At 36.6% G+C, this 72089-nt stretch overlaps 4 protein-coding genes across 5 annotated transcripts in view; 2 read left to right on the top strand and 2 right to left on the bottom strand.

Annotated features, from left to right (window-relative positions):
* LOC117989727 (uncharacterized) overlaps positions 1-10171 on the top strand; it is a 13194-nt gene extending 3023 nt beyond the window's left edge. The window contains exons 5-15 of the mRNA XM_069503851.1: positions 138-265; positions 1792-2082; positions 2393-2554; positions 3026-3154; positions 3727-4211; positions 4536-4719; positions 4949-5144; positions 5282-6048; positions 7053-7242; positions 9043-9156; positions 9880-10171. Of these exons, the coding sequence (XP_069359952.1) occupies positions 138-265; positions 1792-2082; positions 2393-2554; positions 3026-3154; positions 3727-4211; positions 4536-4719; positions 4949-5144; positions 5282-6048; positions 7053-7242; positions 9043-9156; positions 9880-9950 (2717 nt within the window). The 3' untranslated portion in view covers positions 9951-10171. The remainder of the gene's footprint in view (positions 1-137; positions 266-1791; positions 2083-2392; positions 2555-3025; positions 3155-3726; positions 4212-4535; positions 4720-4948; positions 5145-5281; positions 6049-7052; positions 7243-9042; positions 9157-9879) is intronic.
* Positions 10172-25004: 14833 nt separating this feature from the next.
* LOC117989726 (uncharacterized) lies at positions 25005-37003 on the top strand. The gene is made up of 15 exons (XM_069503852.1): positions 25005-25528; positions 26401-26774; positions 27036-27256; positions 27867-27969; positions 28425-28552; positions 29651-29941; positions 30392-30553; positions 31124-31252; positions 31726-32210; positions 32540-32723; positions 33422-33617; positions 34597-35363; positions 35910-36099; positions 36430-36543; positions 36726-37003. Exons 1-15 carry the CDS (start codon positions 25515-25517, stop codon positions 36794-36796), a joined length of 3429 nt encoding a protein of 1142 aa, XP_069359953.1. The 5' UTR covers positions 25005-25514; the 3' UTR covers positions 36797-37003.
* A 722-nt stretch (positions 37004-37725) lies between these two features.
* Positions 37726-50400, bottom strand: LOC117989725 (xanthine dehydrogenase/oxidase-like). Its single transcript, XM_069503982.1, has 17 exons — positions 50341-50400; positions 49279-49436; positions 48327-48487; positions 47161-47534; positions 46431-46651; positions 45457-45559; positions 44893-45020; positions 44179-44466; positions 43322-43483; positions 42652-42780; positions 42027-42511; positions 41198-41381; positions 40442-40637; positions 39588-40354; positions 39319-39511; positions 38726-38839; positions 37726-38271 (listed from the first exon to the last, which is right to left on the bottom strand). The coding sequence occupies exons 1-17, from the start codon at positions 50381-50383 to the stop codon at positions 38201-38203; spliced, it is 3777 nt and encodes a 1258-aa protein (XP_069360083.1). The 5' UTR covers positions 50384-50400; the 3' UTR covers positions 37726-38200.
* Positions 50401-54553: 4153 nt separating this feature from the next.
* Positions 54554-69563, bottom strand: LOC117989677 (xanthine dehydrogenase/oxidase-like). 2 transcript variants are annotated; one of them, XM_069503980.1, is made up of 17 exons: positions 69434-69563; positions 68094-68251; positions 66676-66836; positions 64937-65310; positions 64262-64482; positions 63703-63805; positions 63284-63411; positions 62086-62373; positions 60921-61082; positions 60330-60458; positions 59723-60207; positions 59041-59224; positions 58008-58203; positions 56702-57468; positions 56250-56442; positions 55475-55588; positions 54554-54882 (listed from the first exon to the last, which is right to left on the bottom strand). In XM_069503980.1, the coding sequence occupies exons 1-17, from the start codon at positions 69474-69476 to the stop codon at positions 54812-54814; spliced, it is 3777 nt and encodes a 1258-aa protein (XP_069360081.1). In that variant the 5' UTR covers positions 69477-69563; the 3' UTR covers positions 54554-54811. The 2 variants fall into 2 exon arrangements, with proteins under 2 accessions (XP_069360081.1, XP_069360082.1); XM_069503981.1 differs by lacking the exons at positions 54554-54882; positions 55475-55588; positions 56250-56442 and having other exon boundaries at positions 57326-57468; positions 58120-58203.
* Between the last annotated feature and the right edge of the window lie 2526 nt (positions 69564-72089).

Here is a 72089-nt window from a genome sequence, read left to right as displayed (position 1 = left end):
TCATTAAAATCGGTTGAACTGTTGGGCCGTGAAAACCTAGCAGACAGATAGACACACTTTCACATTTATAATTTGGTTCAATCATTAGTATGGATTAAAAAGAAATTTGTTAATTTCATATTTTTTAATTTTTGCAGTCCTTGCACCTGGTGTAACGAAAGTTGTTGGTCTGGAGAATTTTCTCGCTGAAAGTATGATAGGAAAATTAATATTAAACATCTTAATCCCTCCGCTCACCAGAGAAAATAGATTAGTGACGTACAAGGTTTGTTGTTTTTCGGTTTTCTTCAAAATCCTATAAGTATTTAGAAAATATATGAAAAGTTTTGCTTGTACCCGCGACTTCGTCCGCGTAGACTACTCAAATTTTAAACCCCTATTTCACCCCCTTAGGAGTTGAATTTTCAAAAATCCTTTTCTTAGCGGATGCCTACGATCCCGATCAGCCCGATCCGTCCAGTAGTTTGAGCTGTGCGTTAGGTAATAGATCAGTCATTCAGTCAGTCAGTCACCTTTTCCTTGTATATACTTAGATTTAGAAATTTTAATTTTTAAATTTTTAGTAGATATTTGCTTGTATTGTGGCAATAAAAATACACATTCTGTGAAAATTTCAGGTATCTACCTATTATGGTTCACGAGATACAATCCGCTGACAGACACACGGACGGATGGACAGCAGAGTCTCAGTAATAAAGTCCCCCTACCACCCTTCAGCTACGGAACCATAAAAGCCATTTAAATTACCAACGTATAAGTCCCGCAAATTGCTGTTGCGCTGATACCATTACCATATTAACCATATTATTATTAATAGACTAAGCCGCTTTCGCTGATGCGTCTATATCAGAAGTGTTTCGAGTTTTCCAAATGTTTGTCTAATCTATTCTTGAACTGGTTAACAGAACTTGACATAACCACATCCTTAGGCAATTTATTCAATTTGAGAACAACTCTCCATGTCATGTCTCATTATCATTGAAATGACGTCATTTCGACGTCATTTGACGTATATTTAAGTAATAAAATTTTTTTACAAAAAAAATAAAAACCGACTTCGATACACAAACACTAAAAATTGAAAAATAATTTAATTTATTACCGAATATATTATGTATACAAGAGTTAATATTATAGTTCCATAATAATATTTTTAGTGCCGGTGCCAATTAGCTTTAGCTGCGCGAATCGTCTAGACTTCATATTTTTATGAGACTCCACAATGGCACCTCATTGGCACCGACCCCAAAAATATTATTATGGAACTATATTAACTCTTGTATACATAATATATTCGGTAATAAATTAAATTATTTTTCAATTTTTAGTGTTTGTGTATCGAAGTCGGTTTTTATTTTTTTTGTAAAAATTTTTATTTCACAATTTTTAGTGGCCCCATGGAATTATGCTATGACTGGTTCAAAATCTACTGTTTACTAAGCTATTACACTGATCGCGACCAATTTACTCTTATCCGTTGAGGAGTTCCAGTATCTATCTTCGAAGATGTTCATCAGATCTTCACCAAATTTAAATGGGACCAACTTTGAACTATACCCTTTCAAACAAAAAAAGAATTTTCAAAATCGGTCCAGGCGTCTTCGAGTAATCGGGGAACATACATAAAAAAAAAAAAAAAAAAAAAAGATTCCGACGAATTGAGAACCTCCTCCTTTTTTTGAAGTCGGTTAAAAATATACCATCACGAAACGACAGTCTAGTGCTGACGTCACTAAAATGGCGACCACACGCATAAGCAATTTACGGGACTTATACCATCTAATTTTTCAGGTAGCAGCGCGATCTCGAAACGCCCATGCAATAGTCAATGCTGCTTTTCTGTTCAAACTAAACCAAACAGATAACATAGTGCAAAACTGTAGAATCGTGTATGGGGGTTTATCACCTGACTTCAATCGAGCTCGAAATACTGAAAACAATCTCACAGGAAGGAATCTCTTTAATAATGGTACACTGCAAATGGCGTTACAAATGCTGACAAATGAACTTGTTGTGGTGGACAATCCTCCAGAACCTTCAGCTGAATATAGAAAACAAGTGGCCCTTGGACTTTTTTACAAGGTAAACAAAATCTAATTATTTACCAAAAGTTTGAGGCCATAGTACATAATAATGATTATTATCTAGCAAAATTAAAACCTGTTCTGTTTTTGCTATTAAAAGTCTCAAAACAGAATCATAATCCCCTTACAAATTCTGAATCTCTCAAAGGATTTCAAGATAGCATTCATCACCCGCATGCAGAACGTTATTTTCATGAGAATAGTTTGTATTGTGTATAACACATTCTATGGGAATTATTAGCTATAAATTTTACTGTCATATTTTCAATCCAATAAAAATGTAACTATATGCAGTTTTTATATTTCAGGCCCTGATATTATTATGTCCAGAAAACATCATGCTTTCACGCTACAGGTCTGGTGGTGGGAATATACACGAACCTAGATCGGTATCGAAAGGTACTCAAGTGTTTCAGACGAATCCAAATATATGGCCACTAAATCAACCAATCCCAAAATTAGATGCGTTGGTGAGTGTAAAAGTATTCAAAATAACTGAATTAAAATAGCCGATTGGTGTCTCAATATATTATAAAATACGGAAGGCATTTAATGATCAAAATTGGCAGATTTGTTGATTTAAGATTTGTTAAAAAATAAGGTGACGAGGGTGACGGCTACTAAGGCGGAAAGGACCAAATATGAAAACAGAAAATAATTTTATAATGACATCTTTTGGTGTAAAAACCTAGGTCACAAATCTAGGTCTTTTTTAAGGATCTATTACCTTGTTTCATGGAGTTTACAGGCAACTGGAGGGCAGACAATTACATCAGCTACCATATTAGTCTGGAATTAGTTTATTTTAAAAGTGAGGTATAATTTCAGTTGTTTTTGTCTACCTTAAAACAAAAAGCATGCCCAAAAGTTTAGTAGGAGTAGAATAATCAAGTAAATCTATTATTCATAGTAAAATAAAATAAACTTCTCTTATAATATAGATCCAGTGTGCGGGAGAATCTAAGTACGCGGAAGATTCACATTCATTGCCACGAGAGGTGTTTGCTGCATTTGTGCTAAGTACTGTGGCATTGGGAACCATAGACAACATGGATGCTAGTGAAGCCTTAGTAAGTAATAAACATCCGTAAAAACATTGCCTGGTCATTCGGCTTATTAATATGATAGACATGAAAATACTTTACTAGCTTATACTCACGACTTCATCTGGGTGGAATACACAAATTTCATATTCCTATTTTACCCCTTAAGGGTTGAATTTTCGAAATCCTTTCTTAGCGGATGTCTACATCATAATAGCTCTCGGCATGCCGAATTTCAGCCCAATCCGTCTTGTGGTTTGAGCTGTGCGTTGATAGATCAGTCAGACAGTCAGGCACCTTTTCCTTATATATTTTTAAGAAGATTGTATAACAAATAACAATAAACTACAATAAACAAACGTAATGACATACCATCCTTGGCCTTATTGCAGTTACGAAGTAACTTTTTCAGCCCACGTTTTCAAGCAACCATCTAGTGTTAGACATACAAATAAAAATATCGTATTAAGAGTATACAGGAAAGAAATTTTTGTAATATTAAAAATATAAAACACATATAACCACTAAATACAAATGTTACAAGTACTCTTAATATGAAAAATAATATTATATGTACTAATAAAGTATGTCCTTTTTAGAAACATCCCGGAGTTATTGCATTTTACACTGCCAAAGACATCCCTGGTGTCAACGCATTCACAACACCTATTTTGCCATTCAATGTGGGTAGTGAAGAAATACTTTGTAGCGGTAATGTTTTGTATTACAATCAACCGATAGGAATAATTGTAGCAGAAACCAACTACATAGCCAATAGAGCAGCACTCATGGTCAAAGTTGTTTACTCTAAGGTGAGGAAACCAGAAACAGATGTAAGAACAAACAAAAATAATCCAAATAAAGCTAAGTTGTATCGAGCAATTGACGCCACTCATATTGGCAATGATGTAATAAAAGTTATAAAAGGTGATCACGCAACATTTGGACAAAATAATTTCTGTATGGAAAACTTGAACTGTATATCAATCCCTACAGAGGATGGGTTGAAATTACGACCTTCTTCACATTATATAAGTAGTGAACAGTACTTAACAGCGCAGTGTCTCAATATTGAGCACAGCAGGTACGTTGTTTGTAATTTAAAAAATTATAATAAGCACCAAGCTAACTGAAACTAGCTAACAATTTAAATCATAAAATTTTAAGAAGCCAAAAGATAAATAAATGTCCGAACTAAAACAGTAGAACTTACGTGGATAGCGTGATATTCGGTATTTCGATTAGAATATCAAAAAGTCTGTAATCAGATAATTCCAGACTTCCAACAATAGATTCCCAAGTTTTCAAATTACGTAGTAGTTTTGTATCAATTTTATAGCGATACAAAAAGAAGAAATTTCAACAGTTCAGTCAGTCATTCATTACAGTCAGTCATTACATATTTCAGGGTCGATGTAAAAGCACGCAGAGTCGGAGGAAGTTTTGGAATAAAACTAAGTAGACAAACCCAGATAACTACAGCTTGTAGTCTTGTCGCTTTTAAATTAAACAGACCATGTAGATTTATTTTGCCACTCAGAACGCAAACACGTGCTGTAGGAAAGCGAATGCCATCTTCTACGAATTTTGAAGTTAGTAATAATTAATTATTACTATTTATTATATTCTAATTAATTATTACTTTACACATTTTTCATTTTTTACCTAAATTACTTTTTGTTTGTACAATAGTGTGTATAATATAGAAAACAAATAAACGTTAATAATGTTTAATTCATTTTACCTACAATTTTTACTTAATAATATTATTAAAATATTGTAATCTCGGTAAAAATCCAAGAATTTTTTTTTTTCGTTTAGCTTGGTGTTAATGCAGATGGTGTGATTCAGTATATCAATTATGATATTTATAATGATAATGGATGTGATTTTTCCGAACTTATTATAGAAGTAATTATACAAAATTATAACAATTGCTACAATAAAGAAAAATGGAACTTCAAATGCTATACGGTACTCACGGATACCCCGTCAAATACATGGTTTCGTTCCCCTGGTAAGTGTCAAAACACGATCTATACTTACATGTATTTGGACTGCAAGTCAAAATAAATTGTCGATGCAAAAATGTTATAAATAATATCTAGAGATTAATATAAACCAGAAATCTTTATAAAAGTAATAATTTTACAGGAAGTGTAGAAGCCGTTGGAACTACAGAAATTATTTTAGAAAGAATAGCATATGAACTAGGTCTTGATCCTTTAACTGTACGGTTAAACAATCTAGACGCAAAACATTACGATGACATAACAGAAATGCTTGACACTCTTAAGAAAAAATCTGATTACATACAGAGAAGATGTGCCGTGGATAAGTTTAATGTTGAAAACAGATGGAGAAAACGAGGATTAAGATTTACTTTTATGAAATGGTTTAGTGCTATACCTCTTATAATGAATGTGATAATATCAGTTTATCACGGAGATGGCTCTGTTGCTATAACTCATGGTGGAGTCGACTTAGGCCAAGGCATTCATACAAAAGTGACCCAAGTGTGTGCGTATTTCCTAAAGATACCAATAGAAAAAATTCAAATAAAAGCAAGTAACACAATGACAAATCCAAATAACTACTACACTGCTGCTAGCATAACTTCTCAAAATATTGCTTTGGGAGTGCAAAGATGTTGTGAAGAGCTTTTAAAGAGATTAGAGCCCGTTAAAGCACAAATGAACAATCCTACATGGAAGGAACTTATAGCTGAAGCTTACAGATTAGGTGTCAATCTGCAAACCAATTCATATGTAGGGTTTGACGATTTAATAAAATATAACGTGTATGGCGTGGCCTTAGCTGAGGTTGAAATTGATATTTTAACCGGGCAGTGGGAAATACTGCGAACTGATTTATTAGAGGATGCAGGACGCATTGTTAGTCCATTTATTGATGTGGGACAAGTAAGTGAGACCTCTAGATTCTATTTCTAAACGGACGCACTATCTCACTGACAACCTGCATTTACATATTTCATGTTCATGATCATGTTTTAGTTTTAAGTTTGCGTAACAATTATCACCACTATATCTAACAAATCCAACAACTGACAATCGAAAAGAGTAATTTATTACCTATTTTGAATAAATCGTTTGACTTTGACTTTGAAATGAGGTCTCGGGGTCAAGTCAAGTCCCGGATCAGGACGATATTTCTGTGAAGTAAACTCCTGTAGCAACCTGGAGTTGGCAAGTTGGTAGTGTTACAAGAAAACTCCCGTATCTTAAACAAAAAGATAAAGGTCCTGCAGCTGATCTCTCTCCAGTCATGTCAGATTGCTGACCCATAGGATAATGTGAGTGAGTCAGTAGAGAGTATACCTGTGTTTGCGCTTACTCTAACACACACTGCTAGAATATGAAATACTCTTCCAGCTTATTCTCCTTTCCAACTCCAATTATTGGGTATTTGACTATATCAAAAATAAATTATTTCTCAATGATTATTAGAATATATAGAGGGTCTTCCAAAATAAGTATAATCGTCGTCCTTTATTAGTTTTAAGTGTAATAACTATTTTAAATTTTCAATGAAACTAAAAAAGTTCGTCTATGAAATATTGGAATGTGACGTCACATTCCAGTATTTCATAGAATCTCACATACTAAGCGTGCGTTTTGACGTTTGATTAAAAGTCACTGATTTGACTGATTGTTAAATACCGTATTAAAATATTGGGTCTTTCAAAAAAGGAGTGAATAGGCGCCTTCTAGGCAAATGCGCTCCACTTTACGCTGCATCATCATCACCATCATTGGTGTGATAACAGTCAAGCGCATACCTATTAAGTTTAAAAAAAAACTAGTGCACTGTATTATTATTTTCTTCGTAGTTGGCTAGTCTTCCATTAGGTTGACGTTTGGTCGTCGAAATACGGTTAGGAGGAACAATAAAAATATTGTTTTAGGTGGAAGGCGCGTTTGTGATGGGGGTGGGATATTGGACGACTGAGGAGCTGGTTTACGACACAACTACTGGAGAACTCCTGACTGATAGAACTTGGAACTACTACGTACCACAAGGCACGGACATACCACAGGACATGCGGATATACTTTAGGGACAAGACGTATAGTGATATTGTATTAGGAGCAAAAGGTATATTTACTTAGAACTGATTTTTCGATCCATACTAATATTATAAATGCGAAAGTGTGTCTGTCTGTCTGTCTGTCTGCTAGCCTTTCACGGCCCATCCGTTCAACCGATTTTGACGAAATTTAATACAGAGATAGCTTGCATTCCGGGGTAGGACATAGGCTACTTTTAATCCCGGAAAATTTCACACGGGATCCTTAAAAACCTAAATCCACGCGTACGAAGTCGCGGGCATCAGCTAGTCATCAAATAACTTTTATCTGAGCGATTAATTTGAGGTGTAGACAGTTTTTGTATCATCATCATGATCAACCCATCGCCGGTTCACTACAGAACACGGGTCTCCTCTCAGAGTGAGAAGGGTTTTGGCCATAGTCTACCACACTGGCCATGTGCGGATTGGTAGACTTCACACACTTTTGAGAACATTATGGAGAACTCCAGGCATGCAGGTTTCCTCATGATGTTTTCCTTCACCGTTAAAGCAAGTGATATTTAATTACTTAAAACGCACATATGTAGCTCCGAAAAGTTAAAGGTGCGTGCCCGAGATCGAACCCCCGACCTCCGATTAGAAGGCGGACGTCCTAACCACTAGGCTATCACAGCTTCCAGCTTTTGTATAGGAAATCTATAAATATCTTTAACCTATTCGTCAGTTAAAGCTATCTGGCGCTTGAAAAATCAGTCCTTAATGTTTAAAAAATAAATTGAAAACTTCGGATAATATTTTGGGGATTTTTTTTTGTCGTTTTACTTAAAATTGCGTTCAGTACGCGGCCAAAAGTCCTAATGTATTGTACATCGGTCTTTAGAACGACATTTCGGTTTTGTAGAGCGTCGTCGCTGCCACTCAAACCTATTTTTTTTTTCCTACCATAAAGCACCATTATAAAATGGCAGCTTTATTACTACAACCATCTAGCCTATGGGCTAATAAGTAATATTATTCTAGCTTAAACTTCTACTAATGATTAATTTTTAAATCTAATTTACAGTCCAAGAACTGTTCTTAGTTTATTCTAACACGTACTTACAGTTCACTATGTTCTTGTGACCTAGAAAAATCAAACCTATATGACGTTGTATTGGTCTCGACGACCGAGACAGTGCTCTACAAATCTGCTATTTCCTTCTAAAGGTCGGTGTACATTACTTTCGGCTGCTTACTGTACATCTCGTGTCGTTATGTAGGCTGTGCCGATAATAATCAGTAGGTACTTGTACCATTAGAATAGAATAGAATAGAATGTTTTTTTATTCATGGAAACTTTTTAAAAGTGCTTATGAATAGTCAGGTAGTTTTAATTTACCACCAGGTAGTTTTAATTTACCACCAGGTAGTTTTAATTTACCACCAGGTAGTTTTAATTTACCACCAGGTAGTTTTAATTTACCACCAGGTAGTTTTAATTTACCACCAGGTAGTTTTAATTATGTATTCTGAGCCAATAGGCTCATGCTTTTTATACACATTACTTAATATAAGTCCCGCAAATTGCTATTGCGTTGGAACCATGTCTCAATAACATCGAAATGACGTCATTTTGACGTCAGCCGAAATAAAAATATACCATCAGCTCGAAACTTCAGTCTAGTGCTGACGTCACCATAATGGCGGCCACGCTCATTAGCAATTTGCGGGACTTATACCATTGATGTTGGAAGGCTATCCCACCACTGTTTGATATATTCTGTGCTTAATACGAATTTGTCTCCACTTTTCATAATACGGACGTGTATAAACTTTCTGTCTGGAGTTTTATATCTTTATTTTTCATATGAATGGTCTCATTTCAGCACTGAGTGAGCCCCCCACATGTATGGGAGTGGTGGTACCACTAGCAATGAGAGAAGCGATCGTTTCAGCCAGGCTAGATGGCGGGATACCTTCGACCAAGTGGTTTCCAATTGGTAATATACATTATACATATTACTACGTAAGATATTTCTTTATAGCAATACGACGACCGCCCTGGCGCAGTGGTCAGCGCTGTGGTCTTATTAGTGGGAGGTCCCGGGTTCGATTCCTGGCAGAGGTTTGGAATTTTATAATTTCTAAATCTCTGGTCTGGTCTGGTGGAAGGCTTCGGCCGTGGCTAGTTACCACCCTACCGGCAAAGCCGTGCCGCCAAGCGATTTAGCGTTCCGGATGCCGTGTAAAAACCAAAAGGGTATGTATGAGGTTAGTAAAAACTGCTATACTCCTTCCAGATTAGCCCGCTTCTATTTTAGACTGCATCATCACTTGCCACCAGGAGCTAACTTGTATATAAATAAAAAAAAATGCACCTTGACTACAATCTCACCTTGTGGTAAGTGATGATGCAGTCTAAGATGGTAGCGGACTGATTTGGAATGGTAGAGTAGTGGTAGTTTTATTAAATCCATAGATACTCCTTACCGATTTCTACATGGCATCGTACTGGAACGCTAAATCGCTTGGCTGCCTGGCTTTGCCGTTAGGGTTATGTTATAAAATTAATAACCATCCCGTTAGCACCCTTCGAGTACGGACTACTGAACCAAGGAACCCTTAAAAGTGTTATTTCTTGTACGATGGTACGGAACCATTTATGTGCGAGTCTAACTCGCACTTGACCGGTGTTTTAATAGTATCTTTATTATCTTTTTCAGATGGCCCGTACACTGTTGAAAAGATTTGCTTAGCGTGCGAGACTAAAATCGAAGATTTCAAGTTTTACTAGGTTCTGCTTCGTTGGGACAGAATTTTGATTTTTTTATTTCTCACAGCCGTACTCAGAGTCGCTAATCGTTACTTAAGATTGAGTTAAAACGAGACAGATTCATGTGAGAGATATAGCTCTGTCTCGTTTTAACTAAACTTAAGTAACGATTAAACGACTATGCTATTTGAGCCTATTGTGAGCTATTTTATACAGATAATAAATACGTTTTTAAAATAATACTTAGTAGTTTGTAAAACTAAAAACCATTTGCCTTATACTTGTAGTTTTAATGGTTTAGTATTTTTCAAACCGTCGTGGAAAAACATGGGGTCAATGCCCCGCCTACGATGCGACATTGACCTCGCGGCACATCTATCTACGCAACGTTCGTTGACCTCTAAGAGCTAGCGCGCACCACGATAAATTTCCATACGTTTTTTTCCGCAAAATCTTTGACCTATAGAACTACATAGAAGTGCGCGCACTGCGGAATTAATTCGCAACGGATTTTGATACTGTAACGCGGAAGTATTTCGACTCTCGAATTTGGTTTGGTTTGGTGAGACGTAAAATCTTGTACTACGGGTACTGATAACATAAGTAACTACCCATTGTTAATTGTAAGCAGTTTAATAACTTCGGTCAATTTACTTAATACCTGTCAAAATTATATTGTACGAATATTTCATGGACTAAGAGCCCGCGAGGGCCAGACCTTTGTTGTTTTATAAAAGCTGAAAGTTTATCTGCGTATTGTCCCCAACACTGGGAGGAACGATCAGCGACTATGAAGTATGGAGCTCGATGGCTTTGCCAGATAACAGGTAACAAAGGTATAAAAAATCTTACGTCAAATTATTAATGTGATTTCTTAATAAAATATTGTTCCGAAAAAATTTGACTTGAAATAAGTAATTTGACGTAAGATTTTAGAAATCTTTGTTACCTATCTGTTATCTGCATAAAAAAACATTTTATTGCAGGTCAGGGACCCAAAAGCCACCATGATCCAAACTTCATAGTCGCTAATCGTTCAGTGTGGTTGTGCAATGAGAAATTTGGAAATTATTACGCAAAATATTGTTTAATACACCTATTACTAGAAAGAATCATTGTACCGTTTTCTTTAGTTAATTCATTCATAGCTCCCTAGATGACGCTATATAGGTGTTGCATCGCGGCAAATCGCGCGCACACACGCTCCCGTCATAGGAGCACCTGTCAACGCCATATGTAAAAACGCAGTCTGAAAAACGACACGCTAACATCCGCTCGCGCGCAGGCCACCTATGGCCTTGCATTGGTACCAGCACGAAAATCTAGAAACGCTCTCACGCATCCCTAAGGCTGATTCAAGGAGTCCTGGAGAATTTCATAAGAACAGGTCAGTGATTTCTTCCTTGTATATATCTGTTTTAGGCATTATTTTGTTGTTTTTTCTAGGTTTTTTGTTGCCAATACCATCGCCGCTAATTCCATACTATTGCAGTATAATTATTATAATTAATTTCGCACACGCACCCAAGGATCAGTGACTATTTACACGTCGCCGATCCACAGTGTTGGGGACAATACGCAGAGAAACTTTCAGTTTTTATAAAATAACGAAGGTCTGGCCTTCATGGGCTCTCTCTCTGTCAGTTCACAACATGTAAAGAGAGAAGTCCTTAAATAGTAAGAATGATAAATATCACCTACTTACCTAATTAAAAATCAGTCAAGTGCGAGTTGGGCTCGCACTCGAGTTCCGTACCATCGCAGAAGAAATAATACTTTCAATTTTTTAAATTTTAATTTTGAAATTTTGTCAGGTATTTGTTGTTATAGCGTCAATAAAATTAAGTACATGTTCTGTGACAACTCTCTAGCTATTACAGTTCACAAGATATCTACATCCCGCTGACAGACAGACGGACGGACGGACGGACAGCGAAGGCTTACGGTGGTTACGCTCTCATCCTATCCGAGTCCGTGAAAATACGTTCCGTTGTCATAGAACTATTTGTATGGTAGCTTACACAGACCATCACCTATAGACGCCTAATAGCCTAACACATAAACTCGGCAAGCTTAGGCACTTGCTTAGCATATGTCGGCCCACGCCCGTTCGATATCCTCATTCCGCAGACTGTTTTGATTACCTAAGTGACTTTTAAGTTCACCAATCACAACAAGGCATTCTCCCCTGTCCCCCGCCAACATTTTACGATTTTGTTTTCATGAAAACTTTGTATATGCGTACTCTTGAGGATGAATTCTTTGTGGGTAGCTTATAACATTAATGACGTAGATATTTTTAATATCAGGAAAGTCCAAAAGTCATTTGTGGGTATGGGTATTACCTTTTATAATAAAATCCCGCAAACTATTTTGGACTTACCTTTGCACAAGTTTAAAAAATCTATTAAAAATATGCTCCTAAAAAAAGCATATTACACAATTGAAGATTATCTAAATGATAAAAGACCGTGGATTTGACCTGCAGCTCGTTCCAGCAACGCACAAGACTGCAAATACTATTTTATACATGGCATAATCTTGTACCTATATCAAATATTTAAAAAGAGCAACCGCCGAGTTTCTTGCTGGTTCTTCTCGGTAGGAAAGGCATTCCGAACCAGTGGTAGATGCATCCGACTATTCGAAAGTACTTGTAAAAGTTTATTCGAATAAAAAAGATTTTTATTTTATTTTTTATTTTATCCGTATTTTCACGGATTCGGATCGGATAAGTGGATGATTGCTCTTAGCAATAGGGTCCCGATGGCGCTGGCACTTTCTGATACGGTACCCTAAGAGACTTTACGCACGCTCGTCGTCGACTGAGTGGCCGGGCAACTATTGACATGGGTCATAAACGCCTATGATAATGTAACTAGGTAGCTACCTACTAGCTTAGGGCTGCCATACGTTGTGTCCCGGTGTCCCGGTTAATAAGTTAGTTGTCCCGGTTTGGCAGTTAATCATTATCATCATCATCAACCAATAGACGTCCACTGCTGGGCACAGGTCTCTTGTAGGGACTTCCACACGCCACGGTCTTGCGCCGCCTGAATCCAGCGGCTCCCTGCGACTCGTCTGATGTCGTCCGTCCACCTAGTGGGGGGTCTTCCAACGCTGCGTCTTCCGGTGCGAGGTCGCCATTCCAGCACCTTGGGACCCCAACGTCTATCGGTTGTACGAATTATGTGCCCTGCCCATTGCCACTTCAGCTTCGCAACCCGTTGAGCTATGTCGGTTACTCTAGTTCTCCTACGGATCTCCTCATTCCTGATTTGATCACGTAGAGAAACTCCGCACATAGCTCTCTCCATCGCCCGCTGAGTGACTCTGAGCTTCTTTAATGGCTGCCCGCAACTTTGTCCGCATAGATTTAGGTTTTCAAAAATCACTGTGTGAACTCTTTAATATTCCGGGATAAAAAGCAGTTTCCAAATGCAGACAGATAGACTGACACTTTCGAATTTACAGTATCAGTATGCATATGCATGGACGTCCCGGTCGTCCTTTCAGCAGTTTTGGCAGCCCTAGTCTAGCTACCTACTTTTTTAACACTTTACAATAGTTTGTCAGTTATTTTTAAGCGGTCATGGATTGTGTACAGTTTAAAGTTAATGGAGTGTGTTATTCAGGTAAGCTATTTGCTATTTGCTCTGTTCGATGTAAAGTGAAAAAAGCGGTGAAATCAAAGTCAAAGTCAAAGTCAAATGATTTATTCAAAATAGGTAATTAATAACGCTTTTTGATGGTCAGATGTTGGATTTCTAAGATATAGTGGTGATAATTACGCAAACTTAAAACTAAAGCTACGAGGGTTCCAAACGCACCCAGGTCTGAGAAGAGCCCACAACAAACTCAGCCGGGTATGTCATCTATATCCCTACCCCTATTATAAATGCGAAAGTGTTTGTTTGTTGGTTTATAGGTTGGCTTGTCCTCCAATCACGTTACAACGGAAAAACGGATCGATGTAATTTTGCATGGGTATACCTAGTTAAAGTCCAGGAGAGTAACATAGGCTACTTTTTATCCCGGAAAATTAAAAAAAATCCCACGGGATTTTCAAAAATCTAAATCCACGCGCATGAAGTCTCGGGCATCGGCTGGTAATATATAAAAGGAAAATCTGATTGACTGACTGACTGATTAATCTATTGCACAGCTCGAACTACTGGGCGGATCGGGCTGAAATTTAACACGCAGATAGCTATTATGACGCAGACATCCGCTAAGAAAGGATTTTCACAAATTCAATCCCTAAGGGGGTAAAATAGGGGATCGAAATTCTTGTGGCCCACGCGGACGAAGTGGCGAGTATAAGCAAGTTGAGTATAAGATAATACAGGCGCGGATCCAGTCCTCAAAAAAGGTTGTGGGCACAGCCACCCGAAAATCGGCCAAGTGTAAGTCAGAGTATAGTTATCTAGGTTCACATCTTTGTGTATATTTAGGAGAGCTAGCCTAAATAATCTTTTCTGTGCCACTGAGGCAAGCATCAAAGATTTTACTCTGCGAAGATCTCTACGCTGACCGGGAGAGTTGTGTTTTATTATAACCAATATCATCAGTCTATCGACCTGAATAGATCGTGAAAGTGTGACGTCACAAGTCTATTAGGGTTGTGGGCATGCCCATCGTGGCCACTATGCTGGACCCGCGCTTGAGAGCATACTTCTCGACTCTAGTATCATAAGGTCGGATGTGTACTTCCGACCAAACTCACTTTTTTACATGAAGGTAATGAGCATTTCGGGATCTTTTTGCCAAGCTGACACCAGTATTTCTATCTCTTTTCGTTGCAAAGATAAATACATGCATAATGTCGTATCTGAACACATTCTAAAAATTTGGAGAACCATAATTATATTTTTTGACATGCGTATGTATGCACCAAAGCAATGGAGAAAAATGATAGATGTATTTTGAGTTCGACCATTATGCTACGAAATTAGTTTATTTGTAATACTAGCTGGTACTGCAGTTACGCACTTCTGCTTCTAAAATATGTAATAATTTTGTTAGGTAAAATCACAACAGATGTTATGCTTCGAATTTTTTGTATTAATATTTGGACTGTGAATCATTTAAGACTTTTTGCCCTGTAATATAAATAATTTTGCAATAAAATTCATGGAAGTAAGTTGAAATAAAGCTTTTTGTTTATGACTACATTAAAGTTGATGTGATTAATAGGTAAGAGATCAATCCTATTTCACCAAAATTTTGGACTAAACTGCGGGAAAAAAGTAAAGAGCCAGAATAAAGCTGAAGACATTTTGAAAATGTAGACTAGAAAATCTTTTAGGACCACGAAAATCACACCATGGAAATCTAAACATATATTATAATAATACCCCACTAAGCAAAAAACCGTGCATTTATGATATGAATCATAGTTCAAATCATCAGTTCAAAAATTTATTGCCCTAGTTTTTAAGGTAGCCTTAAAAAATTAGAGTACCTAATCAATTTTTTTCTTCTTTACCCATCTTATAATCGACCGAATTTGATATTAATCGAGAGCAGAAATTATAAGGCACCTAAAATATGTGATGATAGTGATTCTAACGAAACATACCTAATTATAGGAAGCTTTAGATTATGTTAATTTAAATATAAATGTAGTATAAATTAATTTATTAATTAAACAACTAATAAAAGTGAAAGTAAAAAATAAAAATACTTAACTAAAACACGAAAGAAACAGTTTAAAATAGTATCTGTTAAAAAGAACAGTCGAAACAGAAGCAATGGAATTTTCAAGAAAGCAGAAAGTATTTTTTTTATTACAAAAGTGGCAATGCCGGATTTGACTAACAGTAAATCCTTATACCTGCGTAGTTTTTGCACCTTAAAAACGATTCATGATGCTACCAGCAGTGTTGCTACTTTAATGTGGTCTGAAAACATCAGCTGCAGCGGAAGGAATAAAACAGTATCTTGTCTTATTTCATTAATCTACTAGAGAAGAAACAAAGTATTCTCGAAATTGTTGAAGAATTGACTTTGTGGTCTGATAATTGTGTCGGTCATAATCGGAGCATGATAATCGTTATGGCTTACTTATGATTACTATAAGGATTACCACACTAAAAAGTGATAAATCACAAGCTTTATGCTAAAATGCAACATGTATCTACGTGGAGTAAGATGTAATCCATGCACAAATAGAAAAAAAGGGAACAGCTGAAAACAATGCAGATTACTAAACTAAGAGATTGGTCACAGTTTACAAGAACATGCGAAGGAAACAAAACTTTTTGATAAGTTTGATTTGGCACTACAACATATTTTTAAAGACCACATCCCTTTACAAAGGTGATATATCAGGACCGTTTGTTATATAAAAAAAAATAAGAACGGCGGGGATTTTCAGATTTTAATATATTACCTGGCTACAACTAACGCAATAATGCTGGGTGTTATTATTTTATAAAAACTACTTTAAAGAAGACTTTTTTGTATTTCATTAGTATGTTATAGGTACATATAAACTTAAAATTCTTCCCCGCTTTTGCCCAATATACGACATAATGAGAAACCATTATCCACTGTAAAATATAACCAACTTTTGCAGTAGGTACCTGCTGACCTCCATTCTTACTTTACGTACCTAATCATTATAAGGAAAATCAGGCTATGTTGGCATGTTTTAGATTTCTATATTGATGTAACCGTCATGTATGCAATTCCACAAAAAATGTTTGGCCCACTGTAGGTTTCTAATTACTTTGTAATTTTTTTTCCAATTTTTGGCCGTTGTTTTTAATTAATGGGCTTTATTTGTGAATTTGTAAATTTTATTTTCATTAATTCAGAAGTCACAAGGTTTACACGGATGCAATGGTCAGACTATCGGGCGAATGCAATTATTGTTTCAGATCTAACTAATCAGTTTCAGAAAAATCAGATAGGTACATTGTTGCTATCTCACAAAACTCCTAAATGATTTTTGTGAGATAACTACTGTGATCTTTTTTCCGAATATTACTTATGTATGATCAGTTAAGACGTATTATGAAATATTAAGTAATAGATCCGACTTTTATTTCAAATTTGTAATAGTAAAAATTGCAGCCATAAAGTCGGTTTACAACTTATGCACACAATTTTTTAGCACAGTTACGAATATTACCAGCATAAAGTCGCATATCGTCCATTTTGAAGAAATTGTGAGTTTATATTTTATTTATTAATGATAAAGTATTTCTAGTAATGGTTAATGATAGGTACAGTTAAGTGTTAAATATTACAAAAACAACTGAAATTGTATCTCTAGTAGTTTAGAAATTATGACCCGATTTCCTTAGCATTTTTGTTTTGGCTCTCCTGAAAAGTAGCAAAAATCCACATCCGACCTTATGATACTAGAGTCGAGACTTATTCTTTAAAATCATTTCGCATACTCGTTTCGTTGCAAGTGCATTGCGGATCTGCACAGTTGAGTGAAGTTGAGACGTAGCGTCTTTTTGAACAACAACTTGAACTAAGCTTTATTCATATTCATCATATTCATCATCGTCATCATCATCATCATCGTCATCGTCATCGTCATCGTCATCGTCATCGTCATCGTCATAATCATCGTCATCGCCACCGTCATCGTCATCGTCATCGTCATCGTCATCGTCATCGCCACCGTCATCATCATCGCCACCGTCATCGTCATCGTCATCGTCATCGTCATCGTCACCGCCACCGTCATCATCATCATCATCGTCATCGCCACTGTCATCGTCATCGTCATCGTCATCGTCATCGTCATCGTCATCGTCACCGTCATCATCATCATCATCGTCATCGCCACCGTCATCGTCATCGTCATCGTCATCGTCATCGCCATCATCATCATCATCGTCATCGCCACCGTCATCGTCATCGTCATCGTCATCGTCATCGTCATCGTCATCGTCATCGTCATCGTCATCATCATCATCATCATCATCATCAACAACCGGTAGACGTCCACTGCTGAACATAGGTTTCTAATGGGGACTTATTTTCCATACTCAGTGGGTGGTGAAGTAAGTTCCACCACCACACTGCTGGAGTTTCTCCGGACGAGGCTGGAACTGCGCGGAACTAAGTACATGTGTCTCGAGGGAGGCTGCGGCGTTTGTATGGTCAGCCTCATCAAGGCTCCTGGCGCACTACCTGAAGCTGTCAATTCTGTAAGTACATGTGTCTCGAGGGAGGCTGCGGCGTTTGTATGGTCAGCGTCATCAAGGCTCCTGGCGCACTACCTGAAGCTGTCAATTCTGTAAGTACATGTGTCTCGAGGGAGGCTGCGGCGTTTGTATGGTCAGCGTTATCAAGGCTCCTGGCGCACTACCTGAAGCTGTCAATTCTGTAAGTACATGTGTCTCGAGGGAGGCTGCGGCGTTTGTATGGTCAGCATCATCAAGGCTCCTGGCGCACTACCTGAAGCTGTCAATTCTGTAAGTACATGTGTCTCGAGGGAGGCTGCGGCGTTTGTATGGTCAGCATCATCAAGGCTCCTGGCGCACTACCTGAAGCTGTCAATTCTGTAAGTACATGTGTCTCGAGGGAGGCTGCGGCGTTTGTATGGTCAGCATCATCAAGGCTCCTGGCGCACTACCTGAAGCTGTCAATTTTGTAAGAACTGTTCAAAAAATAGTTTTATTCTTCGACGAATAACAGAGTAATTCAAAAACACTACTTGTTATACTAGTTGTACTACTACAACTATAAATTCAAAGCTATTCATCAAATTAACAAAGTCAAAGTCAAAGTCAAATGATTTATTCAAAATAGGTAATAAATTACTCTTATTGATTGTCTGGTATAGTGTTAGATTTGTAAGATAATATAGTGGTGATAATTATAACGCAAACTTAAGGTAGCTCAGTTCGGTGCTTTCTCCATACAAACGTAGGAGGGAAAATACAACAATATTCGATATTGTACGCACAAAACTAAGAATTATATCGATTTATCTCGTCATTATCTAGGTTTATTGATATATAAAATATTGAAAAAAATATTGATTTAAAAGTTACGAGGCTCAAAAGATTCCTATTTTAACACTAAATTAATGACAACTTTGGGCGTAAATAAATAAGATTAGGGATATGAAATTTCTAAAACAATTTATCATTAGACGTAGTTTATTTATTCATTAGTTGAAATAACTTTACTTTGCAAACATAAATTCAGCAGTTTTTTCTCAAAAATACTTTTCCTAAACCCTTTTCGCGCGCTTGATTTAAGTGAAAATCATCGTGCCTCTCAACTTTCTCATACAATGTCAAGTGAAAAGCAAACATGTTACCTACGTGCGCTGTCAATTTCGGTCCTGCGTCCTGCGTCACCTTAAAACTAAAGCTACGAGGGTTCCAAACGCGCCCAGGTCTGAGAAGAGCCCACAACAAACTCAGCCGGGTATTCTTTTTATTATCACCACTTTACAAATTTATTGAAACTTATTAGAACTATCACAAAGTCGTTAAGCAACTCATTCCCAAGCTTGCTTATCATTTAAATAATCCTTTACATTGTAATAGGATTTTTCAATTAGTTTACGTTTTATGAAAACTTTGAACTTGTTGAGAGACATCTCCAATATGTCTTCTGGAAGCTTATTATAGAAACGTATGGAATTACGAGCAAATGAATTGCTAACTTTACTGAGCCTAGAGGCGGGAATTACAAGTTTATTTTTATTTCTAGTATTTATATTATGACAGTCACTTTTTTTTTTAAATTTATTTATGTTTTTATGTACGTACAGTAAATTTTCAAAAATATATTGATTATGCACTGTCATAATTTTAACTTCCCTAAATTTAGTTCTCAGCGACTCTCGTGGCCCCATACTGTATATGGCTCGAACAGCCCTTTTCTGCAGCACAAAAATAGAATTAATATCAGCAGCATTACCCCATAATAATATACCATATGACATAATGCTGTGAAAGTAACTAAAATATACTAGTCTCGCAGTTTCTATGTCTGTCAACTGGCGAATCTTTTTTACCGCATATGCGGCAGAACTAAGTCTGTTCGATAAGTTATTTATATGAGAGCCCCATTGAAGTTTTGCATCTAACGTTATTCCAAGAAAAATAGCGGTATCCACTAAATCTAATTCCTCATTATTAAGTTGCACAGTGGTTTTCACCTGCTTAACATTTGGTAAAGTGAATTTAATACACTTTGTCTTTTTCCCGTTGAGAAGCAGGTTATTAGCTTCGAACCACTGTACTAACTTGGTGAGAGAATTGTTTACTTCATCAAAAGTTGTTAAGTATCGATTGATTTTAAATAAAAGTGATGTATCATCAGCAAACAAGACTATCCCGTAATTGTCCTTAGCGAGGTAAGGAAGGTCATTGATGTAAATAAGGAACAGAAAAGGTCCTAAGATGGAACCTTGTGGCACCCCCATTTTTACAACGGATCCGGGAGATCGCTTTCCATTCACGTCTACCCTTTGTATTCTATCATTTAGGTAAGAACTCATCAATTCCAATGCTGCACCCCTAATTCCATAATGGTGCAATTTCGCGACCAATGTTTCATGATCAACGCAGTCGAAAGCCTTGGATAAATCACATAAAACGCCAAGCGCATCACGTGATTCCTCCCAGGCTTCAAATATATTTAGTATTAACTCAACACCAGCATCGGTTGTTGAGCGACCCCGTGTAAAACCAAACTGTTTGGTGTGAAATAAATCATTAATGTTGAAAAAATTAAGCAGTTGAGTTAAAATTATTTTTCAAAGATTTTACTAAAAGTGGGTAGTACAGATATCGGTCTGAAGTTAGTGGGGTCACTAGTACTACCTGATTTAAATAATGGAATTATTTTACTATGTTTCATTAAGTCTGGAAACTCACCACAGTCAACACAATTATTGAATATTAATGCTAACTCGGGTGCAACAATATCAATTAATGATTTCACAACGTTAACGGAAATGCCCCACAGATCATTTGTTTTCTTATTATTAATTAATTTAAAAGCTTTGATAACGTCAGAGCAACTAACGTGACTGAATTCAAACATTTTATTACATTCAGGCACGTTATCCTCCAATAGTGAGAGAGCGGCGGCTGCTGAAGAGTTCAATGATTTTGTAGTAGAAACAGGAATATCTGTAAAGAAGGTCTCGAAAACGGTTGCAACCTCGGGGTCTGACGTAATCAACTTGTCATGATATTTTAGTTCAAAATTACAAGTTTTATGTGTCACTCTTCCTGTTTCTTCGTTAACTATTTTCCAGGTAGTTTTTACTACATTGGAGCTGTTTTTAATTTTTGCCTGGATATATTTTGACTTGGCTGCAATGCACTCTCTCTTAAACTTTTTGGAAAACAGTTGAACGTACTGCTTGAATTCGTCACCAGTATCATATTGTCGCTCCGCATACAATTCATATAGTTTTTGTCTACTTTTATGTAGTTCTACTGTTGCCCATTCACTAAAAACTTTTGCATCAGTAGTCAAGACCGATTTACTGGTGAATATTGAGTTAAATATAGTATTGAATATATTAAAAAATGTATTATACATTTCATCAGGACTAAACCCATTTGACAAAAATGGAAGGTGTTTTATAAGGCTTAGTCTCATATTCTCAATTCGGTCAGACGTTACTGGTACAAAGGTTATTCTACGTTTAGAATTTTTTTTCTTCAAATTTTCAAACTGGATCAACTGTCCACAATGATCCGAATCCAATTTGCTAATTATGGTTTTAGTAATTGGATTTATATTTGTAAAAATATTGTCTATACATGTGGCGCTAGTTACAGTTATTCTTGTAGGCTCCATAAACATGTTGGATAGGTTGTAGGATTTGAAAAGATTTAATAATTTGCCATTTAAAGGGCTACTTTCCAAAGTATTTACATTAAAGTCTCCGCACACAATCAGCTTTTTATTTGATTTTGAGATTTTGAATAAGACTTCATCCATTACCTTTTCAAAAAGATCAAAGTTAGACAAGGGTGGTCTATATACAGACACAACAATGAATTGCTCAAGTTCAACTGAGGATAGTTCTATTGTTCGCTCAACAGACAGGCTCTCTATGTCATTTCGATTCTTGAATTTTAATTGTTTGCTAAGCAAAATTAACGAGCCGCCATGAATCGCATTGGTTCTGGTGAACGAACTACCAACCTGGTGATTACCAAAATTGAATGTATACTCATGATTTTTTAACCAATGCTCAGTTATACATAAAATATCAATATTGAAATTATTCAAAAAAAGTTCTATTTCCAGATCTTTCCCTCTGATACATTGAATATTTTGGTGCACCAGATTGATAACATTAGATTTTTTGCAACAACTTGCAATTTCTAATTCTTTGCCGGTGAAGCTCTGTATACTTTGATGTACATTTTTCATGTGACAGGGCTCCTCCGTTGTCTTACTGTCTAGTTTAAACAAGCAATAGGGTTCCTAATAGTACTTACACTATTGCTCGAGTCAATAATAGAAAAATTAGTACTAGAAGTACTCGAGTCAATATTATAAATATTTGTACTAGAAGTACTTGAGTCAATATTATAAATATTTGTACTAGAAGTACAGTTTGTATAAGAGTCAAAAGAGTTTGTTACAACACTTGTAACTGAATCATTTAAATTATGTGCTAATAGTGAGGCAATATGCATCTTACATCTCTTCGGCAGATACATACTGTCTCCGGTCAATTTAAACTTATTAGTCAATTTAATACTATTAATGTCAAAATAAAAAATAGCTTCACTATAATGTTTAGTGAGATTATACATTTTCAAATTTAAAGTATGTATTTTATCATTTTGTTGTTTGTTTAATGTACCAGAATAAGGAAAAGCACACAAAACAAATTTACATTTTGTTTTCTCATGTAGGAGCAATAATTTTTGAATGCATTTTACAATCTGTTGTTTTTTGACTTGTAAACTGTCCCCAAACAATAATATAACATTTGTATTACTATCCAATGATTTTTCATTTAAGTTATTAATTAAATAGTTAAAACTAGCTCCAGGAGAACATCTATTAATCACTGAATGCTTTAAACAACAGCTCATTATGGAGCCCAGACCTCTACCTAAGCTGTCAGAAATAATTATAGTTTGTTTTATTGGCTTAGCTGAGGGATTAATATTGACAGATGAAGGAACCTCTGTAACATCAATACTACACGGAACCTCTGTAACATCAATACTACACGGAACCTCTGTAACATCAATACTACACGGAACCTCTGTAACATCAATACTACACTGCTCTGGACAAGTATCTGTTTTCACAGGGAGCGGTGCAGGACTATCTTGGTGAACAATAGGTACATTTGGAGAACATTCATGCTTATTGGTTAATGACTCAAATCGAGCCATGTTATAGTTACTTAATGCTAACAATTCATCTGCTGCCAGTATTTGCTCATCAATCTGTTTTTGTGACAGCTCGTATTGGTTTGTGACATTATGTAGCGAATAAGTCAATTTGGAAATTTCATCATTTAAGGTTTGAACATCCAAATCATACTTATCCCGGAGTTCTGTAATAGATAAGCAATAAGCATCGAGCTTATTTAATAATTGAGAACGTTCCTTTCGTAATGCAATATTTTTTGTATGAGTTTTTTGAGATTTTATCAAACTTTTGGTTTTTCTAATTACTTTACTAAGTTTTATATATTTTTTTATTTTGTTGTGGCTATTCAAATATACCAAGTTATGTTCCGGCAATGACTTGGTATTACTAGCACACGGACTGTCACAAGTCAGATCTATGATCACTCCTGGCGCGTCTGGGGATGAAGTGAGCAGCTCGTCGTACAAATTATTTATTGCCTTTGTTTCATGGCTTTGCAATTGAGACTGAAGGTCGTCAATTGTTTTCTGAGCTCTACTCAATTCATTCTCCAACATAGAAATCCTGCTAAGAGCCTCATCATATGTTTGGATGCACTGATTGAATGAGCCGACCGCCTCCTGAAGTTGGTCCCGTTCTTCCAGTACTATAGTATGAACATTGCTTAGGTCAGCCAGTTCAGCCTTCAATTGAGTGTTCTTTGTAATAATGGCTCTTAACTCAGCTTCACTGTCGTCTTGTTCCTTCAACAACTGCTCATTTAGCTGTTTCAGTGATTTTAGTTCCCGGAGGGCATTTTTTAGTTTCACTTGCTCCTCCATAGCTACTGCCCTCCTGGTTGTTGGTGCCATTGTGTATGTGTACTACTCTGAAACACACCAAATAATATATGTGGGTGAAGGAAAATAAAATTAAATAAAATAAAGTTTAAAGTAGGTATTACAGATATGAAGATGGAATGATCTTTGAAAACAGAAAAGAAAGAACAAAAGATTAAAGACTTAGTGAGATACTTATAGTTATTTGGTATATCTACACCTACACTAACTGGACCAAAATATTACAACACAATAATGTACTTAATTTGTAAAAAATTAGGTGTCAATATGAAATGCAAAGTTCATCACTTATTACTATTAAGTACTTATTAATTTATAAAGTTATTGTTTTGCATTAGACTTAGTATTTATTATGTATTGTGTAATGTTAGTATTGTCTGAGGCAATATTCGTTATTCTCCAACTATACTTCCACTATTTGTCAAGTAAGTGGAAAAAGGTTTTTGCCTAGTGTGAGGAGGGACGTGTCTCGATGTTCTCGAGAAAAGAAAGAGTAGTGAGTATAGTACCTAACCTAATTATGTAAAATAACATTGAAATACATAAAATATAAGAATAAGTTAGGTAATAGAAGCAATACTCCCCAAGTTTAAGCCGTTTATTTTCAAACACTCGGCAGCCACCCTCCGTTTAAATCCTTCTTCTGGTTATGTCGCTTATGTATAGTCGCATGTCACAGTTATTTACAGTATTTACAACCGCATAATAATAATTTCACACTGTTTTTTCACTTATTTCTAGTTAATTTTAATATATTTCAATTTAAATTTAAGGAACAGCTGATTTTTCTGCTGTTCTCTGAAGCTGTTGTTATGAATCTATGTTTCACCGTCTTTGAAACGTAGGTAGCCCTTGACTGCAATCTCACCTGGTGGTAAGTGATGATGCAGTCTAAGATGGAAGCGGGCTAACCTCCAGGTTCCTACCCCTTTTAAGGGGTATGGCAGTTTTTATTAAACCCATGTCCCTTTGGTTTCTACACGGCATTGTACCGGAACGCTAAATCGGTTAACGGCACGGCTTTGCCGGTAGGGTGGTAACTAGCCACGGCCAAAGCCTCCCACCAGACTAGACCAGAAATTCAGAAATTAGAAAATTCCAAACCCCTGCCAGGAATCGAACCCGGGACCTCCCACTAATAAGATCACAGTGCTTACCATTGCGACAGGGAGCTCGTCACAAAACTCCAAGCATATCTACTAGCTCTTTAGAGTCATAGTCAGCTAAAAAATTTTTTATATTTTTCAATCAGTGCTTGGTGTCAGTGACATCATGTCAGGGTTGGGAGATCACCACCATAGAGCATGTCGGAAGCCGACTGAAGGGATACCATCCCTTGCAGAGGACACTGGCGGAGAACAACGGCTCCCAGTGTGGATACTGTAGTCCAGGATGGATCATGTCCATGTATAGGTAAGTCCTATTGTCATTCGTAGGATATGTCACTAAACTATATTTTAAAATTTCTTTTTTGTTAACGTTGTTGTTTGTCAAAATTGGAATATACTTTTCGTCGCTAAAAATAAAGGGATATTAACTAAAAACGTAAATCACTGGAGACAAAATTACAAGCAAAAGTCAGTTGAAGTTTTAACACTATACCAGACAATCAATAAGAGTAATTTATTACCTATTTTGAATAAATCATTTGACTTTGAATCATTTGACTTTGAAATCATTTGACTTTGAAGATATTATTACTGTATTTAATGTTATCAAAGTCACAAGGCCAAGTAGAGGTCACACTACAGGTGACATTTTCTCGTTTTTAGGGTTCCGTACCTCAAAAGGAAAAACAGAACCCTTATAGGATCACTTTGTTGTCTGTCTGTCTGTCTGTTAAGAAACCCACAGGGTACTTCCCGTTGACCTAGAATCATGAAATTTGGTAGGTAGGTAGGTCTTATAGCTGACATTCGGGGAAAAAATCTGAAAACAAATTAAATTGTGGTCATGAACTAGTAATTAGTATTTTCAATTTTCGAAGTAAGATAACTATATCAAGTGGGGTATCATATTATAAAAGGTCTTCATCCGTGCATTCTAAAACAGTTTTTTTATGCACCATAGTTTTTGAATTATTGTGCAAAATGTCTAAAAAATACGACTGTAGTACGGAACTCTCGTTGCGCGTGCCTGACTCGCACTTGGCCGGTGTTTTATTAACAACGACCGCAACTTCGTCCGCGTATCAGAACTTGATTCTTTGAACATCCGAAATGTGTCTCAACACTGCTTTTGGGACGCCTAACGCCTTAAAAATATAATTTGTTTTGAATTTGCAGCCTCTTGAAGAGTAGTAGACCAACAATGCTAGAAATAGAGAGATCACTCTCCAGTAACATGTGCCGTTGTACAGGCTACAGGCCGATACTAGAAGCATTCAGAAAGTTTGCCTCCGACGCTCCAGATCAAATCAAGCTGTCAGACATCGAAGAGCTACATTTGTGTACAAAGACTAGCGACGTATGCTCAGAAACATGCAATGAGCGGGAATGGTGTTTGGTGACAAAGGATGCCTTAGAGGAAAGTATCATATGCATGAAGTTAAAAGATGGTAGAGAATGGTTTAGAGTATTGACAGTGGCGGATATCTTTAAAGTACTACGAGAAAAAGGCACCGATTCTTACATGTTGGTAGCTGGCAATACTGGAAAAGGTAGATGTATAGTTTGACACAATAGAAATAAAAATTAATCTTTAAATGAATTTATAGAAAGGTTTAGAATACATATCGAGAAGAACCAGCAAAAAACACGGTGGTTGCTCTTTTCAAAAACTATTTTTACAATGATATGTAATGTTCGCTAATAACTGTGCTAGTTAAAAACATTTTTTTTTTGTTTCTTGATGGAAATATTATTTGATTACTTATTCAAAGTTTTTTTTTGTAATGAAATTACTTACTTTTATTTTTCAGGAGTAATACCGAAAATTGAATATCCTCAAAACCTAATTGACATCAGCGGAGTATCTGAACTTAGAGGTCACTTGATCGATCAAAACTTAGTTATCCGAGCTGGGACAACTTTGACCAATTTTATAGAAATTTTAAAGGAAATTTCTGATACTGAGAATTTTGAATTCCTAAGCCAATTGATTGATCATCTTGGATGGGTGGCGCATCTTGCTGTTAGAAATGTTAGTCAAGTAGATCATCATATTTTTCCTCATATTTTGTTATATTACTGATGTAATTAAAATTACAAAAACCGGCCAAGTGCAAGTCAGACTCGCGCACCGAAGGTTCCATTCTACAGTCGTATTTTTTCGACATTTTGCACGATAAATCAAAAACTATTATTTTTATTCAAAGACATACCTACCTGCCAAATTTCATGATTCTAGGTCAACGGGAAAGCTATAGGTTTCTTGACAGACAGACAGACAGACAACAAAGTGATCCTACAAGGGTTCCGTTTTTCCTTTTGAGGTACGGACTACGGAACCCTAAAAACCGACCAAGTGCGAGTCAGACTCGCGCACCGAAGGTTCCATTCTACAGTCGTATTTTTTCGACATTTTGCACGATAAATCAAAAACTGTTATGCATAGGTAAAACCCTTTCATATGATACTTAATTGATTGACTTGATACCTTGATATAGTAATCTTACTTTCTGTACATTAATATACCTACATTTTTCAACAAAAAATTATCGTTTAGATAAAATCATTTAAAATGGTTAAGAAGAAAAAAAATATTTATTTCTCCTATTAATATGTTATAGTTTTTAATTTGTGTTTCTCAGTTAGGTACGATAGCAGGAAATCTGATGCTTAAACATCAGGACAACAAAATCTCTTCAGATATCTTTCTGCTTTTGCTAGCAGTTGGAGCACAATTGACACTGGGTAAGTTCTTCGTAGGCCACCTGTTACTGTGGTCTGGGGTTTGATCCCGGACAGGCACCTCTAACTTTTCGAAACCATGTGCGTTTACTTTCTTAAACGGCGAAGGAAATCATTGTGAGGAAACTTTTATGCCTGAGAGTTTTCTTTAATGAACCGGATTGGGTCAAAACTAATTAAACTGCTGCTCGATTCCGGTAGAATGACAGCTACAATATCACGATCACAATCACCTCTGATTGGTTGACGCTCGCTCACTATTGGCTACAATGCGTTGTTGTTACAAGAAATGCACAAATTCAGTCAATCACAATTGAGATTGTAATAATGATTGATGGAGGTTTTACGAAATCGAGCTACTGCTTCATATCTCTACTACATTTCAGTGGACAGGAACCTTAATGTTCTTATATTGGTTAGCAAAGAAATTGTTAATTTTATATTTTTAATTTTTGCAGTCCTTGCACCTGGTGTAACGAAAGTTGTTGGTCTGGAGAATTTTCTCGCTGAAAGTATGATAGGAAAATTAATATTAAACATCTTAATCCCTCCGCTCACCAGAGAAAATAGATTAGTGACGTATAAGGTGTGTTGTTCTTTGGTTTTCTTTATAATCTTAAAACTAATTTAATTTCTAAGATACTCGTGATACAATAAAGCTGTAGGTCCGTAGTATTAGATTTATCACTATTTCAAAACGCTTATGAAACTAACGAAAGACTAGTAAAATGGGTTAAATAAAGTTACTACTCAGGTAAAACGAATTAAATTATAATTTTTGCCAAATAATTTATTGAAAAAAATTTCAGTGGGATATGGGTCCCATAGATACCGCAGAATTCGAAAGATTCATCATTATATCTCGTGATATAAGTCTTTGGATGGCCATTGTTAAAGATAGGTCTTCCGTAAAGAGCTGTATCACACACCTGGTCCTGGTCTTCTTCATCTATCCGCTTCCAATCCTCCTCTTTATATCGCTAGTCCAAAGTTCTGAAGCGTGCATGTGTTCCCGACTCTAGAATATTCCAGCTCTAACAGCCATCCTCCTCCTCCTCCAAATTCCTCAGTGCTTGAAGACCAAAGTCTTCGAACAGTGCGTGTTGCCAGTGATGGCATATGGATCCGAGACATGGTCGCTAACTATGGGCCTCATAAGAAAGTTCAGAGTCACTCAGCGGGCGATGGAGAGAGCTATGCTTGGAGTTTCTCTACGTGATCAAATCAGAAATTAGGAGATCTGTAGGAGAGCTAGAGTAACCGACATAGCTCAAAGGGTTGCTAAGCTGAAGTGGCAATGGGCAGGGCACATAGTTCGTACAACTGATAGACGTTGGGGTCCCAAGGTGCTGGAATGGCAACCTCGCACCGGAAGACGCAGCGTTGGAAGACCCCCCACTAGGTGTCGGACGACATCAGACGAGTCGCAGCGAGCCGCTGGATCCAGGCGGCGCAACACCGTGGCGTGTGGAAGTCCCTACAAGAGACCTATGTCCAGCAGTGGACGTCTATTGGTTGATGATGATAATGATGATGAACAGCCATCACTTCTACTACAAAAATGACTTTTCCACTTCCACGTTAACTTTCTGATAGATTAGGCTTAGAAGATGAATAATAAGTAGATGACAAGCGGTTCCCCATAAAAATAACTTTGAAGAAAATAAACAATTTAAATTTTCAGGTAGCAGCGCGATCTAGAAACGCCCATGCGATGGTGAATGCTGCATTTTTGCTAAAATTTAACAAATCAGATAACATAGTGCAAAGCTGTAGGATCGTGTATGGTGGTTTATCTCCTAAGTTTAATCGAGCTAGAAAAACTGAAAAAAATCTCGTAGGAAAGAATCTTTTTAGTAATGATACACTGCAGATGGCTGTACGAATACTATCAAATGAACTTGTAGTTGTGGAGAACCCTCCAGAACCTTCAGCTGAATATAGAAAACAAGTAGCTCTAGGACTATTTTATAAGGTATGTACTATGTATGAAGGAATTATAACAATAACTGACCATTAATAATATGAAAATTATAATTACATAACTTACCTATCTGGTAGTATCAAAATAAATTTTCTTAATAGAAAAAAACAAAGACACAGTTCACTTTCTGAAAAGATTTCATTATTAAGATTTTAGAATATTTCATGAGGATGGTTTCTGAATAATAATAATTAGTCTTACATAGATTCTTAGTTCTAAGTGTTGTGACATTTTCAACAATAATGATTTATTAGCACCGCAGTCCCATCATGATCACGACCCGTGCAATTGGGTTGAAATACCGACAGATAAAAACATTCAATTAATCATGTTATGTACCCGTTATCTACATTAAATTATGTCGTTAAACCACGAAATAAAATTAGGATCATTAGTAAATAATGTAATTCTGAAGTACTTCATTAGATGTTTATATTTCAGGCCTTGTTATCATTATGCCCAGTTAACCTATTAGATTCACGCTTAAGGTCCGGTGGTGGAAATATTCATGAATCTAGACCGATATCGCAAGGTACTCAAGTATTTCAGACGAACCCAAGTTTATGGCCACTTAATCAACCAATTCCAAAATTAGATGCGTTAGTAAGTATGAATCATTAATATAATCGATTGGTGAAATCAAATGCTTGAATGAAAGATTGATACCACAAAAAATCCTATATTTTGTACAAGTTATTATTAATATTACAAAAACATCTGACTACGCTAGAGGTCAACGAACGTTGCGAGTAGGTCACTCGGAGTCAATGCCATGTCGTAGGTGGGGCATTGACTTCAGTTTTGCAAGCTATAAATTGCGGGTGTGAAAAATACCAAATCACTAAAACTAAAAAATGAGGCAAATGGTTATTGGCATTGTATTGTGTTTAGATAGTATAACAATAACGCTAAGTTTTTACTAGCGTTCTGGTGAATACAGGGTATATTATGAACGTGTTCTATGAAAACCTTTTAAAAATCTATGGATGTACCTAGTGAAAGTAACAAAGCGAACGTGACATAGTGCAATCAAAAAAAGCATTTTTTTGTTCAGTACTAGTAGATTCGATTATTGTGAAAATTGCAAATACCTATTGATTAATCATCCCTTTATAGTTGCAGAAGTAAGTTTATTATATTGTGCAAATTATAAAACAAAAATGTCTTATATAGGTCCAGTGTGCAGGAGAATCTAAGTATGCGGAAGATTTAAACTCATTGCCACGGGAGGTATTTGCTGCATTTGTCCTAAGTACTGTGGCATTGGGAACCATAGACAGCATAGATGCTAGTGAAGCCTTGGTAAGTGTAAAGTTTACGATCCATGAAAGCCTTGCTCCTGCCTTTGTTATTTTGCTTGTAAATATGAAAATATTATACTCAATAGAGATTGATTATGATTATAACCAAGTATTAGACATACAAACAGATATATTGGGTTAAGGTATTTTATTATGTATTCGCTAATTATAAATAAAACTAGCTTATGCTCGCGATTTCGTCCGTGTGGACTACATAAATTTAGAACCCCCATTTAATCCACTCTTTACAAAGAACATACCCTCCAAATTTCATGTCTCTAGGATCAGTGGTTTAGGTTGTGCGTTGATATATAAGACTTTTAATTTTATATATATAGATATAAAAGTGCGCGCACTACCGAATTAATTCCGCACCGGATTTTCATACATTTAAATTCAAATTACGGATTTTAAAACGCACCGCAACTCGCATCCAAAACTTTATTAAAATACGTGCTTATTTGTTATTTTTAGAAACAACCAGGAGTTGTAGCATTTTACACTGCCAAAGACATACCTGGTGTCAACTCATTCACAACAACAAGATTGCCATTCATTGCCGCCAATGAAGAGATACTATGTAGCGGTAATGTTTTGTACTATAATCAGCCTATAGGAATAGTTGTAGCAGAATCCAACTATATAGCTAATAGAGCAGCACTCATGGTCAAAGTTGAATATTCTAACGTGAGGAAACCAGAAACAGATGTAAGAACAAACAAAAATAATCCAGATAAAGCTAAGTTGTATAGATCAATTGACGCGACTGATAGAGGCAATAATGTAATAAAAGTTATAAAAGGTGATTACACAATGTATGGACAAAGTTATTTCTGCACAGAAAACTTGAACTGCACATCAAGGCCTACAGAGGAAGGATTAAAATTACGGCCTTCTTCACATTATTTAAATAGTGATCAGTTCTTAACAGCACAATGCCTGAATATTGAACACAGCAGGTATGTTGGTTATAATGTGGTTATAATATAAAAGTGTCAGTTTCCTGAAAGCAGGCAACAATTTAGATCAAAAAAATTTAGGAAGCTTAAAGGTAAACCAATATTAGAACTAAGTTTATGGATGCAATGAAATATTAGAACTAGAATCCTAACTATTCAAAATACCTGTAGATTTCCTACTTTTGAAACTATGTATAATAATGTTTACAGCAGAAAAAACCAAAGCTAGCTGCGATATAAAAAGAAGACGTTCATTCCTATGATATACGTTTATTATGTAACAAAGGAGGTATAATGCAGTTGGTTCAGTCAGTCATTGTATCTTTCAGGGTCGATGTGAAAGCACGCAGACTAGGAGGTAGTTTTGGAATAAAACAAACCAGGCAAACCCAGATAACTACAGCTTGTAGTATTGTCGCTTTTAAGTTAAACAGACCATGCAGACTAATTTTGCCACTCAGAACGCAAACACGTGCTCTGGGAAAGAGAATGCCAGCTTCTACAAATTTTGAAGTAAGTATTATTTTTACGACCTCCTTGGTGCAGTGGTGAGCGCTGTGGAAGGTCCCAGGTCCGATTCCCGGCAGAGACAATTTGATGGCTAGTTATCACCCTACTTGCAAAGCCGTGCTGGGTCTGAGGTCTGATCCCAGGCATGTGCCTCTAACTTTTTGGAGTTATGTGCATTTTGAGCAATTAAGTATGTCGTGCCTTAAAGTTGAAGGAAAACATTGTGAGAAAACCTACATGCCTGGGAGAGTTTAAAGTGTGTAAAGTCTGCCAATCCGCACTTGGCCAGCGTGATAGACAAAGGCCAAACCCTTATCATTCCTAAAGATGGGTCCATAATGATGATGATAGACATTTTGTAATACGAAAATGATAAAAAAACAAGTAAGTGAATAATAGATATCTAAAACAAAATAGCTCTCAATTTTTTCGCAATGTAACATGAGAATGTTGTATTGTGCTTAGTTAATGAAAGACTCGGCAAGCGCAGTGTGGGATGACCTCCAACCCGCTGGACTGACGACCTTAAGAAGGTAGCGGGAAGTGGATGGATGAGGAAGGCAGAGTGTAGTGTGTGGAGTGTGTGGTGGCGCGCTCTTGGGAACGCCTATGTCCAGCAGTGGACACAAACAGGCTGATTGATTGATTGAATGAAAGACTATAATTTCAGTGGAAATCAAAGAATTATTTTTGTCGTTTAGGTTGGCGTAAATGCAGATGGTGTAATTCAGTATATCAATTATGATATTTATAATGATAATGGATGTATTTTAAGCGAACTTATTATAGAAGTAATAATACTAAATTACAATAATTGCTACAATAAAGACAAGTGGAACTTCAAATGCTATACTGTGCTCACGGACACTCCGTCAAACACGTGGTTTCGTTCTCCTGGTAAGTGTCGAGTTGCCTGCAAAATTGCAATTGAGGCCTTTTTCTGATTAGTCGGAACAGTAGTGTGCCATCAACACCCTCGGATGTCTAAAACATACCACTCTGCCTCCACTATTGCACATGTCTGCAGAAAATTATGCCGAGCCAAGAGAATTTTAACTTCCAGTAGTAATGGCACAGAATACTACTAGTGCAATTGTACTAATGGAAAAGGCAAATAGAGTATGGTGAAAAAATCGTAAAGAGGCTTTTGGCCAGATATGGGACAGTAAAGGCTAATTCAGACTTGATTAGTACTAATACAACAATAAAGTCCGTAGTTTTGGTGCGAGCGGCTCTGTAATATGCCGGGCAGCTACTGGGCATGCATACAGACGCGGTTCACCAAATCTGCCGAGCTTACTGCACCAATCAGGAATCCTCCATAGAAATAAAAGCCGCTCATTAAGCTTTCGATACCACGTATACCGAGCGTACTCATGTCCCACCGCTGCTGGACCGACTAATCAAAAAAGGGCCTTAATATAATTACTGTGCAGTTGATAGAACTGCATCATAACTGACAGACTGCACATCTGCGTGCAGTCAGCATGCATTTCACAATGTGTGCACTTGCTAGAAATATTTGATTACTTGTAAAAAGTATGGCATTCAGTGGCGTGCAGCTCATAGAAGCATAAACGCACTGCTTACCCTTATTGTAACAAATCAATGCTTACTTTTTATTATAACCTGCCGTAAAATAAGTTCATACCTAAATGCATACCCTGGCTTGAACTCCTGTGCACGCCACTAATGGCATTGTGCGTTTTTGAAATTTGTTAAACTTTTATCTCAGCTAAAAAATATACTATTTTATTTATTTATTTAAGATTAATTCATTAGGTCCTAAATATCATTATATATTAAATTTAATAGGTACAAAGTTTAAAACAGAAATTTGTTTTTTTCTAATTGTTGTAATATTATTCTTTGACAGGAAATTTAGAAGCCATGGGAACTGCTGAAATGATATTGGAAAGAATAACATATGAACTAGGTCTCGATCCTCTAACTGTACGGTTGAACAACATAGACGCAGAATATTACGACGATCTAAAAGAAATGTTTGACACTCTTAAGAAAAAATCTGATTACATAGAGAGAAGAAGTGCCGTGGATAAATTTAATGATGAAAATAGGTGGAGAAAACGAGGATTAAGATTTACTTGTATGAAATGGTTTGGTTCTATACCATTTATAATGAATGTGATATTGTCAGTTTATCACGGAGATGGCTCTGTTGCTATAATTCATGGTGGAGTCGACTTAGGTCAAGGTATTCATACCAAAGCGACCCAAGTTTGCGCGTACTTCTTAAAAATACCAATAGACAAAATTCATGTAAAAGCAAGTAACACAAAGGCAAATCCAAATAATTACTTCACTTCTGCAAGTTTAACTTCTCAGAATACTGCTTTAGGAGTGAGAAAATGTTGTGAAGAGCTTTTAAAGAGATTAGAGCCCGTAAGAGCACAAATGAACAATCCAACATGGGAGGAACTTATAGCTGAAGCTTACAGATTAGGTGTAAATCTGCAAACTAATTCATATGTAGGGTTTGACGATTTAATAGAATATAACGTGTATGGTGTGGCCTTAGCTGAGGTTGAAATTGATATTTTAACGGGGCAGTGGGAAATACTGCGAACTGATTTATTAGAGGATGGAGGACGCATTGTTAGTCCATTTATCGATGTGGGACAAGTAAGTGAGAGCTCTAGACTCGTTTAACCTCTGACCAACTGCATTTTTTTATCATTTGTTTTGACTTCAATTCAGTTTTAGGTTTTAGGTTTAACCGGATTTTTTTGTAGTAGCCTAATAATTTCTTGAGAAGTTGTCGGAGTCTCAGCCCGTACCTTAACCACGTTAAGCCTAACGGCTTAACGGTCCTGCACCTGATTTCTTTCCGGACAGCCATTGGACTATGAGAGTGAAATGATAGAGAATGTAGCTGTATTTGCACCGACATTTTTTTTAAATAATAGCCATTTTAGCCATGTTAAATGACTAATATTCCCCTTTCCTCTGCAACTAAGCGTCAGGCTTATGCTAGGAGTAGGTACGACAATAGTGAAACGGGCGAGGTTTGAACCGTCGTCGACCTTTCGGTTTTCAGTCCACTCCTGTACCGGTTGAGCTATTGAGGCTATATTTGTGCATTACAATATCTCCTGCGGAGCTACCTAGTTTTTGTTTCATTTGGTCGTTGATATTCGGTCAGGAAGAACATTAATAATATGATTTTAGGTGGAGGGCGCGTTTGTGATGGGAATAGGATATTGGACGACTGAGGAGCTGGTTTACGACACAACTACAGGAGAACTCCTTACTGATAGAACTTGGAACTACTACGTACCACAAGGCACGGATATACCACAGGATTTACGGGTATATTTTAGGGACAAGCCAAACAGTGATATCATTTTAGGATCAAAAGGTATGAAAATAAAATCTAAATTTTTTTAATGTGTGTAATTTGTTAGAAACAAACAGCGAATTTGTGGAAAACAACTAGAGATGTTCTATTTCACGATAACCGCTTGGTTGTAGTAGTGAGTGTAACGATAAGCGTTAATGCGTTTGTGTGCGTAACGTAAACCGCGTCGCGGTTGAGACTGCTGGTTCTGCAATTTTTGATATGCACATATTTAAAATTATTTTATAATACGAGAACACTTGTTTCAAGAGCTTTCCCTATAATGAAGCGTTTTATAAAATTTCTGTAAAACAATAATGAGGTAGTTTCATATGAATGGTCTCATTTCAGCACTGAGTGAGCCCCCCACATGTATGGGAGTGGTGGTACCACTAGCAATGAGAGAAGCAATCGTTTCAGCCAGGCTAGAGGGTGGGATACCTTCGACTGAGTGGTTTCCAATTGGTAATGCACATTATTTTTTTGAACTTTTTTTTTAATTTATAGACTAGCGTTGTTTTCAAATTTATTCGCTTTAATAATGAATTCTAGCCGCATAAGCTACCGCTATACAAAACATCACATCATTTTATTACTACAGTCCAAGACCCTATTATAACTTGAATAGTGTCTATTTTCTGTTTCAGATGGACCATACACCGTTGAAAAAATTTGCTTAGCGTGCAAGACCAAAATTGAAGATTTCAAGTTTTATTAGGTAACTTAGTTGAACCGTTTCGCCTTCGCTGGGGAAAAAATGATCTGAAAAATCTTTTCTTCTAACTTTTTCAACATTCGATTGCATAACTTCACAAGCTTGATGTTGTTTTTTTATAATTACTTAAATAATGCAATTTCATAATTTCTAAGTAATTTTACAATAATAATAATTGTCTTGAACCTTCACTTATATTATTTATTAACTTTATTCATCATTCTTTTATCGTTTTTAATGGTCTAAACATAAATTTCTCTTTTAAAATAAATTTTTCGTTTGGGTATTAAGTACATAACTATTTGTCATTAAATATTATAAGCTTACACTTGGGTACCTACAATTTTTATTTTTCCTAAAATATTTCCCATACCTTTACAAACATTCATCATCATCATCATTGTCAACCAAAAGATATTCATGACTGCTGGAGTGCTGGACATAGGTCTCTTGATGGGACACGTGCCACGATCTTGCACCTGAACCGCCTGAATCCAGCGACTCCCTTCGACTCGCTTGATGTCCACCTAGTGGGGGTCAACGCTGCCAGAAGGTTTCTGCGATTGGTGTATCCTTTAAGTCAGGAATACTTAAACAAAAACGCGAGTTGAGCCGTTTTTTTTCTCAAAATTGGTTATTGTTATAGTCGCGACTAAGTGTGGTTAATTCTATTGTACACAATTTCTAAACTAAATTAAACTGATAGGTTTAAATCTAGTGTTATCATTTATCATACAGACTGCATAATCCTAAGATTGCAGTCAAGGGCTAACTTGTAATGGAATAAATAAATTGTCATGATTAACTAAGTTTGGTATTCTTGCTTCAACTACAGTCTAGCCAACCAGAGGTGATTGCGATCGTTACACTGTAGCAATGCTGTTAAATTGAAAAATTAATTATGGCAGTTTATCAGAAAGAAATTAAAGAAACAAGTTCAAAACTTTAATAAGATTATCATTGAAGAATAACAGAGGTTAATAAACACTAAAAAAGGTAAACAATTTTAATTGATTTCCTTGTAAAATTGAAAAAATGACAAAACTATGAGGGCTGGCGAACAAAACAGTATAATTACATTTCTGATCAAAATACTTTTATTCTTTAATCCGTTAAATACAGAGCTAAACTCATTTCCGATAAACACAGTCTAAAACTGCACCAAATTTGAATCTAAAGTTCAAAATTTTGATCAGTGAATACAAACTTGAACTCACATCCAAGTAAAATAGTCTAAAATGTGCTTAAATTGAGTCTTTTCGTGATTTCAAGCGGTACAATAATTACACTAAAGTTCTAATAGTCTTTAGTCAGTTTTTTGCTCCTCTGTGTATTGCATGGAATTAAAATATTTTCTTCGCCAGCTTCTTAATTATTAAACAAAAGGCTTCCTTAATTGAATTGTTCTTAATAGAATTTAAATTCCTCCAATTTAGTCTCACAAGCCAAACCGATCTTCTCAACAGTGTAAGGGCCATCTGAAATATAAATGGAAAAATTTGTTAGATTTTATCATTAAAACTAAGGAGAGATCATGATAAGTCCAAACCAATAAAATCATTTCGCAGTATATGAACTAGCGGCTCGATTACGAACCGTCTGCATCAATCATTTAATGACTGCATCAATGTCAAAATATGGTTTTTGCAGCTGCGCGATTGCGGGAGAATGACAGCTGCAATCTCACGATCGCAATCATCTCTGATTGGTTAACGCTCGCTCACTATTGGCTACAATGCATTCTTGCAACAAGAATCGCACAAATTCAGCCAATCAGAAGAATTGAGATTGTAATAATGATTGATGCAGGTTTTAGACAATCGCCCTACTGGGTTCATTGAGACAGACCATAAAGGATCGATGTGGACAAAAAATGTTTTGACAGTTCATTTACAAACAAAAAACAATAACATAATTACATAACAAAATTACCTATATTAAACCAATTTTTTGAAGGAAAACCAGATTCCAGCCTTGATGACGTAATAGCTTCTCGCAAAGCAAATGGTATAACCACTCCCATACATGTTGCTGGTTCAGATGTTACTGAAAAAATATGACGAATGAATAGAATGTTCTAAATTTCTACTAAGCCACAGTCCACTTGAATTTGATGTTTTGCCTCCATATAAAAATGTAAAAAAAAAAAATATTTGAAAACATTGTACATACGAACAAAATATCAAGCGATAGAGCTGGTGGATATATCAACATATAACCGATATAATATAATTGGTGAATATAATAATAAGGAAGGTATTAAACTTGATATAAATTTAATTTTGTAAATGTTTGTCTTACCCGTACATAATCAGCTAAGGATGCCATAAGTCTGTTCAAATCCAAAATGAATGAAGATTGTTATTCTTGTGGTACTTAATTATGATGGATTTATTTTTATTATTATTTCGTTTAATTTTTTTTTGATTTGCCATAGATTATTATGAGGTTGACATAATAATATTATTATTATAATAAGTAGTTACAAAAGGCATAGTTACAGAAAGAAAAAAAATGATAGTTACATTTTGATCCTAAGATTGCATCATTGGAGTATGATTTTTTCCTGAAATAAATTCTCAAGTCCTGTGGGATGTCTGTTCCTCCTGGCACAAAATAATTCCAAGTTCGATCTGTCAGCAATTCCCCAGTCTTACGATCAAATATAGTCTCTTCACTTGTGAAATATCCAACACCCATTATAAAAGCTCCTTCAACCTTTAAAGAAACAGAATATAAGGGGTTTCATAACATTTGTATATTATTTAGACTAATTAATTATTTTCATACTTACTTGTCCTATATCAATGTCTGGATTTACACTACGGCCTACGTCTTCCAATAAATCAACTCTTGTTATCTGAAATTGGCCTGTTAAAACATCAACTTCAACTTCGGCCAAAGTCACACCGTAAACATCGAAGTTATGTACGTCACTAGCATCTGTAAATGCATTAGCCTGTAAATTGACCCCTTGCTGAAACGCTTTCGCTATAAGTTCTTCCCATGTTGGATTGGTCATTGTTTTTTTTATCGGATTCAGTCTTGTTAACAATTGTTCGCAACATCTTTGAACGCCAATTTGAACATTCTGTGATGTCATACTTCCCGCTGCACGAGAGTTGTTTGGATTTAACATTGCAGTATTTGGTTTAATAAATATTTTATTTAGTGGTACCTTTAGAAAGAAAGCACATACTTGTATAGCTTTGGTATTTATTCCTTGACCCATTTCTGTGCCACCATGAACTATGGCGACAGAGCCATCGCCGTGGAAAACTGACATTGTAATATTAAGAAAAAATGGAGCTGTACTGGACCATTTCAAAAGAGTAAACCGCAAACCACGTTTCTTCCATCGATTTTCTACGTTAAATTGGTTTACAGAAATTCTTCTTTCTTTATAATTAGAATCTGCTATAAGAGTATTAACCATTTCTTCAAGATCACTATACTTTGTTCTGTCCAAGTTATTCAAACGTACTTGCAAGGGATCTATACCAAGCTCGTAGGATATTCTCTCCATCATTTCCTCTGAACTAGAAATAGCCTCCAATGTTCCTGAGTCATTTAATTAAAAAAAAAATGTTGTAAAAACACTACTAATTAAGTCGTATATTATATCGTCTTATAATTTTATAATATTACCTGGTGAACGAATCCAGGTGTTGGAGTGAGTATCAGTGATTACATTAAAACTCCTGTATGTCCATGCTTCTTGGTTATAGCAGTTAGAAAATACATCAAGTGTTAGTCCTATGAGTGGTTCGTTAACTATGAAACCGTTATCATCATATAAGTCAAAATTCAGGTACTGAATGACTCCGTTTTCGTTGACACCAATCTGGAAATCAAGTAAATAAAAATAATGTGAAAGTAGACAACTACAAAAAGGTGAAAGGTGGTTAAGTATGAATTACTTATAAAATATCATAAAAATAAGGAGAAAAAAGATATAAAACCGAAAGCCCCAAAATCCTAAAAACATTGAAGAGGGAATAATACAAGGAAAGTATTGAAGGGGATGATTAATTTTTTACTGTGGCGACAAAAAGTAGATAAAAGGAGCTCAATTATAGCGAGAGGTGAAGAAAAAGGTTACTGAAAGATCTGATTGGAGCCTTTTCAGTGGGTAACTTTCAGGCATGCAAATTTGCTCACCAAGTTTTCTTTTAAATCAAGTAATATATTTAATTTTAGTGCTAAAATCGTTCATATATCTGAAAGTTATTAGTCAGGAATCGGACTCCAGACCTCCCTGACCCCCTATGAGGTTTCTTGACAGACAGACAGACAAAGTGATCCTATAAGGGTTCCCTTTTTCCTTTTGAGGTACGGAACCCTAAAACAGCAATTATTATGAAATCAAACACAATCATATAAAATAAACACACTCAAACATACCTCATAATCTGTCGAAGATGGCATTCTCTTCCCTAATGTTCGTGTTTGAGTTCTTAGAGGTAAAATAAATCTGCAGGGTCGGTTCAATTTGTATGCAACTAAAGCACATGCAGTAGAGACCATGGTTTGTCTCGAAAGCTTCAGCCCAAAGCTACCACCAAGGCGACGTACCTCAACATCTACCCTAAAATCTTTACTAATAAATAAAATTGAAGTGTCTGTCTGTAATTTCGAAATTACTACCACAAATTAAGCTCATACGGTTATTTGAAATGTACTATTACTGAATCACATGTTTTTAAAATTCATGTTTGTCAGTCTGTGTGTCTGTTTGAACGGACTAATCTTCGGAACGGCTGAACCTATTTTGACGGGACTTCCACAAACAAGTAGAAAATTAACCAGGGAGTAACATAGGCTACTTTTTTAACCGACTTTCAAAAAGAAGAAGTTGTGTTTTGCTACCTATGTACACCGAAATCTCCAAGATTTCTGAATCGATTTGCGTAATTTTTTTGCGCGCGGATTGCATCGCAGATAGGTGTGTCAACCGCTTCTTTTATTTGGTCTGACCAACGTCTCGGGCTACGTACGCGGGGTCTCTTACCTTCGATCTTCCCAGTGACCATGGGTTTTCAATATTCCTGGCGTCCTTTCTTGTGATAAGACCAAAGTACTCGAGGGTCCTCCGCAGACAGATGTTAGATTGCCTCATTTTTATTTTTAGTTTGTTAAGTATTTCCTTCTGGCAATCCTTAAGGCAATCCTGCAGTAATATTATCGATTGTTCTCTGTACATAGTTCTAAACAAAATGAACACTAAGCTTACCTACTTTCTTCAATGTTTAAGCAACGAGCTGCGTGGAACTGACTTGCATCTATATATTGAGAGGTCGGATGAACTTTCAATTCCTCTTCAGTTGGGAAGGATACACACATGATCGTCTCAAAACAAAAATGGTATTGCCATAATGTTGTATGGCTACCTCTTATAGTTTTAGTAACTTCATTGCCTATTCTTGTTGCTGGTACAGATGAAAACAACGTAGTTTTTTGGGGATTTTTTTTATTTATCCTTATATCAACTTCTGGCTTCCTAACATTACTATAAGTAACTTTAACCATCAGTGTAGCTCTGTCTGCCAAGTGAAATGTATCGGCTACTATGATTCCTATTGGTTGATTATAATATTGTACTTCTTTACTGCAAAGTATTTCTTCGTTTACTGTAAATTCAGTTAAATCGGGTGACGTAAATGAATTCAGACCAGGGATATCCTTTGCGATATAAAATGCTATAACTCCCTCTTGTTGCTATAAAAATATTAAAATTATTTTTAGACTTTAATTGGTATAATAGTTATTTTCAAAATTAGAAAAGAATTTGTATCTGCTATTGAAGAAATAAAGAATGATCGTAAAGTATTACTATGAGCTTCTCAATGTTTACTTACTAATGCTTCTGTGGCATCTATACTCGTGATAGTTCCCAATGCTACGGTGCTGAGCACAAATGCAGCAAACACTTCGTTTGGTAATTTTGGAATATCTTCAGTATATTTCGCTTCTCCTGCGCATTGTAACTGATGAATAAAATTTCAGTTAGTAAGCAAAAATAAGGACGACCTCCAACCCGCTGGACTGACGACCTTAAGAAGATAGCGGGAAGTGGGTGGATGAGGAAGGTGGAGGATCGTGTGTGGTGGCGTGCTCTTGGGAAGGCCTATGTCCAGCAGTGGACGCAAATAGGCTGATTGATTGATTGATTGAAGTAAAAATAAAATCTACAAATCATTCAATTAAAAACACTTAATTACCTACTAGGAATTTTTGCTTTTTAAGGGGGTGTAGGTTCGTTTGAATATTGCAAGTAAAGATGATGTCTGGTGGGACATATCAGCCATGGCTAGTTACCACCCTACCGGCAAAGCAGTGCCGCCAAGCGATTTGGCGTTCCGGTACAATGCCGTTTAGAAACCGATCAGGGTTAGGGGCTTAACGAAATTGCCATACCCATTCCAAGTTAACCTGCTTCCATCACTTACCATCAGGTGAGCAGTCAAGGGCTATCTAGTATCAGAATATAAAAAATAGTTATCACATTGAAAGGATTAATAATCTTACCAGAGCTTCTGCTTTGGGTAGAGGCTGGTTGATTGGCCAAACAGTTGGATCAGTTGTAAAGGACTGAGAGGCTGTTGATACTGGACGAGTTTCAGGAAGCTTTATGGCACCAGATCTGTATCGTGGGTTCAGTATATTCTCAGGACATAATGATAGGAGACCCTTTAAAATAGAAATCACCGGTAAACCAAATATAAATAATACAAAAACATAACAATAATATCTACAGAACTTAATTTTTTAAATAATAAATGATTATTATTATTACACTAGCTGCCCCGGCGAACTTCGTACCGCCTAACAGTAGATTCTTTTGCAGGATTTTAAATTTTTCTCTCCGTAAAACCCATCCTCGTACTTCAAGGAATATTATGAAAAAAGAGTTAGCGAAATCGGTTCAGCTGCTCTCGATATTTGCGATCAGCAACACATTCAGTGATTCATTTTTATATATAGAGATTAAAATAACCAAGCAATATTTAATTTAAAAAAAAACAATGGTTGCTTAATAGTTGCCGTCTATTCGGGAGGTTAGGTACTCGATATCGGGCACGCAACTCTTACTTTTCAGAGTTATGTTTGTTTTAAGCAATTAATTAATACCACTTGTTTTAACGGTGAGGGAAAACATCGTCAGGAAACCTGCATGCCTGAGAGTTCTTCATGTTGTTCTCAAAGGTGTGTGAAGTCTGCTAATCCGCACTTGATCAGCTTGGAGGACTACGGCCAAACTCTTGTCATTCTTAGAGGAGACACGAGCTCAGTAGTGAGCCACCATCACTTGCCACCAGGTCTGATTGCAGCTAAGCGCTAGTCTATAAATTTAAAAATAAAAGTTTTCAATAAATTTCTCAAACCTTGTAAAATAATACAAGTGCTAGTTTTCTTCTATACTTCGCCGAGGGTTCAGGCGGCAGTTCTGTTACTATAAGTTCATCCGATAACATTTTCATAGCTTTTTGCAAAGTATCATTATTGAAAAGAATTTTCCCAACCAAAAATTTCTCAGTTTTGGAGGCTCTGTTGAAATTTGGTGACAAATCACCGTAAACAATTCTGCAGTCTGCTACTCGATTGTCAGGCTTGATCTTATAGAAAAAACCAGCATTAACTATCGCATGTGCATTTCTTGATCGTGCTGCTACCTTTAAATAGAAGACTGCTTTATTTTTGTTAGATCATGCTAAATAGTTATTTGTGTTATTTGTGTAGGTCAAACTGATATTTTTTCCCTCAAGAGCTGATATTTTGAATTCAGACCGAAGTGAAGGATTCTAAAGTAGAATCCTAAGTGTAGCGAGGAATTCAATATACGCCGCCTAAGAACAAAATATTTTGGCTCCGTGTGACACATTAATTTTTCCTCACTACCTATTTGAAAAACAATACACATACTAAATCACGAACGCAGACCAATCAGAAGGGGGAAAGTTTAAACTCCCACGGGAACAAAATATAATTTTGTTCCTGCTATACCAATGTTCGTTTTTCGATGACGATAAAAAAGTTATTTATGTATTTTTTCACAATAATTGATTGAAGAATTTACTTAATAGAACTATATATTTTACCTTGTATGTAACTACTTTGTTTTCTTTACTGAATGGTGGCATCAACACATTCAATATAACTTTCCCTTTCATATCTTCAGCAAGAAAATTGGCCATGGTAACAATCTTCTTAGTGCCATCTACAGAAACTGTAATAAAGTAGGTACTTAATTATGATACATTTCGATACTAATTTTAAGTTATATTTGAATTCAAAAACAAGTGATAGACATAAATAGTAATAGACAATAAAACAGAATATCTTTAACAATATAAGTCATTAATTAAAATAGGTAACTGGCCATTATTTCGCATCAGATCACATAAAGTTAAAAACTATAGACATGCTTATATTATTATAACTGGGATCTTTCTTTTCACGGTCTATCTGCTAAACCAATTTTGAGGAAATTTGGTATAGTGCTGTAATCCCGAAGATGAACATTAAGGTTACTTTTTGTCCTGGAAAATCCAAGAGTACCCGCGGGACTTTCAAAAACCTAACACCACACGTGCGAAATTGCAAGTAACATAATAATATAGCACTATAATATAGTAGACTATATTCTGGAAAGAAATATATACTTATAGTTAACCGCGCCCCTATAGTCTCGAGAAGGAGGAAGATGTCCGATGGAAACTCTCGATGAGCATGTTTTATCATCAGATTTCCCGCAATTGTTCCTATCTGAAACAATTTGCCATTTTCAATCGTCAAAGTACCAGCAACAGAATCAGAGGTGTTATTTTTTTAATTTATACTGATAAGAACACATAGTCAAATTATCGGATGAAAAGAATTAATGAAATAATTTAGGGATTTAATTAAAGTCCTTTACAAATAACTACTTATTTTTATCTTCTCTCGTGTATTAGACTCGTGTCGTGATAAAACAATAAGTAGGTATGTGAAATAATAAGTATGTTAAATAAATACAGCTAAGTGAATACAAATATCTGGTGATATTATTTTCACTTTACAAATCTGTCCCAAGTGATTGGAATAACTCTTCAATTTCTAGAACTTATGTGAATTAAAAATTATACGATCACTGCAATATTTTGTAATCCATGAAACTGCATACAATGCAAGTTGCAACATACATTTTGTGAAATTGCCACAGCAAACAATGTGCAGCGATATTGCGGTGGCTGTGTAATTTAGTGAAATTTATTTATTAGTAGAATACAAGTCTATAACAATTAAATATTAAAATTGCAAATCAAAAATATCATCTAAACCACCGTAACGAGGTAGGCTGCCCAGAACGCTGGCTGCGTTACCTCGTTAAATGGCCAGACTAATATGCTGACTGGGGTAACTGCCAGCCCTCCGATCCCCCGTGGATTCCACGAAACGAGATGGTACGTCCTCAAAAAAGGATCTAGCACCCTCGCTCCACGAGCCCATGGTCTCCACCCCAAAAGTCAAAAATAAACTATTTTCTACATTCTCATATTTGCACCTGTGTAATTTTATATTACCTATATCGTTCACTAAGTTTACTAATATATTGTCATTATCACATACTTAGCTATTTTTCAAGACCTATACTCACATTTCTAACGGCTACATGTGCAACAAACTGAATATGCTCGTTTATAATCTTAAGATACTCAAAATTTTCTGTATCAGACGCTTCTTGTAATATTTGAATAAACTCCGACAGAGTGGAACCAGCTCCAACAACTAAATTCTGATCGAAATTGAAGCCCCTAATTTCCGATACTCCACTGATGTCGATAAGTATACGTGGGTTTTCAATAATTGGGTATGCCCCTGAAAAGAAATGTGTAGTTATCACAGATATGTCCAGATATGCAACTAGCGTGGCTCCCTCAGTCCCTCTCGCTCAAGCAGAGTTACTTACTTGTGAAATGTTATTCCGTCTATTTTACGTTCGCTTCAGCTATTGTAGTCTAGTATACCCAACCCACCATTGAGCAATAACTTCAAAAACAACAAAACAACAAAACGAATCAATTATTTATTTACAATACTTGAGTCAACAAAGTATAGCGCTGACTCGTTTTAACAGTGTCTTAAGTCTGAGCAAAGTCAAAGTGCGCTCTATAGATCTCAGCCTAAGCTTGGGATCTATAGATCAAAACTTTGCTCAGACTTGAGTTTTAGTTGAAACGAGACAAATTTATGCGAGCGTATATAAATACGCTGTTGATAATGATGATGATGATGATGAATTCTGAGGAATCTTGAAATTATATTATATTATAATATAAGTTTATGACGGTTGTTGAGAATAAACAAGATTTGTTTAAATAATTTACCTTTTCCAGTATTTCCTGCAACGAGCATATAGGAGTCCACTCCCTTAGTACGCAAAACTTGTAATATATCAGCCACTGTTTGTACTCTAAACCATTGTCTACCATCTTTTAGTTCAATATACAAAATACTATCTTCCAAATCATTGTTAGACACAAAACACCAGTCGTAATCCTTGCAGTCTCTTCCCAAGCATGTATCTTTAGTATTTTTACACAGTTCTTCGATATCAGGCAATTCTATTCGCCCAGCAGCATCAGAAGCGAACTTTTTAAATGCATCGAAAATCGGTCTGTATCCAGTACAACGGCATAGGTTGCTCGATAGAGACCTCTCTACATCTAGCATCGTCAGGTTGGGTTCACTTTTTAACAGCCTGAAAATAATTTACTAACTATACAGAATGTTACCAGAACGATGGCGAAAACGAATACAGGTGATAGTACTGATGTGATACCACAATAAAATGCGAAAAAAATATATTTAAAAAATCCTGTAATTTTGTAAAAGTTAAGGATATTATATTGCAAATAAAACATCTGACTGACGCCAGAGGTCAACGAATGTTACGTAAGTAACATTTGTTACTCGGAGTCAATGCTGCGTCGTAGGCGGGGCATTGACTCGAGAGTTGCATGCTATACATTGCGGTTTTGAAAAATACTAAATCACTAAAACTATAAAATGAGGCAAATAAATATTGGTATTGGATTGTGTTTAGCTAGCATTCTGGTTACACCCTGTATGAAATATGTGAAACGGGTAAATTATATTTTGTAATAATTTTCGAAATCCTTTCAATTAACTTCATATCACTTAAGACATAATTAAATAAAACTTAAGTTCACAGTGACACTAAATAAATAATAATAAACTAGGGAAATTATGTGAATGGCTCACATTTAATCGAAATAGGAGTAAAAGGAAGATCTGATTTGATCTATCAATGCACAGCTCAAACTAGTTAATGCACAGCTCAAACTACTGTTGACTAGACGGAACGGGCTGTTTGGCATGCAGACTGTTAATATGACGTTGCCATCCGCTGAGAAATGATTTTTGCAAATTCGGGTTTGAAATTTGTGTAGTCCACGCGGATGAAGTCGCGGGAATAAGCTAGCATTAAGCAAGCATTATAAAGAGGAATGCCAAATTACCAAATACTCACGAGTACATAGACATCACCCATCCCGGTGTACAGAACCCACACTGAGTCCCGTTGTACTCTGCGAGAGTCGTTTGTAGAGGATGATACCCTTTCAGTCGGTTCCCAACTTGCTCGATGGTTGTGATGTCCCAACCCTGACATGAGGTTACTGATACCAAGCACTGAAAGCAGATTTAGAATGAGGGAATGGAAAGGAATGGGTAGATAAATATAATTAGAATACTCTTTGCTTATTCCTCTCTCTCTCTCCCTCTTTCTCTCTTTCTCTCTCTCCCTCTTTCTCTCTTTCTCTCTCTCCCTCTCTCTCAATCTCTAGTCTAGTTTACTATGAACACTTCCTGAATCTTGATAACTTAGGTGGGCAGTAACACTGCAGGATCAGGATTGAGGAGTTGGATCCAGAAATTTTTATGGGACCACCACGGCAACATCCTCTGTTGATTACAAAAATTTTGCCAATTGGTCCAGAAACTTCGAAAAAATCTGTGTATATAAGTACATTAAAAAAAATCCGGCCGAATTGAGAACCACCTCTTTTTGGAAGTCGGTTAGAAAGAAAGAAAGTTTTCTCTCCCTCCAAAATTTTAAAATACAAAATAGGCTCTGCCCCCTAATTGTGTAAGAATAACCATTTCATGGCTATCGCAATCGGCAAGAATTCTGCCCTTTGATTGGCTGTGAAAAAATGTAAACAGCGAATCAACCAATCAAAGGGCAGAATTTCTTGACGATTGCGATAGCCATGAAATGGTTATTCTTACACAATTGTGGGGCTGATGATATAAAGTATAGTACGCGACAGGTCAAGATCGGGGCGGAGGGACGCACCGCACACCCGCACGTCACTCGTGCTATCCCGCACCCGGCACCAGGCGTACCATCTCGACCGGTCGCGTACTATTTATGTATGTATTTCAATTTCAATAATTATGCGATCTTTACTAAAACTTACAGCATTGACGGACTGTGGGGCTTGACCCGGGCACTTGACAGCACTGACGATGCAGGCTCCGCAGCCCCCTTCCAGGCACATGTACTTGGTGCCTCGCAGCTCCAGGTGCCTGCGGAGGTACTCCAGCAGAGACGTGGTGGACGATACATCATTACCAACTGTTTGAATAAAAGTATATTATAACCATTCAATAATTTCTGTTAGTGGTTCGCCCCGACCTAGGATCTTGCGGTACCTATCCCATAATTCCCATAAGGCGTTTGCCTGTTAAAATGCTGAGAGCAATACGCAAGCAGTTCACTTCATTCTTATTTATTGTGCTAACTGCACAATAAATAAGAGTGAAGTGAACTGCTAATAGAAATACTTATACCCATTAAAATCAAATAATTTCGTTTCTTTATAATATTTATCTAATTTTAGTATTTGTTGTAATTGAAATTATACACAAGTTTCAGTTTAGGTTTTTAAGGATCCGTACCTAAAAAGGAAAAACGGAACCCTTATAGGATCACTTTGTTGTCTGTCTGTCTGTCCGTCTGTCTGTCAAGAAACCTACAGGGTACTTCCCGTTGACCTAGAATCATGAAATTTGGCAGGTAGGTAGATCTTATAGCTGACATTTGGGGAAAAATCTGAAAACCGTGAATTTAGGGTTAGATCACACAAAAAAAAAATTGTGGTCATGAACTAATAATTAGTATTTTCTACTTTCGAAGTGAGATAACTATATCAAGTGGGGTATCATATGAAAGGTCTTCACATGTACAGTCTAAAACAGATTTTATTTATTTTTATGCATCATAGTTTTTGAATTATCGTGCAAAATGTCGAAAAATACGACTGTAGTACGGAACCCTCATTGCGCGAGCCGACTCGCACTTAGCCGGTTTTTTTCTTCATTAATAACAGGTTCGATTTCTGTAAGGAAAACATCGTGAGGAAAATCTGCGTGCCTGAGATTTCTCCGTAGTGTTCTCGGCGGTATGTGAAGTCTGCCAATGTCATGCCTGTGCTCAGTAGTGGGCCGGCGATGGGTTGATCATGATGCTGATGAGTTACCTGAGCACTCGACTCCGTTCACTTTAAATTTAACACAGTCCATATTCGCTTACACGCAAGACGTATGGCGAATAGAATAAATGTTTTTATCATCGTGTTTATATAACACAATTTATTGTCCTGCGTTATCATGCGTCATGGTTTGGCGTCCTATGATGAATAGACGTAGCAATGTGCGTCTGTACGTATACCTTTTCATCAATCGATCAATTAGTCAGCCTGTTTGCGTCCACTGCTGGACATAGGCCTTCCCAAGAGCGTGCCACCACACACGATCCTCTGCCTTCCTCATCCACCCCCTTCCCGCTACCTTCTTGGTCGTGAGTCCAGCAAGTTGGAGGTTATCCCACACTGCGCTTGCCGATACAAAGTCTCCACTCCAGAACACGTCTGCCCCAGCGACCATATATTCTGCGGCAGACGTGGCCTGCTCACTGCCACTTCAGCTGGCTAATTCGTTGAGCTATATCATTCACTTTGGTTCTCCGACGTGGACCTAATCATAATAATTATAATTTACTAGCTTATGCCGGCGACTTCGTCCCCGTTTACTACACAAATTTCAAACCCCTATTTTACCCTCTTAGGGTTGAATTTTCAAAAATCAATTCTTAGCGGATGTGTACGTCATAATAGCCATCTGCATACCAAGCCCGATCTGTCCAGTAGACTTTTGTTTGAGCTGTGAGTTGATAGATCAGTCAGTCACCTTTTACTTTTATACAGGGTGTAAACTAGTACGCTAGTAAAAACTTAGCGTTATTGTTATACCTACTACCTCTCTCTCTCTCTCTCCGGCCGTTCCTTCATTACTGAATATCGTGGTCCTGGCAAACTTCCCTCGAATGGATTATCTGTTTCCACCGGCTTCTGTCGGTGGCCATTTTCACTATGTGATAAAATCCACACCTGCTGGATCCCCTTAACTGGTCTGACCACCTAGTTGGTGAGCGGCCTCTCGCTCTTTTGCCCTCCGTGTTGCCCGTCACTATTAGCTTTCCTAAGCTGTCGTCCCCCCGCCGTATGATGTGGCCGATATATGAGAGCAGTCGTTGGTAACATATGGAGGAGAGTCGAGCAGTGATTCCGAGTTGCGAAAGGATAGACACGTTTGTGCGTTTGGCAGTCCACGGAGTCCGTAGCATCCGCCTCCAGCACCACATTTCGAACGCATCTATTCTTTGCCTTTCTCTTGCTTTGGTAGTCCATGTCTCTACGCCATACATAAAAATTAGGAAGATTAAGGCACGAACGAGACGAGTCTTGGTTTGCCTGTGGCAGTGATATGCCTCTGTATACTACCTAATAATATGTTATACTACCTAAACACAATCCAATACCAATAAGCATTTGCCTCATTTGGTAGTTTTAGTGATTTAGAATTTTTCAAACCCGCAATGTATAGCGTGCAAAACTCGGGTCAGTGCCTCACCTACGACGTGGCAATGACTCCGAATGGCCTACTTACGCAACGTTCGTTGACCTCTTGCGTCAGTCAGATGTTTTATTTGCAATATAATATGGTGAACTTTAACAAACTATACGATTTTTTGTGTTTTTTCGCGTTTTTTTGGTGTTACCATAATAAGTAATCATCTTCATATTCGCATCCTCTTCTTACTAATCTAAAATGAAAAGGACAGACATAAAAATAAAATTCGTGCTGTCAAATCTCGTGAGTACCTACTCGTGACTTTAGCTGCGAGTCGCGGGCCCTTTGTTTAAATTTATAGAGTGTACTAAAATTCAGAGTCTTTATATGTAAAATTTATGTTCTGTCCTTTTTTAGCAATATTAAAAAGAAAAAGATGCAGATACTCTAAATTTAGTTTAGAGAAAGACAACAGAATTGGAACCGTCTAACTAATCAGACCAAAGAATTTGCAAGTACTACTACGGTCTTATAGCTCAATTCTCAATTTGATCCTGAATCGATTATGTCAAATATTAGGGTCTAGAAATGCATGCTGGTTCTCTCTATAACTTGAACCCTCAATAAGAATGATTTCCAGAAATTCCACACGAACGAAGCCAGGACGGGTCAACTAGTTAAGAGTATAGCAACAAGCCAACAAGCACTAACAAAAAAAAAATTTAACTTAGCATTATTTGTCAAACAGCGCAAATTTTTTATTTGCGTAATGATTATGAGGTATTTAAAAATCCCCTTTCATAATATTATTAGGTGCGTAAAATAAGAAAGTTAAATACAATTATGCCTAGATTAGATAAGGGACATAATAGAGGAGCTGACGAACAAAACGGTGTAATTGCACGAAATTTTACAGAAGGAGCAAAAACTGAATAAGAGATTTTGTTTACTGTTATGCCGTTTGATCGAAATCACGAAGTTTGACTTAACTTTAATACAGTTTTAGGCTGTTTTGCAGACAGACAGACAGACAGACAACAAAGTGATCCTATAAGGATTCCGTTTTTCCTTTTGAGGTACGGAACCCTAAAAAGTTATAAGCATTTAAATATTTCTGATTAGACAGAGATAGCAATATAGAATTATGACGTCATTTTAACAAATGCCATAGTAGCTTCGTGCGGGTTCATACAAATTTTCGTTTTGCGAGAAAGGGATAGAAGACCCTCCCGCTCCAAAATTAAAATGCCTGTAACTTTGTAAATCTTTGTTGGATTTTAATATTTTTTTCAGCGTGCATCATTATTTTTATCCTAGTTTATAGTAAAGTAATAATATTTATCAAATTCAAAAGTAGTAAAATACCCAATTAGGATTAGATCCAACAAGCCAGGCCACAGAGCTAGTGGTCTAGCTTACAGCGATAGCGATTTCCCAAGAGACTCCATTCAGCGCTTCCAATGCACTGAAATTAAAACCTGTCTATTTTCTAAATTGGCTTTTTAAGACATCATCTCCGGTCACATTCCACTGAACGGATTTGCATACCTTATTGCAAAATCAAACTCGCCAAAATGCACAGAATGCGATATAATCGAGGATGTGTATCACGTCTTAGTGGAGTGTGTACGGAACGAAATAGAAAGGCATAATTTTATAAATAGGTTTAATATTGATTTGAGAGATGTGGGTACTTGTAACAGTGTTTTGGCCCTCCCTTTGTCTAAGGAGGCCAGAGCACTGTGCAAGCTGTATAAAACGTACTCAAATCTTAGAAGTTAGAACATAATGAAATGTTTGCTCCTATGAGGGTGACATGTTTAGGTTGTAAACAAACCCTCTACAAAAATCTAGAAAAAAAAAAAAAAAAGACATATCATCATGATCAACCCATCACCGGCTCACTACAGAGCACGGGTTTCCTCTCAGACTGAGAAGGGTTTTTGGCCATAGTCTACCACGCTGGCCATGTGCGGATTGGTAGACTTCACACACCTTTGAGAACATTATGGAGAACTCTCAGGCATGCAGGAATCCTCGCGATGTTTTTCTTCACCGTTAAAGCGAATGATATTTAATTAATTAAAACGCACATAACTCCGAAAAGTTAGAGATGCGTGCCCGGGATCGAACCCCCGACCTTCGATTAGAAGGCGGACGTTCTAACCACTAGGCTATCACAGCTTGTAAAGCTTGTTTTGACATATGCTGTCATCTAAATATATAAAAGGACTAGCTGATGCCCACGACTTCGTCCGTGTAGAATTAGGTTTTTAAAAATCCCGTGGGAACTCTTTGATTTTCCCGGATAAAAAGTAGCCTGTGTCACTCTCCAGGCCTTTGTCTATACGCATGCGAATCAGACTCGCGCACTGAGGGTTCCGTAGTACAATCGTATTTTATCGACATTTTGCACGATAAATCAAAAACTACTTACTAGATCTCGTTCAAACCAATTTTCGTTGGAAGTTTGCATGGTAACGTACATCATATATTTTTGTAGTTTATTCATTTTCTTGTTTTAGTAGTTACAGGAGGGGACGGGGACACACACACACACATTTTACCACTTTTGAAGTGACTCTCGCGCAAACTATTCAGTTTAGAAAAATACATCTATTTACCAAGTTTCAACAGCATTAACTCTAATAGTTTCGGAAAAAAGTGGCCGTGACATACGGACGGACAGACAGACGGACAGACATACATGACGAATCTATAAGGGTTCCGATTTTTGCCATTCGACTACGGAACCCTAAACAAGAGATGGTTGCGATTTAATGTCAGGACAATAAATATTCGGGGAGGAAAAAATAAAGGAAATTTAAAACACACGCATATTTTTTATTGATAACTAGCTGACCTGCCCCGGCTTTCCTCGGGTGGAGTTTAGAAAATTAAGGGGGAGGTTGAATTAAATTTTTCTCTCCGTAAGAACCATCCTCGTACTTCAAGAAATATTATAAAAAAAGAATTAGCGAAATCGGTTCAGCTGTTCTCGAGATTTGCGATCAGCAACACATTTAGTGATTCATTTTTATATTATAGATAACTATATTATAATATTATTAAACAAAAGGTTTCATTAATTGAACTTTTTTAATAGAATTTGAATTCCTCCAATTTAGTCTCACAAGCCAAACTGATCATCTCAACAGTATAAGGGCCATCTGAAATATAAATGGAAAGAATAATTAAGTAGATTTTATCATTCACAATGAACCAAAAACTTAATTAGCTATAATCCCATGAAACAGGTCGTATGGTGCAACATGCAGCAATCGACATGCACGTGCAATTTCTGTGAAAGTCCCATCAAAATAGATTCAGCCGTTCCGAAGATTAACCCGTTCAGACAGACAGACAGACAAAAATTTTAAAAACGTGTGATTCAATTATGGTACAAATAAGATAACCATATGAGCTTAATATGAGGTAGTTGTTTCGAAATTACAGACAGACACTCAATTTTATTTATTAGTATAGATATAGATATAGATATATATTAGTTAGATTAGTATAGATATAACTAGCTTATGCTCGCGACTTCGTCCGCGTGGACTACACAAATTTCAAACACCTATGTCACACCGTTAGGGGTTGAATTTTCAAAAATCCTTTCTTAGCGCATGCCTACGTTATAATAGCTATTTGAATGCCAAATTTCAGCCCGATCCGTCCAGTAGTTTGAGCTGTGCGTTGATGGATTAGTCAGTCAGTCAGTCACCTTTTTCTTTTATATATTTAAGAAGATAAAATTACCTATATTAAACCAATTGTTGGAGGGGAAACCAGACTCCAACCTTGAAGAAGTAATCGCCTCTCGCAAAGCGAGAGGTATCACCACTCCCATACACGTTGCTGGCTCTGATGTTACTGAAACAAAAATAAAACTTTCAAAACTTACCTTACCTTTGCACAAGTTTAAAAATCTATTAAAAATATGCTCCTGAAAAAAGCATATTACACAATTGAGGATTATCTAAATGATAAAAGAGCGTGGATTTGACCTGCAGCTCGTTCCAGCAACGCACAAGACTGCAAATACTTTTTTTTATACATGGCATACAATATTATGCCATGTTGTGTGAGCGACCGCCGAGTTTCTTGTTGGTTCTTCTCGGTAGGAAAGGCATTCCGAACCAGTGGTAGATGCATCCGACGATTCGAAAGCACTTGTGAAAGTTTACTTGAATTAAAAAGATTTATTAGCTGATGCCCGCAACTTCGTCCGCGTGGAATTAGTTTTTTCAAAATCCCGTGGGAACTCTTTGATTTTCCGGGATAAAAGTAGCCTATGTCACTCTCCAGGTCTTTATCTATACCCATGCGAAAAATCACGTCAATCCGTGGCACCGTTGATTGAAGGAAAACACACTTTCGCATTTATAATAAGGGTACTGATTATTGCGTGATGCTTAGACAATGGTCAATCTGTTCTCATTCTGAGAGGAGACCCATGCTCAATAGTTATTTGGCGATAGGTTGATCATGGTGATGATGAATAACAAAATCAAAAATCAATTTTGATAATCACATTTTGATCCTAAGATTGCATCATTGGTGTAAGATTTTTTTCTAAAATAAATTCTGAAATCTTGGGGAATATCTGTGCCTGTTGGTATGAAATAGTTCCAAGTTCGATCTGTCAGTAGTTCTCCAGTTTTACGTTTAAACACAGTCTCTTCACTTGTGAAATATCCAACACCCATTATAAAGGCACCTTCTACCTATAAATAAACAAAGTAATCTCTATATATAAAAATGAATCGCAAAATGTGTTGCTGATCGCAAATCTCGAGAACAGCTGAACCGATTTCGCTAATTCTTTTTTCATAATATTTCTTTAAGTACGAGGATGGTTCTTACGGAGAGAAAAATTTTAAGTATTAAATTATTTTTAAAGAATCGACTGTTATCGTATCTAACGAAGTTTGCTGGGTCAGATAGTTATTTATAAAAGAATAAAAAGAATATTCCTATGCTTACCTGCCCTATATCAATGTCTGGATTTACACTACGTCCTACGTCTTCTAGCAAATCAACTCTTATTATTTGAAACTGTCCCGTCAAAGTATCAACTTCAACTTCAGCCAGCGTTACACCGTAAACATTGAAATTGTTTACATCACTAGCATCTACATAAGAATTAGCCTGTAAATTGACTCCATCCTGAAACGCTTTGGCTACAAGTTCTTCCCATGTTGGATTTATCATTTGTTCCTTTATTGGATCCAGTCTTTTTAACAGTTGCTCGCAACATCTTTGAACACCAACCTGAACATTCTGCGATGTCAGACTGCCCGCTGTACGGGAGTTGTTTGGATTAAGCATTGCAGTGTTTGGTTTAATAAAAATTTTACTCATGGGTATCTTAAGAAAGTAAGCGCACACTTGTATAGCTTTGGTATTTATTCCTTGACCCATTTCTGTGCCACCATGAACTATGGCGACAGAGCCATCCCCGTGGAAAACTGACATTGTAATATTTAAGAAAAACGGAGCTGAACTTAACCATTTCATTAGTGTAAACCTCAAACCACGTTTCTTCCATCGATTTGCTACGTTAAATTTATTTACAGCAATTCTTCTTTCTTTATAATTAGAATCTGCTATAAGAGTATTCACCATTTCTTCAATATCACTATACTTTGTTCTGTCCAAGTTATTCAAACGTACTTGCAAGGGATCTATACCAAGCTCATAGGATATCCTCTCCATTATTTCCTCCGTGCCAGAAATAGACTCTAAGGTTCCTGTAAAATTTAATTCAGAAAATTATAAAACGAAACTCTCAAATGAGAGGATTTTTTCCGACCTAATTCACATTATCTCAATTTCCTTAGAGATCTCTAACTTTTTGAGAATAAAACTATATCTATAAACCTTCTTCTTGAATCACTCTATGTATTGGTGAAAACCGCATTAAAATCCGTTGCGTAGTTTAAAAGATCTACGCGTTCATACATACATACAGACAGCGGGAGGCGACTTTGTTTTATACTATGTAGAGATGATTTAAAAATACTATGTAAGGGTTGTTCGGTTTTTAATCAGTACCCTTATTATAAATGAATGCGAAAGTGTGTTTGTTTATTGGTTTGTTGGTTTGTCCTTCAATCACATCGCAACGGTGCAACAGATTGACGTGAGTTTTTGCATGGGTATAGATAAAGACCTGGAGAGTGACATAGGCTACTTTTTATCCCGGAAAATCAAAGATTTTTAAAAACCTAATTCCACGCGGATGAAGTCGCGGGCATCAGCTAGTAAAATATAAAAGTATGTATTTTACCTGGAGCCCGAAACCAGGAGTTCGAGTGAGTGTCAGTGATTACGTTAAAACACCTATAATTCCACGTATCTTGGATATAGCAACTAGAAAATACATCAAGGGATAATCTTACGAGAGTTTCGTTGACTATGAAGCCGTTATCATTATACAAGTCGTAATTAAGATACTGAACCACTCCATTTTCGTTAACACCGATCTGAAATTCAAGATTGAATTGATAGAAGATATTACTAATGTAGAAGTAGAGGATCACCAAGAAGAAAAATATTACTTAGAAACTATACAAAAGCAAAAAACCGGCCAAGTGCGAGTCAGGTTCGCGCAACGAGGGTTCCGTACTACAGTCGTAATTTTTCGACATTTTGCACGATAAATCAAAAATTACTATGCATAAATATAAATAAAAACCTGTTTTAGAATTTACAAGTAAAGCCCTTTCATAATATGATACCCCACTTGGTATAGTAATCTTACTTTGACAATTGAAAATACTCATTATTTGTTCAAAACACATTTTAATTTTTTTTCTTGTGATGTGACCATAAATTCACGGTTTTCCGATTTTTCCTCTGTCTGATATAAGATAACTCTATTTGCCAAATGATTCTAGGTCAACGGGAAGTACCCTGTAGGTTTCTTGACAAACCGACAGACAGACAACAAAGTGATCCTCTAAGGGTTCCGTTTTTCCTTTTGAGGTACGGAACAAAGATCAAAGGGAAAGACGTAAGACTGTGAACCTTAAAATATAAAGAAGTTTAAACAATATTAATGATACGGAACAACTAACTTATTAGCAGAGCCTCAATAGCTCAACCGGTATAGGAGTGGACTGAAAACCGAAAGGTCGACGGTTCAAATCCCGCCCGTTGCACTATTGTCGTACCTACTCCTAGCACAAGCCTGACACTTAATTGGAGAGGAAAGGGGAATATTGGTCATTTAATATATCTTATATTCTTTAAAAAATAAAATGCAAATTCTTTAACAGAATAAATCGTATAGTAATAATTATAAACACCCTCATACATACTTCATAATCAGTCGATGATGGCATTCTCTTTCCTAATGCTCGTGTTTGACTTCTTAGAGGCAAAATAAATCTGCAGGGCCGGTTTAGTTTGTATGTAACTAAAGCACATGCAGTAGACACTATGTTCTGTCTTGATATCTTCGCACCATAGCTACCACCAAGGCGACGTACCTTGACATCTACCCTTAAATTTTTAAATACCATTTTTACTGAGCACCATAGATTCCTTATACATGAATGGTGCACACCATAAATATGTCGGTACATAGAATAAAAACAAAAAAATATAAGAGTAAACAATTTGGGTGGTCTTATCGTTACCTAGTAATCTACAACCATTTCATTTTTAGATGAAGATCAAACTCAAAGGATTAATTCAATACTAGATGATATGATTTATTTATGACTTCGTCCGCGTGGATTTAGGTTTTAAAAATCCCGTCAGAACTCTTTGATTTTCCGATATATAAAGCTACCTATGGACTTTCCGGGACGCAAGCTACCTCTGTACCGAATTTCATCAAAATCGGTTAAGCGGATAGGCCATGAAAAGCTGACAGACAGACAGACAAACTTTCGCATTTATAATAATATTAGCTATGGATTAATAATCCTGCAACGTTGCCATTTGTCTGCAAAAATTTCAGTATTAAAATAATAGGTATTCTGTTTTTTAATTTACCTGCTTTCTTCAATGTTTAAGCAACGGGCCGTTTGAACCTGATCTGCATCTATGTATTGAGAGGTCGGAAAAACTTTTAATCCCTCTTCAGTAGGCAAGGATACACACATCATGGTTTCAAAACAAAAATGATATTGCCATAATATTGTGCGATTGCCTTTTATAATTTTAACAACTTCATTGCCTGTTCTGGTAGCTGGTACAGATGAAAAAAACGTAGTTTTTTGAGAATTGTTTTTATTTACCCTTATATCAACAAGCGGCTTTCTAACATCACTATAAGTAACTTTTACCATCAGTGTAGCTCGGTTCGCTAAGTAATATGTATCGGCAACTATGATTCCTATTGGTTGATTATAATATTTCACTTCTCCACTGCAAAGTATTTCTTCATCTGCCGTAAAATCGGTTACATCGGGTGACGTAAATGAATTCAGACCAGGTATATCTTTTGCTGTATAAAACGCTATAACTCCTTTTTGTTGCTGTAAAAAATATTAAAAATATCTTTAGGCTTTATTTTTTTATAGTCAATTTTAAAATTAGAGAAGAATTTGTATTTGCTATTGAAGAAATGTTACTGTTCTTCTTCTCAAGGTTTACTTACTAATGCTTCTGTGGCATCTATACTCGTAATAGTTCCCAATGCTACGGTGCTGAGCACAAATGCTGCAAATACCTCCCTTGGAAATTTTGACATATCATCAGTATATTTTGCTTCTCCTGCACATTGTAACTGTATATACAATTTGAATGAGTAAATTAATAATCAATTATTCATACCTAATTAAAGAAATACTAAATATTATTTGTTACAGTGTATGTGGATATATACCGTTTTGTAAAATCAGTTGTAAGTAGACACTTCACAAAAGTAAGAGAAAAAATTGTTTTAGATTCTTGTAAAAACCTAAATTCACGCGTACGAGATTGATGGCAAATGTCTATGTAAGCATAAATTCACAATCACAAAGATGATGATTAATAAAAGAAAAGCCGACTGACTGATGACTGACTGGCTGAACCACAGGGCGGATCAGGCTGAAATTTGGCATGCAAATAGCTGTTATAATATAAACATCCGTTAAGAAAAGATTTCTGCAAATTCGACACCTAGGGGGGTAAAATGAGGATTTGAAATTGGTGTTGTCGCGAGCATAAGCTAGTATTAAATAGATTGATTTAATTTGAATCTTACCAGAGCTTCCGTCTTGGGTATTGGCTGATTGATTGGCCAAACAGTTGGATCAGTCGTGAAGGACTGAAAGGCTGTTGAGACAGGGCGATTTTCAGGTAACTTTATAGCACCAGATCTGTATCGTGGATTCAGTATATTTTTCGGACACAGAGATAGGAGACCCTTCAAAATGGAAGCCACAAGTTAGAAAAATACAGTTATAATTAGAATGCGAATGGCGTCGATTTTGTTGTCTTTCTCTAAACTAATTTTAGAGTATCTGCATCTTTTTCTTTTTAATATTCTTAAAAACTAAAAAGGATAAAACATGAATTTTACATTCAAAGTTTCAGTGCACGCTACAAATTTAAACAATAGTGTCGCGACTGTCAGCTAAAGTCATGCGGTTTGAAGGCACTAAATTAATTTAAAACTGTCAAACTGTGTCTGTCTTTTTCATATTACATTAGTAAGAAGAGGATGCGAACACTCTAAAATTTAGGTGTGCTCAGAATCAGTACCAATGAAAACTTAGCGCTATTATTATACTACCTAAACACAATCGAATATACCAATAACCATTTGCCTTATTCTTGTAGATTTAATAATTTAGTATTTTTCAAACCCGCAATGTAGGTAGGTATAGCGTGTAAAACTCAGGGGCAATGCCCCACCTATGACGTGACATTGGCCCCGCGGCACCTATCTACGCAACGGTCGCTGACCTCTAGCGCCAGTCAGATGTTTTATTTGCAAGACATTGCGAACTTTTAAACAATACAGAATTTTTTTTTTATTTATTTATTTATTTTACACTTTATTGCACACAACACAAAGTAAACATTGAAAAAACACAATACAGGATCTTAATCTAATAGCTGTAGCATGCAAAGGCGGCCTTATCGCTAAAGCGATCTCTTCCAGGCTTTCTTTTTTTTTGTTTTTTTTCAGTGGTAACTTATCAGTAATCATCAGTTTATCACTTTTCTAGCATTTTTTCATTTTTCTAGCATTATAGTAAAATCCTGTTTCCGTAGAAAAAGAGCAACTGTCGAGTTTCTTGCTAGTTTTTCTCAGTTGTAAAGGCATCCGATTCAGTAGATGCATTTGACGATTCACAAGCACTTGTAAAAATTTAATTGAATTAAAAATATTTCTATACTTTTTAGAACAAGTTTTTTATTACCTTATAAAATAATACAAGTGCTAGTTTTCTTCGATACTTTACTGAAGGTTCCGGTGGTAGTTCTACTACTATAAGTTCCTTTGACAACACATTCAGAGCTTTTTGTAATGTGTCATTATTGAAAAGAATTCTGCCAATGAGATATTTTTCCGTTTGTGTGGCTCTGTTGAAGTTCGGCGACAGATCACCGAAAACAATCCTACAGTCCAATACTCGATTATCTCCATTTATTTTATAGAAAAAACCAGCGTTAACTATCGCATGCGCGTTTCTTGATCGTGCTGCTATCTATAAATAAAAAAATGGTTTAAGGTCAAAAGCCAAATCATTTATTCAAATCGGGTACAGTATAAGTTGCTGAATTTGCAATACAATGATGTGGTGATAATTAAGAAGTTTATTTTTGTTAGATCTTCATTTTTAGGGGTCCGTACCTCAAAAGGAAAAAATAATCCTTATAGGGGAGATCACTTCGTAGTCTGTCTGTTGTGTCTGTGAATCAAAATCTATGTAAACTTCCCGTTGATCTAGATTTATGTCAATTGGCAGTTAGCAATGTCATATGTACCTACAAGGGAAAATCCGAAAACCGTGAATTTGTGGTTACATCAGCAAAAAAAATAAAAAGTGTTATTTTTGTATGTTAGTACGGAACACTTCGTGTGCGAGTCTGACTAGCACTTGACGGGAATTTTTTTTGCAATTGTCTGACTTTCTTCTAAATGTTGGGTAATTGAATAAAATGTTATGAAAGTCCATGGTACAAGAAAGAACAACAAGCTTACTATCTCATAATCTGCTAAACGAGATTACATTGTAGGCATTGCCGCCCTCCCATTGCTACACATATAAGAAAAGCAAGCAAACCTTCCGAATTACAATCTATGCATCTTTCACCCCAGTATCGGAACATTCTTAGAAAATGCTGTCGCTATAATGCAGAAAAGCATAAATAAAAAGGCCCCTAAGACACGGGATTTCCTAGTTTAGGGGTCAGGATTCCAGAGAGTTGATTACTGTACTGAGTTGTTTAAATAAATAAATAAATATTAAAAATATTATGCACTGTAGAGTTTTTTAATCATCTCCATATAGATTTATATACCTCAGAAAATTCATCTAGCTTAGCAAAGAAAATACGCTTCCTTAAAATTTAAAACAAAAATCAAGGAATATTTTCTATGATATAATATTTTACCTTGTATGTAACTAATTTATTTTGTTTACAGAATGGCGGCATCAGCACGTTCAATATAACCTTCCTTTTCATATCTTCAGCGAGAAAGTCCCCCATGGTAACAATTGTTTTAGTGCCAGCTAAGGAAACTGTAATGAATGCATAATTATACGTTATCGACCATGCCAGACAACTCAATTAATTTAAATCGGTGTGCATAAATGTAATAAACAATTTACCAACAGAACATAAATATTATTACTTACGGACAAAAAAGTAAAATTTCCAATAATATTTACACAAAATATGTATATTGCATACTAGATGATGATTAGGGTATTTCTGATGGTGAATTGATATTTTAGGTATCAAGCAATGACTATTTACACTAAAAAATATTAATAAATCTTCTCATTTCCGATTAAATGATTTCTGCTTACTTATAGTTAACCGCGCCCCTATAGTCTCGAGTAGAAGGAAAATGTCCGATGGAAACTCTTGATGAGCATGTTTTACCATCAGATTTCCCGCAATTGTTCCAATCTGAAACAGTTTTATATTTCTTCGTAAAAATACGATACAATAACAAAATTATATTAAGAACTTTTAAAGTTTTTAATTGTAATAATATGACTCAAAAGCTTACATAATTTATCTGTCGAACCAGTAAAAAGAAAGTAATTATTTTCAGGGATTTAGAATCTTGAGATAATAAATAAAACAATATTATACAATACAATACCTAATGTTAAACAAACACGTAGCTTAGGTAAGAAAAAAAAATCTGGTGATATTTAAGTATTTGCACCTGAATTTTCAAAAATCCTTTCTTAGCGAATGTCTACATCATAATAGCTATCTGCATGCCAAATTTCAGCCCGACCGGCCCAGTAGTTTGAGCTGTGCGTTGATAGATCAGTTAGTCAGTCAGTCAGTCACCTTTTCCTCTTATATATTTAGATTAAAAAACAGTTATTAGCTTCTCTCAAGTATACTTACATTTCTAACAGCTACATGTGCAACCAGTTGAATATGCTCATATAAAATTTTGAGATACTCAAAATATTCTGTATCGGATGCTTCTCGTAATATTTCAAGGAACTCTGTCAGGGTTGTTCCAGCTCCAACAATTAAATTCTGATCATAAACGTAGCCTTTGATTTCCGATACTCCACTGATGTCGATAAGTATACGTGGGTATTCAATAATTGGGTATGCCCCTGAAAAAAATATTGTAATTATGTTGCCATAGGTATAAAGTAGGTAGGTAAAGCTTATTTCAAATTTTTTTTCAAAACTTGGTACGAATGTTGGAAACGCCAATATTAACTGGACTATAATTTATATCCCTTATAGTCACTACCCCTATTATAAATGCGAAAGTGTATTTATTTGTTGGTTTATTGGTATGTTGGTTTGTCCTTCAATCACGTGGCAACGGTGCAACGGATTGACGTGATTTTTTGCATGGATATAGATAAAGACCTGGAGAGTGATATAGGCTACTTTTTATCCCGGAAAATCAAAGAGTTCCCACGGGATTTTCAAAAACCTAAACCCACGCGGATGATCGATGAGTCGCGGGCATCAACTAGTGCAAAATAAAGCCTCACAAGCAGCTATGCCCAAATTCAAAAGTTTCAAAAGTTTTCGATCATAAAATTATCCTATTACCTTTGCCAGTATTTCCTGCAACGAGCATATAGGAGTCAACTCCCTTAGTACGTAAAACTTGTAGTATATCAGCCACTGTTTGTACTCTAAACCATTGTCTACCATCTTTCAGTTCAATATACAAAATATTATCTTCCAAATCATCGTTAGATACAAAACACCAGTCGTAATCCTTGCAGTCTCTTCCCAAACATGCGTCTTTGGTTTTATTACACAGTTCCTCGATATCAGGCACTTCTATTCGCCCAGGAGCGTCAGAAGCAAACCTTTTGAATGCATCAAAAATTGGTCTGTATCCAGTACAACGGCATAGGTTGCTCGAAAGAGACCTCTCTACATCAAGCATTGTTAAGTTGGGATCACTTTTCAACAGACTGAAAATAATCTACCATAAGAAACGTGTAAAATTGGTAAATAATAAATTACCTACTAGCTGATGCCCGCGACTTCGTACGCGTGGATTTAGATTTTTAAAAATCCTGTGGGAACTCTTAAATTTTCCGGGATAAAACGTAGCCTATGTCCTTCGCCGGGTTGCAAGCTACCTCTGTACCAAATTTCGTCAAAATCGGTTGAACAGTTAAGCCGTCAAAAGCTAGCAGACAGACAGATAGACAGACATACTTTAGCATTTATAAAATTAGTATGGATTATGTAATTATTACGATAACACTAAGGACACATAAGTGGGAATGGACATGTAAAACCGATAGACGTTGGAGACTCACGGCGCTGGTATGGCGACCTCGCACCGGAAGATCACCCCGGTGGAACTCATATTTCACCCCCTTTAGGGGTTGAATTTTCAAAAATCCTTTCTTAACAGATACCTACGAATTTCAGCCCGATCGGCGTAGTAGTTTGAGCTGTAGGTACGTTAATAGATCAATCAGTCACCTTTTCCTTTTATATATTTAGATTGTACACCAAAACCATAACAATAGAAATATAACAAAGATGTTTGCAGGTACAATAGGCGGCCTTATCGCTAACAGCGATCTTTTTTAATAGCTCTAGATCTTTTAGTAGATCTCTTTAATTAGCTCATACAAAAACTTTTTGTTAAGTCTCTGACACTACGGACGGCTAGGTTGCCTTTCCAGCGTCCATGCTACATATTACTAGAATAACTTCAAGGTAAGAGTGAATGGGCATATTTTAGGCAAGCACGCTTACAACCTAGACTGTCAAACGCAACACTATCGTACAGTTAAAAAAAAGAATAAGAAAAAGGCACTATAGTCTTCACCAGCATTTAAATCAAAATTCCATGGCCACGTACGAAGCGATTTGCCCCTCGTTTCTGATTCGAACCGCCGAAGATATCCGAAAGATATGGAATGCCCCTCTAGCATCAGTTTTTCACTTCAATTTAAACTAAATTATTCCCGCGACTACGTCCGCACGGACTACACAAATTTCAAACCCCTATTTCACCCCCTTAAGAGTGGAATTTTCAAAAATCCTTTCTTAGCGGATGTTTACGTCATAATAGCTATCTGCATGCCATATTTCAGCCCGATCCGTCCAGTAGTTTGAGCTGTGCGTTTATAGACCAGTCAGTCAGTCACCTTTTCCTTTTATATTATATTTAGATAAGGGCACAATCAAGTCAAGAGTGAATAGGCATCTTCTAAGCAAGCGCACGCCATCTTAGGCTGTATCAACATTTGCCTGCAAGTCGGATTGTAGCCAAGCGCAGTGTATAAATTAAAAGAAAATGAATGCCAGATACTCACGAGTACATAGCCATCACCCATCCCGGTGTACAGTAGCCGCACTGAGTCCCGTTGTTCTCTGCGAGAGTCGTTTGTAGAGGATGATAACCTTTCAGTCGGTTCCCAACTTGCTCGATGGTTGTGATGTCCCAACCTTGACATGAGGTTACTGACACCAAGCACTGAAACAAGAATTCGCATGATAATAATAGAGCCTCAATAGCTCAACGGGTAAAGGAGTGGACTGAAAATCGAAAGGTCAACGGTTCAAACCCCGCCCGTTGCACTGTTGTCGTACCTACTCCTAGCACAAGCTTGACGCTTAGTTGGAGAGGAAAGGAGAATATTAGTCATTTAACATGGCTAATATTCTTTAAAAAATAAATTATAGGCAAGATTGATGATGTAATGATCATACTGCTACAAAGCAAGACTCCGAAAAAGATGGACGAGCCGCCCATTTTAAGGTTCTAGGCATTGTAGCAATTGATTAAAATATTATCGTGTTATTTCCATATTTTTTTTTAAATAAAAAAGCCGGTAAACAAGCAGGTGGGTCGTCTGATGTTAAGTGATGCTGCCCATGAACATTTGCAGTACTAGAGGAACCGCCAATGCGTCCGCCCCTTGAATAACCCCATGTTGTAATCTAATGGGAACACCGCCGATGGGAGTTGATTCCACAGTTTGCATGTGCGTGGAAAAAAGGATCTGGCACAATGGTCGAAGTGCACCAGGCACCCAGGTAGTGAGCGTGAAATTGCTTTCGGTGGCGTGCGGTGTGGTTATAGAAAAAGGAAGGTAGAATGAAGTCAAACAACTCTTCAGAGCACTCCCCATTTCAAAATACAAAGGCGATGGAACATGCAAAAAGAGAGCTTAGCGGTGCTCCAGGCTTTCTAACGAGCCGGTTACTTTGGTATCTTCACATTTTATTTTATTTATTTTTATTTTATTAGGAAAATCAACAGCTTAAATAAATCTATTATAATCTTAAAATTAAGTAACTACAAGCTAATAATAGATTAGATTAGATACAAAATTAAAAGTAAGATGATCACACTTGACAAGCAAACTATAACTAGATATAATTACGTTATGCTAGCAAATAAATTTATTAAACTTTGGCGTACACTGTTCACATTGCCATAAAATAAGCCTATGCTGGACTCGTTATAAATTGAGTTAAAATTGCGAAAAGCGCGAAAAATTAAGGAATTTGATCTGTTGTTAGTTCTAGACACTGGCAAATGTAATTTTTTTTTGTGTCTGGATGACCGTTTTAATACACGTGAGGGTACAAATAATTTAAGCTTGTATATTGTGAGTGAGTTTAGTTTTTAAAATAGAAAACATTCATTTCATCCTGAATGAGTATTCAGGATGAAATGAATGTGTGATGATGGCTCTGATGTTAATAGTATGATTATAGAGCTTACAGCATTGACGGACTGCGGTGCTTGTCCGGGGCACTTGACAGCACTGACGATGCAGGCTCCGCAGCCCCCTTCCAGGCACATGTACTTGGTGCCTCGCAGCTCCAGGTGCCTGCGGAGGTACTCCAGCAGGGACGTGGTGGACGATACATCTTTGCCAACTGTTTGAATGGAAAAGGATTACAATCCATACTAATCTATACTAATGTGGGAATGCATTGCGAAATGGAACGTAAGGAAATGACAGAGATGCAAGATGTGCGGTGAGTGAAATGTGAAAGGGAGAAGGAAGATGCGAGACAAGATGGCGAAAAGTAAGAATGTAGACGCGTGCCTGTGAACTGTAGGTACTCGGGATGTAAATTAAATAAAAAGAAGTGTTTATGTAACTTTAAAGATGTTTAATTTTCTACTTTACATCCCAGGTGTCTGTCTGTCTGTCTGCTGGCCTTTCACGGCCCATCACTTCAACTATTTTGATAGAGAATTTGGTATAGAGTTAGCTTAGGTACATCCCGGGGACGGACATAGGTTTTTTGCATGCTGTGGTTGCCTATAATAAGCTTGTCATTTTGTGAATGTATTTTAAATAGTTAAAATTGTTTTTGTGACTGTTTTTGTGAATGACTAAGCTGTTGGTAAACCCAATAAAGAAAATAATAAAATAACAGGTTATTTTTTATCTCGGTAAATCAAAGAGTTCCCATTGGTACAGAGGTAGTTTGCATCCCGGAAACTGACATAGGCAACTTTCTATTCCGGAACAAACACACACACACACACACACACATTTTGACAACCTCTCTGGCATGGTGGTATGCGCCGTGGTCTTATTAGTGGGAGGTCCCGGGTTCGATTCCTGGCAGAGGTTTGGAATTTTATAATTACTAAATGTCACACACACACACACACACATACACTTTTGTGTTTGATAAAATTTAGCATACATACAGCATAATGCTGAGCTGGGACCTTTTTCGGGTTGTGCCACACATGACAGTTTGTTCTGCCGCTTCTTTTGCTTGAAGCGCGTTGGGCTTATGCTCAGGTGGAAGAAGCGGCGGAATAGCCAGCTCTTAGTTATAAGATGTGATGTGTGCAACAGTTTTGTTAATAAACGTCTTTCTTTCTTTCTTTTCTGACTGACTGAATGACTGATCTATCAACGCACAGCTCAAACTACTTGACGGATTGGGCTGAAATTTGGCATGCAGATAGCTATTGTGACGTAGGCATCCGCTAAGAAAGGATTTTTGAAAATTCAACCCCTAAGGGGGTGAAATATGGGTTTGAATTTGTGTAGTCCACGCGGACGAAGTCGCGAGATAAAAAATAGTAGTTACCTGAGCACTGTACTCCGTTCACTTTAAATCTAACACAGTCCATATCCGGTTACACCAAAATCTCCAAGCGAATTGCATGCGACGCTTCAATTGTCGCGTTAAATTAACAATTGACTGTCTTACGTCATCACATGCAACAGTCAGATATTTGACGCATGCATATTTTAATGTAGGTACTAGTAATGTATCAAATGTCTAGACACAAGCACGTCTAGACACAATATGCTTATTATACCGTTAGGTGTTCGCACAGAAAAACGACTCGTGCGCACCTCAGACCCGTTATGGACTGAGAGCCAGCGCCTGACAGACCTTCGTTGTTTTATAAAAACTGAAAGTTTCTCTTCGTGTTCCTGTGGTGTATCCCCACCACTGGAAGAGGCAATTTGGGAATTTATAATATATAAATCGTCTCTGGTCTGGTCTGATGGTCTATGGCCATTAGCTAGGTCCTACTGGCCAAGCCATGCTGCCAAATATTTTGACGTTCCGGTACGATGCCGTGTAAAAACCGATAAAGGTTATGGGTTACACACATTTTGCAAATTAAAGTATTATATTGTATTGTTTAATAAAACTAAAAAAAAAAAATTTTAACTCGGATTATTTTTGACACAGGCATTATCACAATTCCATCCAGACTACGACGTCATTCGTGTACCACTAGCTGAAGTCATAGAACGCATTAAAACTTCTCATAGTAAAAAACTAATAGGATAAGTACCTCATCATCGTCATCATCATCAACCAATAGACGTCCTCTGCTGGACATAGGTCTCTTGTAGGGATTTCCACACGTCACGGTCTTGCGCCGCCGCCATCCAGCGGCTCCCAGCGCCTCGTCTGATGGTATTCCGTCCACCTAGTGGGGGGTCTTCCAACGATTCCAGCACCTTGGGACCCCAACGTCTACCGGTTGTACGAACTATGTGCCTTACCCATTGCCACTTCAGCTTCGCAACCCGTTGAGCTATGTCGGTTACTCTAGTTCTCCTACGGATCTCGTCATTTCTGATTTGATCACGTAGAGAAACTCCGCACATAGCTCTCTCCATCGCCCGCTGAGTGACTCTGAACTTTCTTATGAGGCCCATAGTTAGCGACCATGTCTCGGATCCGTATGTCATCACTGGCAACACGCACTGTTCGAAGACTTTGGTCTTCAAGCACTGAGGAATTTTGAACAAGAAGACATCTCGAAGCTTCCTGAACGCTGCCCAACCGAGTTGGATTCTTTCTCGAAATTGGACCTACCCAACTGGATTGTGTGTCAATATTTACGCTATGCTTATATGCATAGATAAGTTGGTTAACCTGCCCCGTAATCCAGTTTGCATTATCTCCTCCGGGACTCAGGAGTCCTGAGGCGACATCAATAATTCATAGCTGTCAGTGTTATAACTAGTTCCACGATCCTCGCGTGTGCTCCGTCGTCAGGTGTGGGATGGAACAACGTCGGTAAGAGTTCGACATAACCACTGCGCTCCCCCGAAGCTGATGGTATCCATGATGGATTTTCTTCACGAAAAAAGGGACTACCAACATAATCCCGACGCCGTTTAATTCTCAACCACTTAGGACGCATACGGTATTCGGTGATGTGGTAAAATTTTCTTAGTCCATAAATAAATTGAATGCAAAGGTTTTGCAACCGCTCCAACTTGTTTAGCAGCTCCTCATTCAGATCTGTGTAGCTGCTGTCGGCATAGTCCAATATGGGTAAGAGCAGAGTTTCAGCCAAAGATAATTTGTTTTGATTGGGAGGATTCTTCCATCTTTTAAGAGAGCCGACAGCAACGAAGAGGCGTCTGCTTACATAATAATAGTTATGACTGCTTGCATAATAATAAGATCTCGTGCGCATGCCAGGAGCTACAATACGTAGATAAATACAAGTACCTAGGGTTGCACATAGATCAAAATTTCAATTGGAAAACTCACGTGGGGCATGTGTGCAACAAACTGAGGTCGGTGTTTGGTAAGTTTTATCATCTCGATCGAGTGCTAAGTAAACGTACAAAACTAGTTGTATACTGTTGTTGTACTATAACTGACTCAGTTATCAACTATGGCCTTAGTATTTATGGAAGAACTTTTAGTACCTACCTAAACGAAATTAAAAAATTACAAATTAGACTTTTAAAACACATTCTAGGAAAAAAAGAGAAAAAAAAGTATGAAGGGAACTATGAATGTGTTTTTAAAGATCTAAAAATATTGCCTGTACATAGTAAAGTAGATTACCTAATAGCTAGAGAACATTATTTTTCTAAAAAAATTAAAAACCCCACGAAGCTTAGGGATAACGCTAGAAGTAATAGGAAGACAAGATTCATGTTACCCAAAGTCTGTAACCACTACGGTGAAAGGTTAAGTGAATATTTGGTACCTAAAATTTACAACGGCATAGAGTGGTTAAGGGAAGAGAATAAGGTCAGTGAGGGGGTGCTTAAGAAAAAGTTAAAGGAACACTTCCTTAGGGACCCCCTTACTGTTTAATTTATTATTATTATTTGTTTTTTTATTTTAGTTTATTTTGTTTGTTACCTCAGATTGAGGATTGATCTCTGAAGCGTTCAGTTCGCTGCAGCGATCAATCCTTAATCTGAGTATAAGTTTATAAGTTAGAATATAAGTTTACATACATAAGTAAAAT

The sequence above is a fragment of the Maniola hyperantus genome, chromosome 16 (assembly GCF_902806685.2).
Source record: "Maniola hyperantus chromosome 16, iAphHyp1.2, whole genome shotgun sequence".
NCBI lineage: Eukaryota > Metazoa > Arthropoda > Insecta > Lepidoptera > Nymphalidae > Maniola > Maniola hyperantus.
This window is presented reverse-complemented; position numbering and strand designations above follow the sequence as displayed.

What these genes read in the sequence shown, in the direction of transcription:
- LOC117989725 (XM_069503982.1), bottom strand. Translation starts at nt 50,383, where the DNA reads ATGGACTGTGTTAAATTTAAAGTGAACGGAGTCGAGTGCTCAG. An exon ending in TTAAACATTGAAGAAAGTAG is followed by an intron (nt 41,382 to 42,026) that starts GTAAGCTTAGTG and finishes TAAAGATTTTAG; the next exon opens with GGTAGATGTTGAGGTACGTC. An exon ending in CATCTTCGACAGATTATGAG is followed by an intron (nt 40,638 to 41,197) that starts GTATGTTTGAGT and finishes CTTGATTTCCAG; the next exon opens with ATTGGTGTCAACGAAAACGG.
- LOC117989677 (XM_069503980.1), bottom strand. Translation starts at nt 69,476, where the DNA reads ATGGACTGTGTTAGATTTAAAGTGAACGGAGTACAGTGCTCAG. An exon ending in CACCGCAGTCCGTCAATGCT is followed by an intron (nt 66,837 to 68,093) that starts GTAAGCTCTATA and finishes TTCTTGTTTCAG; the next exon opens with TGCTTGGTGTCAGTAACCTC. An exon ending in CTCCTGGTTTCGGGCTCCAG is followed by an intron (nt 57,469 to 58,007) that starts GTAAAATACATA and finishes TAAATTTTACAG; the next exon opens with GAACCTTAGAGTCTATTTCT.
- LOC117989726 (XM_069503852.1), top strand. An exon ending in CAGCTTCTACAAATTTTGAA is followed by an intron (nt 32,724 to 33,421) that starts GTAAGTATTATT and finishes TTTGTCGTTTAG; the next exon opens with GTTGGCGTAAATGCAGATGG. An exon ending in TATCATTTTAGGATCAAAAG is followed by an intron (nt 36,100 to 36,429) that starts GTATGAAAATAA and finishes GTCTCATTTCAG; the next exon opens with CACTGAGTGAGCCCCCCACA.